The sequence below is a fragment of the Streptopelia decaocto genome (genome assembly GCF_964273445.1).
Source record: "Streptopelia decaocto genome assembly, chromosome: 2".
Classification (NCBI taxonomy): Eukaryota; Metazoa; Chordata; class Aves; order Columbiformes; family Columbidae; genus Streptopelia; species Streptopelia decaocto.
This window is the reverse complement of record NC_138655.1, coordinates 49,665,100-49,737,188: the sequence shown is the minus strand read 5'-3', so window position 1 is coordinate 49,737,188 and position 72,089 is coordinate 49,665,100. Positions and strand designations below refer to the sequence as shown.

At 38.3% G+C, this 72,089-nt stretch overlaps 2 protein-coding genes across 6 annotated transcripts; one reads left to right on the top strand and one right to left on the bottom strand.

Moving 5' to 3' along the window:
• Positions 1 to 15,463: 15,463 nt before the first annotated feature.
• Positions 15,464 to 29,988, bottom strand: LOC309435817 (uncharacterized protein; the record flags this gene model as incomplete). The annotated part of the gene is made up of 6 exons (XM_082044561.1): positions 15,464 to 15,867; positions 16,365 to 16,444; positions 22,570 to 22,600; positions 24,194 to 24,374; positions 27,067 to 27,618; positions 29,979 to 29,988. The coding sequence occupies 5 exons, from the start codon at positions 29,986 to 29,988 to the stop codon at positions 16,373 to 16,375; spliced, it is 846 nt and encodes a 281-aa protein (XP_081900687.1). The 3' UTR covers positions 15,464 to 15,867; positions 16,365 to 16,372.
• Positions 27,300 to 71,126, top strand: RBBP8 (RB binding protein 8, endonuclease). Of its 5 annotated transcripts, none has more exons than XM_082045061.1 (20): positions 27,363 to 27,380; positions 28,953 to 29,090; positions 30,607 to 30,831; positions 35,676 to 35,718; positions 40,366 to 40,461; positions 44,949 to 45,061; positions 46,808 to 46,883; positions 51,415 to 51,584; positions 53,029 to 53,130; positions 54,194 to 54,291; positions 54,919 to 55,046; positions 55,984 to 56,866; positions 56,953 to 57,079; positions 58,199 to 58,296; positions 59,724 to 59,838; positions 60,763 to 60,930; positions 61,531 to 61,600; positions 62,577 to 62,673; positions 67,171 to 67,312; positions 69,982 to 71,126. In XM_082045061.1, the coding sequence occupies exons 3-20, from the start codon at positions 30,720 to 30,722 to the stop codon at positions 70,077 to 70,079; spliced, it is 2,736 nt and encodes a 911-aa protein (XP_081901187.1). In that variant the 5' UTR covers positions 27,363 to 27,380; positions 28,953 to 29,090; positions 30,607 to 30,719; the 3' UTR covers positions 70,080 to 71,126. The 5 variants fall into 5 exon arrangements, with proteins under 5 accessions (XP_081901188.1, XP_081901187.1, XP_081901185.1 ...); XM_082045059.1 differs by lacking the exon at positions 27,363 to 27,380 and adding an exon at positions 27,422 to 27,761; XM_082045062.1 differs by lacking the exon at positions 28,953 to 29,090 and having other exon boundaries at positions 27,300 to 27,380.
• Positions 71,127 to 72,089: the final 963 nt, after the last annotated feature.

The following is a 72,089-nucleotide window of genomic DNA, read 5'->3' as shown; positions in this document are numbered from 1 at the left end:
ATCCACCACGTGCCTGGCTCACAAAGCAGAAGCAAAACCATTGTTTTATAGGCTTTAAAAAGAGAAGAAAGATGAAAACCAGTAAACATTTGGTTGCTTCTTTCTTCTAGCATACTTTAATTTCTCTTGTAGCTGGATTTTAACAGAACTACCACAGCAAACTGCAAACTTTCGGTGTCTCAGACTATAGCTTTGGGTCCATCCTCTGCATTTTCCCAGAGATGAGACTGACAGAAACTTGATTTGTTCTGAGAATAGAGCCCAGTTAACAACCCCGCGGGAAAAAGTCATGAAAATGTCATGGACACAGAAGGAAGAGACAAATTAATGTAACACAGGCAACTTATATTTTGTTTCTTTGTAGTGCTTGACTTGCAAGCTAAATAATGTAGTTTATACATGCAATTCCATTAAAGAAAAAAAATGAGGGGAGAGTACTGGAAAACTTCATGAGTAATCATCAGGTCCCAAAAACTTAGACCCACAGCACAGCCTTCGATTGTCCTAATCTGCTTGAGCATTTGGTGACACAGTAGAAGTATATTGTCTATGCCCAGCCACAGGAGGGAGATGAGACAGATCTTTACTAAGTACATTTCAATGCTATTTATTAGACAGCAAATGAAAGATGAAAGTTGGGAAAGCACAGTTCAATCACAGAAGAAAAATGTACTTGCTTTTTGGAAAACTCTGCTGTTCTTTTTCTCCCTGGCTTCAGTCTCCATCCCCACATCTGTTCCCACTTACTCTGCCCCCAGTTTCTCACTGAGAAGCATCAGACAATCTTTACTGCAGGCACAAGTATCCATTCCAAGTGTCTTCTAGGGAACACATTCTTAGTCATGCTTGTACTCTACTGGGTGTCCTTGCCTTACATCCAAGTCCGGGTCCACATGTGTCTCAGGTCTCGACTCAGCAAAATACTTAAGCAGAGACCACACTGTATAGAAGTGCTTAGACCTCAAAATCTCTAGCATGCATTTAATTCTGAGAACTCATTCCACTGAAGCTAACAGAAATGCAGTGTTTGTCACTGCCTTCTCTTTAACTGGAACCTGAGACCGACATATGGCACTTACCTTTGACATCAAGAGTCAAAAAATGTATATTAACCATAGAGCAAATAGAACCTTAAAAAAACCCACAACCAAACAAAAAAAAAAAAAAACCAAACAAAACCAAAAAACAACAACAACAACAAAAAAAAAAACAACACCACACCACATAGTGACAAGAAAGACTCATATTTTCCCCATCTTTTTTCAAGGTGAGCCAATTAGGATTTTTCTCCCTCATTTTGTTATACACTCAAAACTCAGAGCAAGACATTACTCAGGCTAGCTGCACGACTCCTGCCAGGTCTGTCTGTGTCAGGATAAACCAGTGAGCCCCTGGTGCACTCATGTTGGACAGAAAAACCTCTTCCTCACTCCTTCATTGACCTTTTCCGGGGAAAGTCTCCATGCATTCTGCCCTCTAGGTGGCTCAGGTGTCCTTTGCAGGCAAAGCACACCACAGCCACTCTGATGGAGGGGGAAAAGAGACGGAAAACATGACAACGCCTGTATTTGCCCATTGCTCTTGGGTAAACTACTGTGATCCATGTGAGGAACAGAGAACTGGCATGGATTGGGAAAAGACGACCAACAGTTTGCTATGCAAAATAATGACTTAACGGGCAATGCCTGTAAGCATTTGTTGTGTTAATTAATTGCAATTAACCTCTTTCAACTACTAGGAAGATGATTTTCGTTCTGTTAGAAATAGCAAGTCTTCAGTGTGCAATAAAGCAGCTAAACGTAGAAAATCATCACTCAGAAGATCATAGCTCTGCAAGAGAAGAACATTGCTGTTAGCTCTTCTTTTTCAGGAGAAAACGAGCTGACATAACAGGACAGGGCATTTCCCACTCAGAAAACATGCATGCTCAGGCAAGCTGGACGACTGTATAAAGCAGGCAGCTGTGCAGAGATGAGTAAGTCCCATCCATTCAAAGATAAAACAACTTCTTTTTCTTTCACAGGATAGTCTAAAGTGGAAACTGCCAGCCCTTCTCCTCTCACTACTTCTTTGATGTTCATTTGCTTTAAAATTTTTCCCCTGTGATGAACAACAGAGATTGCCAGTAAGTATTTGCAAGCTCAGCAGCAAAGCAGAAGGAACTGAGGATTTGTTGCTCAAAAAAGAATACTTGAAAATTCCTGTCTACAGTAATTCCTTCTGTTTGCTTCACTGTTATGGGATAAAGGGAAGCGAACAAAGTATGATGGTAACATTAATAGCTATAATAATAACTCATTACTGTTTGCCAAATTTCTATTAGAGGCTTGTCAGTGTGCAATGTATAATTCTGAAAAGTGTACTGAACAAGACATATTCTCACAGCCCACCTCTTTTTACTTATACAAAAGTAAAAATACTTGAAAGTGATGACTTTTTATAGTAAATGTCAATGCTATCAGAGTTACCATAAGAACAGCCAAAAGTGCACCTAAACCAGTACCTGGTCCGTAAAGGTGGGATGCTTTGGGTGGAGTGCAAGAAAAGAATCAGAGTATTACAAGACGGTAATATTTCCTCCAGACACACTGCCCATCTCAAACCATTGCATATGTTGCACATGATGAGCAGAGACAGCATAACCTCCTCCTTCAGAAGTCGGTCATCCCGGGGGGCTCCTTGGAGAAGTTTCTTGCCCGAGGTGGGAAGGCGGCTGGCGGCACTAGATGGCACTGGAAGCCCTGCCGTTTAGGCATATTTACGGATCTTTTGTGCGCTAAGCGCCATCTGGTGGCATCATCGACTTTATTGTTGAAAAGTCTGGTTCCGTGACCCTGTCACTTGCAATCACATTTCACACGTTTTTCAGTAAGTATCGATAACTACATATCAAAATACGATGCCATTGAGTTTTTCTAAACTGTAGAGTATTTATCCTCTTTTCTCATACTTTTGGAAAGGAGTTCAATATGCGGTGTACTTACCAATTCTGATTTTTGGCCAAAAACATTTAATCTGAGGAAGTTTGGCTTAGTGAAAGGCATGTATGTGTTGCCAAATGTAATCCTGCAGCTGGATGTTAGAGCATTTCAATGTCCTTTCCTCCATAGCTCTTTGGGTTCTCCTCCTTCCTGCTTCCTCCTGAAAACTCAAATAGGTAGGACATACCAGAGAGACTGCTATGGGAGGCAAAAGCATGAAGAATATCAAATGAACAAAATCACACATCTATATAGTCTTCAAGTCCCCCTCCTCCTACCCTTTTTGCCCCCCCACCCAAAAAAAAAAAAAGTGGGGAGGAATTAAAAAATAAAGTAAAATAGAAACAGCAAAGGACTAGTCCTTAGCAATATTCCCCAAAGTCAGGAAAGTATCTAATAATCCTTCAAGACCCTGCACAAGAATGTTGACCATGCAAGTTTGTTGCAAACCTGTTCATTCCTGACTCCATTCTTAGTTTGTTTGGCCTGAAATATTTTAGTAGCAAATAACATATTATTTTATATCCATAGAATACTTCTTCTAGATAGAAGAGTGTGTTATTTCTCTATGTAAAACTTCACCTTCTGCTTTGTCATCTCCCAGACAGCATCCATTGCTGGGTTGAAGGCACTGTGCTACAGGTAGACACTAAGCTTCCCAAAAGCAGGCATCTGTTTCACATTTTGAAAGACTTTGGCACTACTGTAAAGGTTAGGGGGCTTCATTTCTGTCTTGCGCATGTTGAGGCTGACAGAGAAAGTCCCCTTTCACTTCTTTAGGAGCCTACAGTAGATTTTGTCTTTTGCTTCTACCTTGTAAACTGATACTGAAACAAGAAATTGCCAAAGCAGTGTGACAAGGTGGAGCAGCTCTGGCCCGGGGAGCTGGTGGGTGACTGGTTCTGGGGTAGCAGCCAACTAGACCACTCCAGACCCTGGCTACTGAATGGGGCAGGGGCCTCCACTGGTCCACCTCAACAGCCAGAAGAGCTACCTTGTTCTTCCTGGAATTACCAACATTGGCATAGCAAAGCCAAAACTCAGACTACCCTTGTGTAACTTGCCAACAATTCATTTACACCATTATCATCCTACATTCCATCGCCTGGGGGCAGGGATGGAAGGGGATGGCAGGTACACACCAGGACCTGGGGTGAGCAGTTCTGCAAACTGCCAGACCAAGTAGGTTAGCCAGGGGAATTCAGAAGGGAGTGCGAAATGGTTGACCTACCTAAAAATGAATCCTCTTGAACATATAATGAAGACAGAATTTGCATCAGAAATCCATACAGCTGTTTGGAAAGGGGAATGGTGCCCTCAGGGACAAATCCACTCCCTAACACCCAGCCTTAGCGTCTCCCTCATGCCTGGCCAAGATCCTCCCCCTCATGAGGAAGAATCCTCCCCCCGAGGCACCCAAGCAACAGTGGAGCAATCCTCAGGAGGCTGCTTTATTAAATTAAATGTCCTTGTGGGAGGATGCAATTCAGGGAGTTTTTAACTTTTTTTTTTTTCACCCAAATGAATCTCCCTTCTCAGAGAACAGGAAGGACTGCTGCTTTTGTGTGGCAGAATTCAAACTGAACTTTGTCTCTTTGTTCTTTTTTTAAAGTCGAGCATGCACAAAAGGTCACAGATTTCCAAAATCAGGTTGCCTCTTCGTTCAGATTTGATTACTCCCTGCAAGTCCAACATTAGGATAGTGTAATGTGCATCCATGTTTTAAGCAGGACTCCCCAGCACAAACAATGAGGAGTGTCCTGCCTAAATTAATACCACAACACGTTCCATAGAAAATAAATGACAGATAAATCAAGCCAAGTCATTTTCATTTAGGCCAAATGTGGGAGTTTTGCCTTGAAGTAAAAACATAAGAATTTGGTCTTGTTCTGTTCTAAAAGAAATTAATTTAAGACATATATCCTAAATAATAAAGACAGGCAAATATTTTACATATAAGTAACGAGGACTACATCCCTGAAATACAGATGAGGATTCCTCATAGCTTTAATATCAGGTTTTCCATAAAAAATACTCAATAGAAATTCTCAAATCCAATATTCTTCTGTACTTTTTGTAGTGAGTGTAAGCCCCTTAACAACACAATCCTTTTGCCTGTACCATTCTTTCTTTGCTGATGATAGGACCACAAATATAAAACACCGTTGTAGAAGCCCCTTAGAAGCTTTGTAGTTTTGTAGGGTAAAGGCTTTTCTTGGTGAATCTGCCAATTACTTAAATATCATTCTGTTTAATGGCCAGCAGAAAATGGTATAGTACATTCATGGTCTGAAGAATGACTCCAGAAATAGCAACATAGGGCTCAGTGTTTATGGTCACTTAGTGACTTAATAACAAATATTCTTGGTTTAAGTTTTCATTAAAAGCTGTTTTTCTCATGTAGTACAAATTCAGTATAGGATATAAAGGTCAAGCTATAACACCCTAGTGTTTTACTGGTGACACCACAAATAAACAAAAGCAGAGGGCCAGATCATGATGCCCCTATGCGGCTTCAGTAATGGGACTTTTCACAGAATCACAGAATCACAGAATGTTAGGGATTGGAAGGGACCTCGAAAGCCTGCATGGGTATGGACACCACCATGGTTACTTCTAGACTGCATTTCAAGCTTGGCTCCCAGCACATGCTTAAGCCCAAATTTGTCTCATGTCCAAATAATTTGAACACTAACACCAAAAATGCAGGAGCTTCAAACAAGCAGAGATCTGGAGCCACACTATTCCTTAGCTCAGATTCAAGCATGTGCCAACCCATCTGCTGTGTTAACTCATGTCAAGTTATCTGCTCTCATCACCATGCAGCAAAATTACATGGTCAATACAATGCAGATGTGTCAGCATAGGAGCCTTCTAAAGAGGCTGGTGTATGCAGCAAAACACTATAGGATATGTAGGCTGCTGAATTGTACTTTAGGGCCAGAACCGCAGACACACAGATAAGTACATTGCGTTTCAGGCAGCTTTCTGGTTTGTGCTCCACCAAGTAAGGGAGATGGAGCCTATTTGGTCCAGATTTTCTTGATTCTTCTCAAAGCAAATGCAATATCTGCCTCCGTCTTAAGTTACACACAGCAAAAATGTACTTCAGTCAGAAAACTGACACAGAAATAGTCCTGACTGTTGCACAGGGAGCAGATTTGTTACAGAAGTCCCATTTTTACCCAATGGCTAGTTCCACCTCTGCAACACAGTCCCCATTCTAAGATCATACTTCTCCTAAGACAGAAAATATAGTCAGGATGTCAGAAGGGCTTTCTAGTCTGCTTTAGTTCCTTATTTCTTTGTAGCTCTTGAAGATGGTGAGCAAAATGTCAACACTTGTTCTGAGAAGGGAGAGTGCATCAACAACAGACAGTGTGAACTCATATTCCTATAATACCAAACAGTACTCACTACCTGCATTGTACCATCTTGCAGTTATATTGTTCAGACATTTACCTGTTAGCATGGGTTTGTTTTCATCTAATTATCTTCAAGGCTTTCTGTATAAAGCAACTTCATATAGAGCAACTTCATGATCCACCCAGTAAAACTGGCACTGCATTATAGATTGGAAAAATGAAGGGAAAGGCTAGAGGTCAGATTTCACCTACTCATACCATACAGAGCTCTAATTCATGTAGGTAAAGCCACTGATGTAGACTGGGCTTTAAATGACTTGCTAAGAAGAAAATTAATATGAGAAAAGTAAACAGAATTACAAAGTTCTTGACTCCCCAGCTTTGCTGAGACCCACAACCTCTTACTCATGCTCTTCTCCAAACATAAATGGCACCTTAACTTTCTTTGGCATTAAGAAATTCTCATCTATATGAGACTCCAGTGATATGTATCACTGGCTTTTTAGGGTGTAAATGCCTTTTCTTAAAAGAAGAAAAAGGTCAGACTTGTTAAAGACTTCACAACTCTACTCATGACTACCAAGCTGTTGCAATGTAATGACTCCAGGAGATAGGTCTACAGTCCTAGTGTTAAGGAATGCAATTTGAGCCTTTGCCGGCACAGACATGTCACTGATGCTACTAAAACAAAACTTGAGCTAAAATTTGTTTCAAGTCTTTACTTGCTTGCAATGGAAAGTTTGCTGGCAGCTGTTGTCATCATTAGCCTTGTGGCGATGTTTTTTTCTGAAGTGTCTTGTGTCTTATTGAAGCTTAACGCTTGTTAAGTTGGGAGGGGACTTTGGGTGATCTGCCAACAGCAGACAATAAAGTGTTCTTTTCTCCTGTTGTAACAGAGTCATAAGTTTTGGTTTATACATAACGGCAGCTACACACACTAAATTAAAACACACACAAAAAAAGAGGAAAACATGAGGGCTTTTCTCTAAGTAGTCCATTTAGCCCATTACAGGCTCCCCTGGGGTTTTAAATGCAATTGTAAAAACTCCCTAATTTTGCACCATTAACCATTTTATTTTCCTAGTAGGTTAAGAGTGTGCATTTTTATAACTACATCCATCTCCAGGGACCCCAGCTTTGTAAGTTTTGAGCTGGATTCCTACCACCTCACTGCCATGGCTCCCCAAACCAGCAGGGAAAGCTATGATCTGGAGAACATCTCCTCCTCCCTGCCCAGCTCTCTGTAAAGGAGTTGAAATTCATCACGTGCTTGTACATTGTTCTCTGGTTTTGTCTACTCACTTTGGATTGCTGGGATGGTTGGTGGTCTAGCTATTAAATATGGGTCAGATACATCATCTTTATCCTGTAAACTGACAGAGACCTGCATCTCAAAGTGAGCCAGGAAGCCCAGGAAAGAACCACTGAAGCAAACCATGCAGCCCAAAGCAGATTTAAATACCTTGGCCCCATGAAGTGAATCAAGCCTGCACACGTGGCTTAGGGAGCTCTGTCAGGGCCATCAGATCCACAACAGGACATCTGGTAATTTGTTGGCATAAAACACCAGAACCATTTAAGTCCACCAGCTTTGGAACAGAGGTCCTCTAATGTGTCTGCAAGTAGATCGGGAGGTACGAGATCACCCTATGCAGTCATGCAGCAGCCTCAGACTGTTAGGTTTAAGTTTAGATTCATTATCATACAACAGGTCCACTGAAGGCTAATCAGATTAAGATAATTAAAAAGCAACCAGGAACCTTCAGCAGAAAGAATAAGACTAGAAGTCCAAGCAGGGAGTAGCACGTTTTGCCTTTGATTGTGGTTTTCCTTGTTTGCTCAAGTTGCCGGAGCCCTTGAAGTTCCACGAAGCAAGCACGGTCGGGGACTGGCATTGTTTTAGCAGCAGGGGGAAATTAAACCGTAAAAGAAATCTGTAAGATTTGTGTGATTTAACATGGAGATCTGTGGGTAGGTCCTGGGGTGGAGACATAGGTTAAATGGAGGATTCGGTTCCTTAAAGTGACTCCAGCTCCTCAGGGCAACCTTGGGCCTGCCACTTCAGCTCTCTGTCTTTTCTCTTCCTCCATGTAACAGCCATGATGATGATACACTGGTGCCTTGCCCTTTCTGCCTCATCTCCTGGAATGACTACTCCTCAGGCAGTGAGTTGCTGGCAGCTGCGTGCATGACAGGGCTTCTGGTACAGCTCGTCGTGGCTCTAACAGCAGCAGGAAGGTGTGTGTCACTTCTGTGTCACCAAGCCAGCAGCGCACGGCAAGGTTCTCTGCCCCTGCCACTGTGCAGGTAGAAAGACAGCAGGTAATAAATACTTTCTGCATGTTTAACAGTTTAAAGGAGTTAATTGCCACGTATAACTAAAACCTTACGGGTAATTCAGGAAAGTGGAATTAATTAACCATCTTGGCACTTGGCCTTGATTCTACTGCTAGTATGTATTATAAAACATATAAACATCATGAAAGTGTTGTTCTATTTGTCATGCTGTGTAACACATCAGGGAAAGTATTACAGAATAGGAAGCCAATGCCTTTCCTCACGGACGCTCTGCCTTAAGCAATCATCTTCTCTGGAAGGGATCTGAGGCAGCAGCATTCTTGCTATTAGCTGTCTTCCAGTTATAGAGGGACAAGAAGCACAGAAATAAAATTCCACTTGTGCATCTGCCTTTCCTGAGCAGCCAGTACAAGTAACTCTCTTGATTTAACCCTGGAATCTCAGGCCCAGTCAGCAGCAGCTCAGCCTCCCCGACATCACTCACCTGGTAGCTTTTCACAAGGTTCTCTGGACTGGCATCTCTTCCTAGATTTCTTTTATGGTGCCTATATGTCTTTTGATCTTCCTGCATTACAAAACAAAATAACCTAATAAAAAAATAAGGAACAACAATTTGTAACAATGGTCCCACTGGAATTTCTCTGGAAGGCTTGGGGTCTGACCATGCAGAAGCAAGCTCCTCAGGCTACCAACGGAGTCCTTCTTCCTGTTCAGACCCAAACATTCAAATAAAAATGGGCAGTTTAATCTCTTTTTCAGGATTCTTTGAAAAGTATTTCACAGTTTAATCTCTTTTTCAGGATTCTTTAAAAAGTATTTCACGCATGAATTAGTAGTTAGGTATTGAGGTGGCTAGCATCCTTGATGGAAGTGCAGAGGTCCCAGCTGAGCTGAGTGATCCCTCAAAATAAAGGTAAGGAAATGGCTGCTCAAAATTAGGCAACTGCAATGTCCTCAGGGGCAAAACTTTATAAAAAGACCTGCCTAAGTGGCTGTCTCAGGATAGATATTATGTCCTTTTGCTTTTGAAGTGTCTCTAAAGCTCAGGTTGCTTTCCTCTGGTGCTACAGCTCTGTATGTAGCAGTAGCATATGGATTTCAAACATCAGTCACTGCTGAAAGACAATGAACAAAGGGCCATGCAAAAGGGAGGAAAGAACTCAAAGCCAAATTCTCTCAGGTCACATGCCAGGTGAGATGACACTAGTTCAGGTTGTTCACTTGTCCAAACGAGGCCCTACTGCCAGCTGCCCACATATTTCTATCTTTCCGGTGTTGTTGTCACAGCAAGTTCTTCATTCTTTTGACAAAAAAACACCTGAGCTATTGTATGTGTATTGATTTGGTTGATTTGCTGCCTGTGTAACTCAGAGCATCATTAATCTGATACAGAGAGCACAGTTTGAAAGGCTTTGACTAAGTACAATATCAAGTGTCACCCTGAGCTTTAGAGTACAAAAAGTACAGATAGCACAAACAAAAGGGCCATATTCACCCTGGTTTAACTCTTCCAACCTTCCCAACAATCACCATAAGGTGACTATTCCAGAGTTGAATCAGAGAAAAATCTGAACCAGCCCAGAAATGGGGAAAAAGTTGCTTGGATAAAGATGTTTTCCTGATTTCTTAAGCATGCTGCTTGATTGATACTGCTGAAAACGCTGATGATCGGAAACTGTTCTTCAGATGTCGGAATTGTCTGGTTTCTCTGAGGACTGCAATATGCTTAGCAAAGGTGCAGATCACTTCCCCCACACAAACAAGATTAAAAATTGAATATGCAGATTGCCTCTGACCAGTATTGGTGAACTGCTTCATAAGAAGTTGGGTAACAATATAAATTCTCCTGACAGCAAGTATATTTAGAGAAAGTGGCAGCAGGCATTTAGTTTCATGAGAAGAAACCTTTCAAACTCAAATCCAAATTGTCTGTGTTCTTGTCCAAACTCCTTCCCCCTTCCTGCACTGATTCACACTGCAGTTGCTGTGTCAGCTGTCATCCCTGTTGTTCCCGTGCCCTCCTTCCCACTCGCACCCTCAATACTACCACTAGTGTCAGCCGCTGCCTTCTCCAACCCTGGCCTCAATAACACTTGGCAACAACTACAGCACCCGGTGCTGCCGTACAGGTTGCAGCTCATCAGCCGAGTGCTTTGGAGTGTGCTCTGTGATCCGCCGTGGGATTTTCAGCGCTGCCCTTGCTCCCTCTGTTCCCACAACACACACATATGCATCCAGAAGAAGTGGACTATTTCGTTCCACCAGCTGAAAAAGAGAAGGTGCCAAGTCTCCAAGCGGCATTGCAATAGGGCTGTCATAAGCCTGAAGCAAAACAAAATGTAGCAGCCTGTCCACCTTCCCTGCCCTTGATCACTCCTGACACCCCTCACCCCCAGAGGCTCAGTCTAACCTTTATGTCATGCCTATGGCAGACGGAAACTCCCACGGTTTTACTGAAGCTAAGTATTATTTGAATTCTCAGTAATTTCGGTGTCCCTTAAAAGAAACTTTGCAAGGCAACTCAATGCAGTAACTTCTGTCCCACCAATAAACTTCTTTTTATGTTAAAAAGGGCTTTTTGATCAAAATTACAGAGGCTGGGCCATATCCTGCCCAGTTTTTAGGTCAACAAGGTGGTGGGGAGCCAGGGCATGCTTGAGCTTTCACTTTCTTTCACAACCCAGGAATGGGCCAAACAGGGTCTACAAACTTTCAAGAAGAAGAGAGGGGAAACCAAAGTGACCATTTTCAGTTTTTAAGCCAGTTCCAGTTGAAATCAACCCCATTGTGCCATGAAATTCACTGAGACCAGAATGCCTTTACTTGGTGCTGTTCCTCTTGCCTGGTATTGTAAATGGCTACGGGCAATGCAAAAAAGAAAAAAAGTTATTTTCTGAAGAAAATTCACCTGGTATTACTGGTGACTTAGGTAGAGTATCTATGACGAGGAAAAAAAAATTACCACATTTCTGTCACTGAATTATTGTTTCTCACTGACATTAATAAAACAACCTGGAGATTAGCCATTGGTAAAAGGTTTATATTTCCTCAAAGGTAAGTTTCCCGGTTTATGCTGCAATTCAGACAATTGAGCCTATGTCAGATCATCAGTAACGCGTAACCATAGTTTCCTATAACAAATAGGCCATGTTCCAGTACTCGCATTCCACTTGCATTAATCCTTGTACTGCTTTGTGTTTAAAATATAAGAGGCAGACATGACTGGAAAAACAACAAAGATATAATCTGAGCAGTAAGTATACAAGTGTGCTGAATTCTTAGAAACCAGCATTGCTGACACTGGGCTGTTCCAGGGCTTCTCAGCAGGTATGGGAAAGTTGAATCTGGGCACCCTAAAAAACAGGATAAAGTAACTCGCATGTGCTGACAGAACTCAAGAGCTGAGGGTTTAACTCTAGCTATTGCAGTGAAGAAAGTGGAAGTAGTATATTGCTCCTGCAAGGAGTTATGACCCCTCCCTCCCTTCTGTTTACACCCCAAAATAGCCACCATCCATCTATTTTGTTAGCCTTTTCCTGAGGAGCAGCTAGGTACCTGGCTGCACAGGAGGAGCAGCAATTGTCTGTGTAGACACCAAGCACTCCCTTTCCCTTGCAGCACAACATTTTAGGCAGCAGAATCCTTGCCAGCCCAGTTTATAAAGGAGAGGGACGAATTTCACCCCTCAGTTCTGTGTGCCTCCACAGAATAAATAGATGCAATTCTTCGAAGAATCCTAAAACACAAAACCTAAAGAGCAACAAATCAACAGGAGAAAGTACAACAGGACAAACTATTCCCTCACTTAAACTGAGATCATCTCTTTCAGGCTGGAAAACAATTTTATGCACTTCATTAGTCAAATATTTTGTATCTTAATATTTAAGTCCGCTTAAGTGGTACCAGAGCCTAGATCAATACCTCAGATGTGTTTTAACACTTCATGCTTTTGTTTCGGTGCCTTTTAAAGCATAACTCAAATATTAGTCCCTGGTATTTGTTCATAGAACTAATCATATTCCTGTATTTGCTTGAGTATGAGCCAGGAGTGAACTACGGACATGAGTGTCAGAAAAAATATATGACCGGAGGTACAAAGACACTATTTGTTCACTATTCCATACGTACTTCAAATTGCCTGGGGTGGGGGAAGGTGTTCTCTCAGATTTTCATTTAGTTCACACATTTTCATCTCCTGAATTCAAAAGGGGTTTGTTAGACACTATTCTTTCCTGTCTTTTAGGTATTTGCCACCATTTTACAGAAAATACTATCCAGTTCTGACTACATATGAGTCAGCCCAGCTATAAGGTAGGTGGAGAGTCTGTGTTTGGGCCAGCTAAGAAGAGTGACTGTTACCAGTTAGTTTTGGCTACAAATAGACTGTTGCGGGGGGTGGGTTTCTTTATAAATGTGGTTATGTTAATTCTAGAGGGTGCATCAGAGTCATTTTTCTCAGTGCTGGGCCAAACAAAGAATGGCTTCACCAGCATCTTCTGATTTTGCATTTCTAGATGCTTATATAAGAAGAAAACAGCATTGTTGATTTGCGAACAGAAACACTCAAGGACTCCACACTCTACAAGTAGGCCCATTTTACAACTCTAGATCAAATTCCAATTATTTTACTTTTGAAAAGCGTATTTAAAACATTATTTATTTCCTAAAGAAGAAAATGCTGAGAGAATTTGCACAAGGGATGGTAGGACAGTCCCTTTCAGATACCTGAATTACATAGCACCCAATTCATTTACACATTTTACCTGTACAAGAACCAGTTTTAGAGGAGATGGTCCAGGTTAGGCTTGCTGACATTTCTGCCCACTTTGTGCTCAGCATGGAAGAACACAAAGGAATCTCGCACATGGTATATGAGCAAGTTCCAGTAGATCAACTTAGGTGTCAATTATACAAGGTAACAACTGCCAAATGGACTAGGGAATGCCATCAGAGCTCACTAGTTAGTCCTCTTTGAAAGTAGGACACACACTTACTACAAGTGTTAGTTCAGAAGGGTCTAAGGCAAAGTAGCTAGAGTGCTGTAAATTCACGCCTTAGTTTACTTCTCTTTAATCTTCCTATGTCAGACATGCTGATGAAAGGTGAGATTTTAAATTGATTGCACTGAGCAAATCCAAAAAGTTGTCTGATTACTGAAGTTCGTATTCAAACTAGACTTCCTGGCTTAGCTTAGGTGATAAGGAATGGAAATCAATAGAAGTGGTTGCAGATGAATTTGGTCTGGCTGAACTAAATCATTTAAAAAGTCCTTCTACAACAATATCTTGCAGTATCTGTTTTCTCAGACAGGATGGTTCAGAATCCTGAGGAGCTATCAGCTGGATTCTGGTCATGCTTCAGGTGGGGGCTCCGACAAAGGCTACCTAGAGCCATCAACCCTGACACAACTGCCTTCTGTCAGGAGCTTATGGAACTTCTAGAAAAAATATGCTTTCCTTAAGGCAAATTCCCTCCTCCCTTGGAATTTTCAGAATCTCAGAAGTATTTACATAAAAACAATACTTACATTGTGTCTGTATTGTACTTCTCTTTTTTGATCACTGGAGCATTGAAAATACTGTGGTGTTATGTGTAACACAGTAACCACACTGCAGAAAGAAACTTGACCGGCAGCATGTAATGAAGAATCACTTCAAAGTTTAAATCTTTCCCATGCAGGTGAAGAGTTTATGTTTTAGCTATACAGCTTTCCTGAGGGAGGAAAATACATCTGACACAAAATATACTGTTAAATCACAATTACCTTTCCTGTGTTTGGGTGTTGTATTTTTTATTATTATTATTTGATCCCATCTCATCAGTGATAAACAAGTTGGGAATGAGGAAAAAGCACTGTGTTGTTTTGAGAATTACTCCACTAATGTGCTTACTTTGTAGCTGTAAGTTCATTATCCAGTTTCCTCATGAAATTAAGGCCTGAACGGCATTCATATCATATTAAATAAGGTTTTGGTCACTGAGCATGTGCTAGTTACCCAAACGTTTGATCCTTTTCACTTACTGAAAAGGTCTGAGCATGTGCCACCTCAAACATGATACCACTGATGGGTTTGTTCAAAAATGAAACATATGTTTTGTTTAAAAAATAACCCTGTGGGCCAATCACTTCTGCCTGCCCTGTGAAGGTTAGCCAGTGCTTCAGCTACCCTAATAAAGGGTTCATGGGGCTGCGCTATTATATTAATTCAGTATTTTTGGTTTAAAAGTTCCTTTTGCTAAACTATAGAATATTTAACCAGACTATTTCACTGATGCTCTCCACAAAGAAAACGGACAAATGCTTTCATTGGCACAATTGGGAGACGATGGCAAACTTGGCTCTGGGATAAATCGAGAAGAGGAGCGACAGCCTCTGCCATTCGTGTGAATCAGAGCTCCAGTTGCTTGTTTCGGCAGAGGAAGGGGGACAGAAGCTCTGCAGGGAGCTGTGCTGGGGCAAGGCACCACCACACCTTCTGCTACCTCCCGTTGCTCTTCCCCTCCGAATGCCAGAAGCTGCCTCCTCCTGGAATCGCCCAGGAGATAGCTAATCTATATTTTAAACAGGATAAAGAAGAAATACCGGATGAAGAATAAAAACAAGCCCCTCTGTTCATCCCATTTCAATAATGCTGCCATACTGGTGTGAGGTTTTTCATTTTAAAGTCCTGAGAGCTGACAACAGGTTAAGCAATTAAGTTATGACTTCGCTGTATTTGCTGAATATAAGCTACTGCCCATAGATGACAGAAGCTGAAGAAATGAGAGAGAGGAGATCAGATGAAATAAGTAGGCCCAATGCATCTTCCTTTTAGTTACATTTATTTTAACAGAAATTAATTTAGTTCAGTGTGATTAAGCCAAGACATAAATAATTTCTCAGATATTTAAGTGGGGACAGCAATACCTGTTAGAGGTCACAAAATTGAATTTAAGAAATGATGACAAAAAAGACCAAAAAAAGGGGCTCAAAAGTTATTTTCTCTTTACACAAAGTGCAAACAAAAGGAATATGAGAAAATACCAAATTTTTAAATTATGGATATCCATAAGAAACACAGAACATTGTTAAGGAATCAGACCTATGAGCTGTACTAACACCAGTTTCCTCAGGTTTCCTATAGGTTACTTGATTGTTCTGAGAGTGACTGCTTTTGAAACAACAATCAGCTTCAGATTCAGCATGCCTTCTCATAGCGTCTTCTAAGTTCAACATGTTGTACCTTGAAAAGTGGATTTAAAAGCAGATTAGCTATTTTGGAGATAGACTGACGAAGCAATGCTGGTCTTATCCTATTTATTCTAGACATACATTAGTACCTCTTGAAAAATTACTGCGATTTAGCGTTAGAAGCGCTGTCACTAAGGAAGCAAAATAATATGGTGAAGTGCATATCACTAAAAAAGTTCTTATGATCCCTCTTTTCTAACATGCAACACAGTACCTCAACCCATTTCAAGACAAAAGAACATATCTGACACAAGGTGTTATTTGGCAGGCAAAACGCACAATGGAAAAACCCTACAATGCAGCTGGGGAGTCTGCCACTTAACAGCTTTATTGAGCACAAGGCATGGTTAAGCAGTCTGTTTTCCTGCCTATTGCAATGGGACGCTGCTGGACCTCTCCCACAGAACCCACCAGAGGTAGATGGTCACGGGATTACAGCCAGTTAGTGATCTGCTGGATGATGCACTGAACTGATACAAGCATACTTACGGTTTAAGTCACAGGCTGAAGGCCAAAGCTGGAGGCTTGATGGGTTGGTGTCTTGATTTGCTGTTTGTATTATGCAAGGCCTGAAAGGGATTCTCATGTTACAATACAACATGGTCCTATATTCTGTGTACTGATTAGCACCACAGGGGAAAAGCCTGCTCAAGTTTATCTTTCCCTCTTGCTTCACAAAGCTAGTAGCTCCCTTAATAGCTCAAGCCAGAAGCATATTCTGGAATGGTTAATTTTTTTCAAAAGATTGTTTGATTTTTTTTAATCATACAGAAACGGTAGCATAAGAGGATTAAAATCTGGTTTTAGTGAAGTCACTAGCGAAGCTCCTTCCGACTTCAGAAGTTCATTATTTCACCTGAACGATATTAATTGCAAAGGTCTGTTTTTCTTTTGCAAAGTTGGAACCTACATTTACTTCCATTTAGTATTTTCACAATACTCTCCTGGTTTCGCTGTTTCTAAGTACAAGAAACATGAGAGATCAACAAAGCTGTAGATATTGGAACAGAAAATGCTGCAACAAAAAACTGCTGAATGAAGTAACAGAACATAAGAGTGGTTGGGTTTCTCTTGATGTTCTGAATTCTGAAGATGCTTAACAACAAAGTGGCATTTTACGTTTGTAACAAAAGATATTGTCTCACTAATATCAAGTTTCAAACCAAAAACATATTTTCTCACTAATACTCAAAGCACCAGAAAGCAACAAATATATATTCTTTAAAAAAAAATAGACCTAGTGAATAATCTTGGGAAATATTAGTGAGCCTTTCTTCAGTAACAGCTTGTTTTAAACTATTATTACAATTAGCAGTATGAAACAAAAAGAGAAACTTAATATGCTAAGGACATTTCAGCAAGCCTCCTGCAACAGAGGACTGTAGCTCCTTATTAAAACTATCTGATGTATTAGTAAAACAGCAGATAAATGAGTAGCAGATAATTTACTTGGATTTTCCAAGGTCTTTGACAAAGGACTGCAGAAGAGGTTCTAAGTACGAGCTAAATCACCATGAGGTGGGAAAGTAGTTCTTATGTTTAAAAAAAATGAAGATGTAGAATACAAAATGGAGAAATGAAGTATCTCATGTCAGCATCAGAAAAGATAACTGTGAGGTCATTGATATCCTATGCTTCCATGTCTCCACATAGGAAGCCTGTTGCTTAATACAGTATCATCTGAAAAAGAAGACAATAACAGGAAAAAAAAATATTATTCAGACCTCCAAACAATTACAGCAATACCACTCTGGTTTCTGCTTTATAAGTCTCTTTATAGCAAATACTCATACTTCAGTAAAGATTAATCTCCACAAAAAAAGGCAAAGTATTCCTGCCCATTAGAGGATAAGCTGCAATACTTCACAATAATAATTCAAATACAATAGACAAGAAGAAAATCCAATGACAAGAGATGTTGACCCTTTCTTCTATGGAAGTCATTTCTGAAATAAGTAATAACCAGTCACTCTCTATATAGAAGAGTGCTGGAAAAGACTACTTGTAGGGAAGACTTCTTTGAATGAAACAAAAATGGAGATTCCAGCCATTTGTGCAATCTCGTCCCAGAGTAACCATTCCAGTGTCATGGTCTGAGGTGCTTCTGCTACTTTCTGTTTGTATTTCCTTTCTCCCCCTCCTCCTCTCCAAGAGCAGAAGGGAATGTTGGAATTTCCTAGGATTTAATTCTTCTCTTACATTTCCTTACAACATTCCTGTAGCATTACAGATCATAGGGAGACCTCTCTACACCCAAAAGTTCACAAAACTGATTTCCCTTCTCAAATTACTGAATTGGACCAACCATTAAAGAGAGTCTTGAGAATTGTGAAGAAAGAGGTAGACTGACACCATGAAGAACAATGTTACAAGGCTTTCCTCTCTCAAAGAAAAATAGCCAAGCTTTTACATCAGGCTTACTCTTGCAGTGAGAATACTGATAATGCTCTTGGAATTTTTTTTACATTCTGCCAATGCCCTGCTGTCTCAGCTGAGGTAAATGAGAAATCGTTGTCATCAGCAAATTAGTTGTAACAAATTCTAAACCTGTTCTTGCTCAGAAAAAAAAAAAAAAAAAGAAAGAAAAAAATAAAGAAAAAAAGCTTTAGTTTGCATTTGCATCCTTTGGCTCTCTCTTTGGCTGGCCTCTAGGTCAGAAATCAACTGCTTCTACCTCCCTTCCCTGTCCCAGATAGGACTTGGCCTATTTTTTAATATGCTCTTTATGAAGCAACAGTCTCCCCATCCTTGTGCTGCTACACAACCAGTTGAGGAGAGAAATATTACCCAACTCTGATAGGGGTGTGGGGGCATGTGTGTTATCTGAATTTGTTTGTGAAGTACTGAGCAGCTTTTGATAGCTACAGGGAGGTATGTTGTAAACTCTCTGTAATGAATACTTGTAGACATGAATGTTTGTGCATACCTTCACTATAAGAACAAGTTGAAGCCTGCACCATTTAGATTGTCTTACTTTTCAGAATTGCACCTCTCTGAGCCTCTTCTCCTGAAGAAGATTTTATGTGATCATTTTATAAATTAGAAAAGGTCACAGGGAAGCATTGTGTGACTTTTCTTGACTGAGACTGGAGATCGCAAATAACTCATAATTTATTCTCAATTGGAAAAGTGTTTAATAATAGGTTTGATTTGAAAGAGAATTCATCTGTGAGATCCCTTTCTTGGAAATTATATTTGATATAAGAGAGGATACAGTACTTCAGATAATTATACTGCCTTCTTTAGGAGGGAAAGCAAGCTCTTTCAGAGAGAACCCTGAGCAAGTCTGACTTATTACTGTGGTTTATGTATTTATAGAACCGTTATGAGTTACAAGGCTAAGAACAACAGTTAAGTGATGTTTATCCAAGAATGTATTGATATATACAATGACTTCTTTGTCCTATACCTTTGCTTTTTTACTAATGAAAAATAAAATTTCTGTAACTTGTGGAAGTGAATATAAAAGCCTAATTTAAGGTCTCAACCCTGACAGCAACCCTACATGAGAAGCCCCTGCTGAATCTGTAAGGTGTGTACATGGTGGTTTTGGCTTGGGGAGCAAGAGGTTGGAGAGCAGAAAGGGTGTCCAAACTCTTCTTCAGGCTACCAAGTCAAAGGAAGAGATAGTGAAGATCCCTTTTATCCCTATACTCTCCAGACTCCAGTAAACAGTTAAATGGCAAGCCCAATGTCATTTAAAAACACACCATCAGATTCACTTTAAGGCTCCAGTTTTAATCTGGAGAAAAGGTATCAAGAAAGATGGCATCTACTCTACCTGTTTAAAAAGTCAAAATGATCTTTCCTCAGCAGGACATAACATTTCAGACAGTACCTTTTATGAGACAAGCTGACATAGCTGGAAGTAGACCAGCTTTGAAGCACAACAGCCTTCCTTAAGTCCATTATGAAAGCAGAACTTTTTCCACACTGTATAGTTGAACAGCTATTTTAGGTGGCAATTTACCTGTGTTAATCAGTTACATCATTTATCCAATTACGCGACACTCGTATAAACAAATTATAGGCAGATATAGTACCTTCTCAGAGTTCAAGATGTAGTACTCGTGGAAAGGCTTCAGAGCCTTTAAAAACTTCAATTCTTTATGGCACCAACACTGTGGCATATCCAGAAACCAATGTCTCTATCACATCTGGCACTGATGTCCAATTATTCAGTATAGCCTCCTGAATCACCAAAACCACTTCCTGCAGCGGACTTTTTGTAAACCTCTTATCCAAGTACTGACCAAGCCCAGCCCTGCTTAACTGTATGAAATCATAGCCTACGGTGGTGTGACTGCAAGCACAAACAGCGTACATCTGTCATTTCAGCTCAGTTAGTAATCCAGTTGCCTTCTCCAGAATTAAGCCTCCTTTCAAGGCTGTCATAAGATGTAGTCTTATAGGAAGAGCTACTTTCCTGGAGTAAAATAATCTGAGTAGAGTATATTCAAATATCAACATTTTTTTCTTTTATGTGTTCACTTAATGATGAAAAAATTGCCCATGTTGCACAATGCTGGTTGAATTTGATGGTAACTTCCTGTTCTGACCACTAGTTGTCTAGTAACTATTATTAAAATGTGTAAGAAAATATCTAAAAAAACGATCAATGATACCACTGTAGGATCATTTTATGAACAAACACATGTTTCTAAAGTTGCTCAAAACCTTTGACAACATTCGGTGGAGCCAATTTTTCAAGCCTGAGTGTTTAACTTCAGGTGCCTAAATAAAAAATAAAGGAACATGCCTAAACATAGGTTTAGCAGACTGATTGCATGTACCCATGATCACATTTCCAGAAGTGCTAAACTTCTACAAGTCCTAGTGATTTTAGTCAACATCTCTGACAAACATAGTCGGAGCTTTAAAAATTATGGTCTATATTTGTACTTGGGGGAGAAAAAAAAAAAAGTAATAAGTTTACACAGATGCAGGCTTCTGTTGGGGCATATCCTGGTCTGTACCTACAGCTTGAACAACTATGCTATATGCAGGACTGATGTGCAAGTATTCTTGCCCCCCAGCCATGAACAAGAAGCAGCGCAGCTGCTGCTGCAGCCCATGTGCTATTGTAACAGGGCAGCTGCTGTATCCTTCAGAGAAGAAGGGTGTTGCCGCTCAAGTAGTTCCTCATGGTTGTGGAAGCATGTCCTACACACTCCATGTTCTCTGACCAGTTTCACCTTGAAATATCCTGTGCAGTAACTCAGGGCGAGCTTGCACTGACCTGGGGCTCATCCGAAGTCACCCACATGTAACAAAGCCATGCTGAATCCCATAAATATAGTAGGTATACTGAAACAAAGCAGGACTGGAAATAAATCTGAATTAAAGCATAATTTGTTGTTTGGTTGGTTGGGGTTTTTTTTTTAGCTGGTCACATTAAAGATTTGGTGCTATTTGATTATAATAAGTCCGAAGGGTTAGTGTTATTTAAAAAAAAAGGCATTTTCTTTCCTGGTTCCCTTTGTACTCATGCTGGGCAAGACCTCTAGCCTAGTGCATCTGCATATAAAATGAAAGAAAATTTATAACAATAAGATCTTGCTACACTTAACAAGGATGTATCACTCCCCCACCCCTCAGTAAATTATTTTGCTGGAGGCTACATCATTCTCTCTGAGTAGTATGTTGGGAGTTGACAGAGGCGTGAATAATTCACCGTGTAAGGAGCCTCCCTGAGCAGAGCTGAGCTGCAGCATGTTGGGCCGGCCTTTGATGCAGACTGGTTGGGCAGGTTCCTGGGCGCCCAGGGAACCGGTTTGACGGGCCTGTTATGCCAACAAATTCTGGTATGATTCCATGCTCTCCAGAATGCAGAAACCTGCCCAGCCAGTTAAATGAAAGGCATATTAGGTTATCCATTGCACATTGTATATATCTTAGGTGCAGCAGATCTCCTCTCGGCATTCTCTAGTGTGGTCCACAGTGGCTTCCTCATCTTACTTACACTTGAGGTTTATAGCTGGAGGGGAAGTCAATAGTAAATATTTATCACCCCGATCAAGAACAGAACTTTTCACAATTCAAACAGAAGGGTGAGTTTTGAAAGTCTTTCTTTAACATTAATTTAAGATAACCTTAAGCAAAAATTTCTGTTATGCTTGAAGTGATATAATGGCTTTCTCCTTAATGTGTCTGAGTATTGCCAGTCTCTATGGCACTTGTTGACAGGATTTGTGTGAGTGCAGCTTTCTGACCCTTCTGTGTGCAGCTCAACATCAGCTGCTCTGTCTGCAGGAGTGTTTACTGGAGAGACAGTTCAATGAACTAAGCATGGGAGTGAGAGACAGAAGCTTCATTGCCAATGACTTAGTATTTTGAGCAGATCCCTTAAATATTGCCTGTTGGTCTTCTCTTTTATACAGTGTTTTTATAATCCACATCTCACAACAGCACTGTCATGACAAGGCATAGTGCCATTACAGTAAGATATGTGGTTACTAATTCTTGCCAGACTAACTTTTTTAATTGTTCAGTTTTATGGAGTGAGCAAATTAAACTTAGATTTACATATTCGGAATGGACTTAATGGTAAGATAGGAAATGTACTTGTAATTCTTAACTGCTTTCTTTACATATACTTACTAGAAATGTACCTGTTTAGAAGGAGTAACGGTGGTGGCAATGGTAACAAAAAGCAGTCCTAATCATAAAGAGTAGGCAGACTTGAAAGCTGTACCTGTATCTGCAACTGAATCCATTCACAGGCTCTGTGTCAAATAAGAAAAATTAAACAGTGTGAAAACAAAAGCTGTGGAATCTGGTAACTGATTAACTACTGGAGCACAGAAGTACTTACTGAGCTGAATAGAAAGGAATGAAGACAGGTTTTGTCATGCCTGCTAGGACAAAATAACTCTTTAAGTAAATGTGAATCTTCTTACCATCTGTGTAACTACATTTTTAAAAACCCTCACAAAGCTACTTTCATCACCCTGGAAATCTTAATTTTATCTGTCTTTAAGTGAAAAAAATACCATTATCTTTCATGATACTAAAAAAAATAATAATAGTGTCTTCAGTGGACGTAAATCACTAGATACAAAATATCTATACAGGATTATGTAAAACTTTATGATAGTCACACAACAGGAAGCTTCCATTATGGACGTGTTTACTGCCAGCTATTTCCAAGTTGATGCAAAAATGAATGTTATAATTCTTTTGTAGAGTGCCAATAAAAAGATCTCCTGAGCAGCTTAAAAACTCAATGAATAGCAGATTGAGATGACCTTCTCATTAGCAGCACGGTATCTATGTGTAAATTTTTTTTCTTCTAAGTGTGGGAAAATGGAAAAGAACATAGGGAAAGTTTTGCACTCTCACAGAAGCTAAAACTACCAATCAGGAAAAAGCATTAACTTTTTATCACCTCTGTTAATTTTGCTATCAAATATGAAAGAAAAACTTGCTAAGGAATAAACCATTTTAAAAAGAAAAGATTATAGCTGGCTTAACTGTATGGTTTGCACAGGGACTGTCTGTAGAGCCTATAAAATGCTACAAGACAGCTTGGATTTCTACATCTACAGGATTTTAACATAGCACATTTTAAGAATTCAGACCAAATAAATCAGTTTTTCAAAATACTGCTTGCCATCCTCTCTTTATACAGTTTATGTGTTCTGCTTTATTTGGCTTTTCCACAGCTGCCTTTTGGGGGGCGGGGGGAGCAGGAAGGGCAGTGGCCATTAGGGACCTTTTTTCTCAAAGGTAAGTAAAATATTATTTCCCATATGTTGTTTCTCTGTTCCTTGTTTACCTATCCTGAATTTTTGTCACTCTCTACAGTAAAAGGCAGGTGCATGATTTTGTACACAGAACTGTAAACTTTTATTTCAGCCTTCAAAGCCTGGAGCAGCCTTCCAAGGCTGAGATAAATATACATAACTACTTAGGCTATTCATGTTAAACAGAGAAACATCAGTAGGAGCAAAACATTTCCACATGCAGCCAATGCAAACAGGTGCTGCTGCTGCTGAGAGTCTGAGGACCAGGAACACTGCACTGGGGTCCTGCAACAGCATCCTTTAGGTTACCTTATTCTTCTCTCCATCACCGCTCTCTAAAAGAACTGAAAGTTTCAGTTGAATAAATCCTGACTGTTTCTGACTACAGATGAGGAGCAGTGAAAGCACTTCAAAGAAGAGGGTTACTTAAAGTGAACAATGTTACTGGCATCAGAGAATTTGATCTTGGCTTGATTTCAAAAGCGGCTACGCAAGCAGCTTGAAAAGAATCAAATTCAGCTAAGTGGGGGTGATGGGGTGGCTCCTCCCTATTTTTCCAGAGAAAGCAACTACCTGTGCCAGACAGCAGTGGAGCGCTCTGTGCACCCTCCTGGCTGTAAGAAATCACACTGTTCCGAGAACTGCCAGTTCCTACACTCCCAGTTCAAATCCTGTTTAGGTAGCAGTTGAACTGTGCCACTTGCTCTTATTTGCTGCATCAGAAGTTGGGCTCCTTTGAAGTCCTTTTTGGCAACTGCAACATAAAGTTCATCAAATTAACATGACTAGAGAATTAAGCAATATATTTAGCCCCCAATGCAGATCTGCAAGTCAAGGAGGTTGTGAGTACCCTGCCCATGTATGTATATGTGCAATCTACTAAATCTCACATAAATAAATAAGGACTTCACTATTTCATATATAGATGCATATGTATATGTATTTATATATATTTACATATAGAGGAAAAGAGTGATATATTTACCATTGTGTTTAAAGCAATTAAAATATTTACATTGGAGTTCCCCAGTGTAACTCAAAGCTGGTTTTAATCTTTACATCTAAATTTAAGGTAATAGAAGCAAAAAAAGTAAGTTTTCTGCTAATCTCTTTTAACCCTATTCTGTCTAAAAATGCAGTGAGCTAGGTCACCTTCGGATACCTGAATGGCTAGAAACACAAATGCAGTCTCTGTACTACTCCACAAAAAAGGAAGAGAGGGAAATGAAAGGCTATTTTTAATTTTATCTGTGCTGCAACAGTCCAGTACTCTTACAAGAGAAATTCAGTCATAAGTTGATTCGCTGGTAAACATCGAGAAGGAAGCCATTGCCGCTAAAGCATAACTGAAAATCAACAGCTTCACACACTAGGAGTAAGATTAAAAATTTCAGACCAGCCAGGTCTAAATTGGTCTAAGATTAAATTAGATTGTCTTTTTGCCGAGTTGCTCATGGATAAGTATTCTGTCACACAATTTAATGTGTCATATTAAGGTTATTTTGAAATCTGGACATGAGCCATAACATCATAGAAAGTTTCGTATCCATTCAAGTGTAACAACGATGAAGAATTTTTCCCACAGTTTTATTGTCTAGGTGTGTGTGTTTACTCTTATGATATGAATGAGATGCAGTTCCAGTTAGACTAGTCAGCTTAAGACAGTCAGCATAAGTGAATATGGAATATCAGACTCTTCACTAGTTTTCTAGTACATTTAATGAGCCAGGGATCTGTTCAGTAATTGGTGGCCAAGTATGTGATTAGGGAATACACAAAATCAAATAAATCTGGAAGGGAGATAAAGGCAAAGTTCAATTGCTGGTCTTAATCCATTATCACTTATTGTTGAGTAGATAACACCATAGAAGTCAATGGATGTATAATGCTGTAAAGTTCAACATGAGAGAATGTGAACATAAACTGTTCACACAGTTTATTGGGAAATAAAATGGATGACATAATTATTTTCTAAAGTGCTTCCTATAAACAGAAAGGTCCAGTTTATTATAAAATACCTGAACAGTGGACAGGAAGTCTATTTTATTGCTACTTACCAGGTCTGTGTATATATTTAAGACATCTATTTCTATTACCTCTGAGGAAATAATTACTTTCCTACGTCACAAACTTTTAGATTATAGGAGTTTCAAGGTAAAATAAAAAGCTGGCAACACATACTATTTAAGAAGACTGGAGTGTCTATCACCAATTATTATGACTGTTTCTTCCATAAGACATAGCTAATTTTAGTTCTGCCATTTGTGTACTGATACGATAATGGATCAAACTTACAATGTAAGCAATCTGCTGCTGAGCTGCAGAACACTGTTTTTATTTTATTTTAGTTGAAAAATAAGTGGCTAAACAATGATGAAGAATTAGCAGAAAAGTTAAAAACCATATTTTTCAAAATACTTTACATTTCAAGGTACATATTTGGAGAGAAACCAAGAGTATTTTCAACAAAGGTGAACAGATTTAAAGTGTGCTTAATCATGGATTGTCTTTGACTCCTGTCTGTTGGTATTTCAAAATACTTCAAAAATGTTAAAAAGTATTTCAGATTCAGCTTTAGTTACACTGTAGCTCTATAGTTGTGATACTTGCTGGACATCTGAGTGATCTGAGTAATGTAAAAAGAGTAAGACAGAACAGTTACTAACAATCATTAAATACCTGACCTATTAATTAATTAATTACATAATTAATTAATTAAATAAATACCTAACTTTTTTCATACTGCTATTAACAATATAGCAAGTATGTGGTTTGCAGCACTGGCCCTTGCAAAGCAATCACCGTTGTGTCCTCTAATCATGCGACTAAGCTGTGTCTGCAGGTGCTAACATAAATACCAAAATGGCCCAGTTGAATTGCGTGAAGGCAGAATAGTAACAGTAAAAAGCTGTGTTTTGTTTCTATTACTAAGGACAACTACAAACTAAAAATCAAAAGGCTTCTCTCATGGCAGACAGCAGGGTTGGTCCCAATGAACGAAAGAACATTGACCTGCCATCTGAGCAAAATAGTTACATTGGTAAAAATCTCAAAAGTGACACAAAAGTTTAGCTGCCTTATACCATACTATTATATGGGCCTACAGGTTTTCATAATGACAGAAATATGCTCCAGGCTGTTGCATCATATGCTATAATGACAAACCCACGGAACCTGTTAAGATCAATACGTGAGGGGAAAGCATTGCAAACACATCTTCTCTGTATAAACTCCAGCAATCAGCAGAGTACAAATCCTGTGGAAAAGGTAGCTTTTGCAGCACAGCCTGAATACTGGCAAGGCCACATCTACCACAGGAATATAAAAGATCCTCTTTACGTTGAAACCATCAAGACCTTCTTCCAGGTAGGCTCCCCCTGTATGGGCAACATTTGCTTTAACGCAGGCTCTTGCACACACCCTTGCTTCTCCACAGCGCTTGCCACCTGCTAAAACCTGGATGGTCTCCTTGGCTCTTCTCAGGCCGCTCTCTCTGGAAGTCCCAAACGCCGGGTCAGGCGCAGGCTGAGTGGATGAGGGCTGAGGCAGCGGCGGTTGGACTCGACGGATGGTGAAACGGTGGTGGCCCCAGCACCGCAGGGCCGGCAGTTCCAGCCCCGGGCCGGAGAGCAGCTGCTCTCGCGAGAGCAGCGCGGAAGCCTCGCGAGACCCGTTCGGACCCCGCCCCCCAAGGAGCGGCGCGCGGCCCCGGCTTTCCCTTTTCCCGCCGTTTCGCGCGGAGCCGCTGGGAGCCAACCAGGTAACGGCGCGCGCTCTCCTCACCGCCGCCGCCTCCTGGTAACGGCCGCGAGCGCGCGGCTGCCGCTCCGCTCCGGCCCGGCGCTGTGACGGGCTGCGCCGCAGCCCCGCGCCGCCAGCGGGGCCTCCCCCCGGCCCCGAGTCCGCTCGGGTTCCCGCGGAGCACGTTGCAAACACTGGTCCTCCTTCCTCCGGGAGCGGAGCCCGTTTGCACGTTCTCTCCGTTTCGGAGGCCGCCGCTCAGGAGTGCGGGACATGCCCGACCCCTTCTCTGCCGTTCGGGCCGGCGGGGAGCTGAGACGCGGGGGCGTGCGCCCGCCTGGCGAGCTCTCAGCCGCTGGTCATGGCAGGATTTCTCAGAGCACCGCGGCGTGTCTTACGAGTGAGTTTCCTGCATAGCGCTTGTGCAAAGGGAAAAGGGAAAAACCCAAAAAAGTCACCGCCGGGTGGTACGTGAGAGCCGAATCTGTAAGAGCAGCCGGTGCTGAGGCTTTTTGGTGAGGGTCAGGGTTCAGGAAGCTGTGTGCTCTGCAGTCACAGAGAGGCCGTGTGTTGCTGTCGGCCAAGTGTAACTACGATGAGCAGCGTCAGTGCTTTACCGGTGCTGACCGCCAGTGATGTGTGTGTGTAGGAAGGCAGTCTTTTCTGAAGCTACAGAAAGTCTAGCGATGCTGGAGGAAGTTCGTGGCTGGAAGAAGACGGAAACAGAAATGTGTAGGTGATTCTGTGAAAGATTTAGCCGGGAGGGTTAGGAACAAAGCCCCATCTGAGATAGTGGCCCAACTCCCTGCCTGCCTACAGCAGCAGGACACTGGAGAGAGGGGCTGGCATTGTTGCGCTTCCTTCCCCCCTCAGGCAGCTTACAGCTCTCTCCCTGCCTGCAAGTGTCTGTGCATCCAGCTCAGGTGTTTTTTTTGTTTGTTTGTGGTTTTTTTTGTTTTGTTTGGGTTTTTTTTTTGTTTTTGTGGTTTTGTTTTTTTTGTTTTTTGTGTGTGTGTGTGTGTTTTGTTTTTGTTTTTTTTGTTTTTTTTCCTAAGGACTGGAAAATCCTTTCTTAGGACTGGAGACTAAGCTGAGCAGCTGACATCACTGAATGTCTTTTACACCTGTGCAACTGCTCAGACCTGTCAAAGGCTCTGCACTTGTTGGGGGCCCTCTATTTGAAGACAAGTTGAACACCTGTAGAAAGCAATGTATTATTTTGGGATCTTGAAGGAGGTGAAGCTTGGGAAAAACTGTTGCTCTTTTTTTTTTTCCCCTGTTTGTATTCAGTTGATGTACTGATCATTTGCAGAAACTCTGGGCAAGTTTTGTACATTTTTTTGTTACAGTTCCTTTTTCAGGAATAAAAAAGGACAAAACCAAAGACAGTAGGGACAGCCTTTAGTAATTCTAGAGTCAGATGCCCTTTTATGGAAAATTATTCATCTGACATACTCAAATCTAAGACAGTAAGAGAGCAAGTTGGTTGATTTCACTGCCCTAGCACTTGACAGAGAAAAAGATAGTTTCTGAGATATTTGTGCTTTAAGGCAGAAAAATAAGTTTAAAAAGAGATTCCTAATGTCACTAGGCAATTGGTTCCACAAAGAAGCATTGTAAGATGGTTTAATGTGACCGCACACGAAGTGGAGCATTTGAGCTGCAAAGATGCAAGCAGATTACTGTTCAACTTCTGCTGAAGAATTGTAGGCATTGCTAATTTGAAAAGGTAATTTTATTTTCTATTAAGAACTTGTCTTAAAATAAGAACATTAGCTAACTTGAAACCATGTGCTGAAGTAGGCACAGAATTTTCTATAGACAGAGCGTGTTAAAGCAAATGTGTTCTTACCTAATGGTTGCTGAATGTTCTGTCAGCTCTGTTACTGTAGCATTTAAGTATCTTATACTATAGGAAACATACAGTTCAAGTGTTGCTTTGTTGTTGAGAATAACGCTTTGTTTCATTATCTCATTAATTTTATCCCATTTTAGAGACAGCCATACTGAAAGAAAAGCGACTTGCTTAAGACTGTGCACACAGATATGAGAAAGCAGAACAGAACCAAGGCTCCTAGGCCCTACACTAGGTCACTGACCACTGGACTAAACATTTTGTCATAGTGAATTTAGGGGACCAGCTAAGCCAGTAGCTGCATTCAGATATTGTAAGTTACTTGAAGGCTTTCAAGATAGGAAATGCAGCTTCTTGACTGACTGCAGACCTTGTATTGTCTGAATTATGACTATAACATGTGCCTCAAAAATTGCAATTGATTCTTTTATTTGTTATATAGACATTGTGGTTTGGTTGTTCACACTGCTACTTTAGGAATAGTACAAAATGCCTTCAATTTTTTCTTTCTTACTGTAATTTATATTACAGAGTAATAGAGATAGCTCTGTCCACCTGGTAATGATTCAGTCCCTGTTCAAAAGTCTTTGTTTAAAACTGACAGCGTCAAATGGGGAAAACTTTAAATGTCTGGTTTTACACACAGAGAGCTGAAGGACAAAGAGATTACGTATTTCAAAATTGGACACACAGTGCCGATAGAATTGAATCTTTCCTTGGCTCAGACCCAGATCTCAGTGCTGTGCTTCCGCTGTAGTTTACCTGAGGGCATCATCTGTGCTGAGAAACCCTTCAAAACAAATAAGAATTGTGGATAAGATTTTTCTGAGTTGTGAGTTGTGTAGGCAGTCTGGCTTTTAAGACAGAGCTGTCTGATAGTTCTCCTCAAATATTAGTGTTTTGGAGGTTTATAAATTTTGAAATTAATTTCCGATTTCCTTTTCATCAAGGAGTGGGAATAACTTTAATGTAGAATCATGAAGACTTCAAGGGGATGTGAGCTTTTCTTTGCAGAAAGGTGTCATTTGAATCCATGTTTATGGAAAGGGTGTGTATACACAAATATATCTCTGACAAAACTTTTGACAAATGCTTTTGCTGACAGCAAGATTTTGGAAAACAGTTCTGGTTTACTGTAGTTTTACCTAGGAAAAAGAGACTTCTAAGCATCTTAATGAAATTTTAAGTTGATAGCTGTTTAAGAGGGGGAAATTCTTTTAGTTTATAATTATTTGTAGCAAAATACTTGGCATCTTCCAAACATTTAGGGTGACTGTCAGTATGTAAGTACAACTTGACAAGGATAGGCAGTAAGCATTGTATTTCATCCATGGCTGCAAGTTACAGTCTGAGAAATGCAAACATAAGCGTTGTTGATCTGTCATTACAGGCATACACCTGTCTTCAGAAACAACTTCGTAACTATGTAATTTCAAATTTAAAGTGTGAGAGTGAGCCTGTTCTGCAAATAAGTCAACAAAGCTGGGAGCAGAAAAAAGCAAGATGAATGCATCTGGAGGGAGCTGTGGGAGCCCTAATTCTGCGGAACCTCCTGGAGATTTCTTCAAGGAATTGTGGTCCAAACTGAAAGAATGTCATGACAAAGAAGTACAAGGTAAATTGTGAAAGTTTAGATTCACAGTAGACTGTCTGTTATCACAGGAAAGCTTTGAAGCAGAGTACCACTCTGTCTGCATGGAACCAAATACATTTTTAATGTCTTATTTTAAGCAGAAAGTTGGACTGGATGATTAGAAATGACCCTTACAGATTGACTTCCTAAACCTGGTTTAGCAGGATTAGATTTAAACTATCAACAAGTGTAAAAGATTTGCTAGGTCAGTGAAGAAAAAGTAACACAATGTTAAATGGGATCTGTGTTTGCTTAGGAAATATTTAAATGTTACTTTAATGGATTGTGATTCAAAGTTTCCAAATCAAGTTATTAAATGGGTCAGTTTTTTTGTTGCCTTTGGATTTAGTCACTTCAGATACATTAAAATGGATCACATTGTTTATTTCCTCTAGCTTGTGCAAATCTGCACCACTGCAGATTAATATTACTGAAGTGAAAATTATTTATTTGGTTTCAGTGTGCTGAATTTTCTCAAGAGAAATTAGAATAGAGTTGCTTATTTTTACATTATATTTTGTGACCTGTGATATCAATTTTACTATGGATTGACTGTGTCTGCTCATTCTTCAGTAGTGCAGGGCATTAATAACACTCAAAGTAAAGATGAATTATTGCACCATACATTTATATTGTTGTTATAATATTGATTCACAAGTAGTATTCACAAAATGTTTTGCTGAGAAACCTTCATAAGAAATTAAGATTTTCTTCGGCCAATCTTAAGTCACAGAATCCATTCTTTTGGATGGAATTAGAAGAGTATTTGACTGAATCTTCCAACAAGCATATGCTTATACCTGAAACAGTATTTATATTAGGCTGGAATAAAGGTAGGTTAGTTTTTGTGAATTAAGAGCTTTAGTCATGCAAGTGAATCTTTGTAGCCAGACCATTCCAGTGGCCTTGGTCATTTCCACCAGCCTCAAAACAGTTCCAGGTCTGTCCATTTAGGTCCAGTTGTGTCATCACTTCTTAATTTCAAAAACTGTGAGTAATTGTTTTATAATGTATAGAGGTTTCATACCTCACACTGAAAGTCTTGACTCAACAATTTGCAACACTGGGTCTTGATGCTTTACCTTAGTAACTTAAAAACAAACAAACAAAAAAACCAAACACCACAAACAAAAATACAGAAGAACGTCTATCAATTTGGCAACTGAAAGGAAAGATGTACCATACTGTAGCATTTTGTTACATTAAAAAAGTATGTGTAACCACATGAAATATGATTTTTATATTGTGTTCCAAAACACATGAAAAATAATATTTATTTTTTATTACTTTTTTTTTTTAACTCTTGGTGGTTCATTTCAGAGTTGGTGTGATGTCAACTGCAGATAAATGCGGAAGTACTGACAGAATGGGATCTGGCAATTTATGGCATGTCTGAACAACAAAAACTGAACAAACAAAGAGCTCTAATGTAGAGGATAATGTTAAGTGACCCCTTCTCTAGTTTCTTGGGATGTGCAGCACGTGATTTTAAAGTTTTGGTTTTCTTCGTGCAAGTGAAGATATGCTTTAGAATGCATGCTGGGTGGGGCCAGATAATTTTGCCACTAGGCAGTCTTTTTCATGCCTAGCCCTTTGTCAGTATGTCCCGCACCGTGTTAGGTAAAATTAGGTCTTCCATGATAACATCAAAGACATGCCTGAAGGATAGTTAATTTTTTCAAAAGGTGGGGATCCTCTTATAGAAAATAATACTGGAAGATATTTTAGAAACATCAAACACAGGCTTGCCTGGACTTTGCTTGTTTCTGAAGTCTATAAATAAGAATTAAAATTGACTCATGAGTTTCCAATCTAAATGTCAGCAAAAAATTATTTTAAAGATGGTGGAAGGTGGATTAAGGGAAAGTTAGTAGTTGGAGAAAAAGCTTTTTGCGTGTACAATGCACAATGTACGAAACATCGTAGTGGTGGAATTCTTTTATTTTATTACAAATCCATGAAAAGTAGGATGTTCAGGCCTATTTTACAGGTTATCATATTTATATATCTATAGAATGTAGACCAGAAAATACTTCAAACTCATACCGTTGGAAATGGATTTTATTTAATTTTTCTATTGCTACATTGTGAAGTGTGTATTTTTCCATTATGTTAGCTAAACAAACTCGGCTTCTTTTAAATGGATCAGTTGCAAAAAATACCAAATTTTGCCCCTCTTCAGCCAAAATAGTTCTTATTTTCTCTCAAATTCATTATGTGGCAATGGGTAGGACTCCTACAACCCAGTTTCCAAAGATGTTGGCAATGGTCAATATTAATTGACTTTTTGTGGAATCAAGAAGTGTTCAGCAGCTCAGAATAATGGTCATTAAAACTATATTTGCTTTTATTTCCTATCTGTAGAATGTGTAGGATACTTGTGTGTTGTTCACAAATTAGAAAGGAATTAAATAATGCTGTTTATAAAGTGACTAATTTTTCAGGTGTTAATACTTGCATCTACCTCAAAATAATTATATGGATACTTGCTGCACATGTGTCATGTCAACATGGTTCCTGAGGATGAAGTCTAAAGCTCTATGCTGAACAGAAAGGTATTTCAGCATGGAAATGTGAGGAGAGTTTTGTGTACAACAAATAGCCTAACTCTCTTCAATTATTGCTTTACCTGTGAAAAGCAGAAGATACCAATGGGGAAAAAAACGGTAGTCATAGATGTAGAGAAAATTACGAGGAAGGCAATCTCATTGATAGATTGCTGTAGGAGAGGAAATGGCTGGAAGCTCTTCAGAAGTAAATAATTATAGAAATCAGGGCTGGAAGGAATCTTAGGAGGTCATCTGATCCATCTCTGTCCCCTTAAGGTAGGATTATGTCTCTGTCAGTGCTGACAGAAGCTTGTCCAACCCGTTCTGAGTAAACTTCAGTGATAAAGATGCTGCAGTCTTCCTGGGCATCATCAATTTTAAGAAAGTATGTTTAATGCATCTGAAAATTCATCAGAACAGGGATTGTCATAGCTGTTAATTGAAAAATTAAAGGTATGTAGTCTAATCAAGTTGCACGTTTCATAAAATAGTGTTGTGTGTTTAATTAATCTGCCTAATGATGGTTTAAATAAAGTCTTCATCACTTTAACGGGGACAGTGTGTCATTTACTAAAGCACTCATGAGATTTAGGTAAACTTATATAGTCTGCAGCTTGCCTATTTCATAGAAATATTGTGTGAAAGGTAAAATTGAATGGGCAACGTACATATTGGAGTTTAACATAACATTCTAGTGAGCACATAAAATTAAATAACGAAATCTTAAGTATAGCTCTTTAAATGATTATACTTAAAACCTCCCAATGCTGGGGAAAAACAAAAGGAAGAGATTACAGCCCATGTAGTAATTCAATGCTGTTGGATAAATGTAACAAACTGGTTTCCTGCCTTCTCATTGCAGTCATTTGAATTAAGAAAAAAATGCAGCCTTTAAGTAACTAGTTTGGTTCCTCCTGAATTGAGGTGAGAGGGGAGATAGTGTTACCTGTAGCACAGTACTGGGCCTTTTGAGCTCTGCCTCTTCAATTTGTGGCTCAGGTTGCCAGTGTTACAATTCTAAATACTTGCTGAACAGACTACCTGTTCATACAGGAGATGCATTGTTGTGCAGCTTCATTCCTTCCAATGGGCGTGGAGCAGCATTAAAGCACGCTTTATAGGGGTTCTAATTGCAGATGCCTAATTGACTTGATGAATAGCATCTACTTAAAAAAATAACCCCTATTTCTATGCTGATCTGCATGATAGAACATAACATCTCACAGGTGTTGAATACTTACAGATAAAAGGAATTTTGCTATATTTGCTAGGAACTTTTTTTTTAAAGTAGTCACTGTGCATTTTTACCTCATCGTCTCACTGGCATCTTGTAGCACTCTGTGGCATGAGTTCACTGAGGCTCTGAATGTTACTTTGTCTGTGGCCTAAAGAGGGAGCCTCCTCAACCAAGTAGTTTACCCCTTTGAGATGTTCCCAGTTGAGTGTGATAGGGGAGAGAAAAAGGTCTGTTAGCTGCCTTAACCAACATTTTCAATTGTAAGATGTTGTATCGGGTATATGTATATTGTCAGAAGTTTTATTAAAAGTGTTCTGATTTCATAAGTTTACCATTTTATCCTCAATGATTAATGGATTTGCAAGAAGGCTTACAAGACACCTCATATTCTCCTCCTGAGAGCATCAGTTGTGTTTGCAAACCTTTTTACATCTGTACAGACATATGTTTAGGAGTGTGTGGGCCTTGGTGGGAGAAAGGCCACAGATTAACTATCATTCCTCAGTCCACCTTGAGAGGGTTCCAAAGAAGCTTTGGCTGCGAGGGTCTGGTAGCTTACCTCCAATAGTCTAGGTTGGCCTTTTGTGTTTTGAAGCCTTGAATCATCCATTTTTAATGTTTCCTTTTTGCATATACATTGTAATATATTTTTCAGTTCAGTCATTGGATACTACATTTCAACTGTTGAATTATGCATGTATGTGTACACTGAACATATTTTATGCTACTTGTGTAGACATAGTCAATGAAAATAAATGGGCAGTGCTTGGTATTTACAAGGGGGTTTTTTTAACCTGTTTAAGTGGGAATCCGTGTGTTTGTTTAATAAGCCCCTGTTTCCTAGGATCATAATATCTGTGTTTGTTTCCAAGATCCTGTAGAACATACTCAAGAAGTCCAGAATGAACCATTTTCTCTCAAAATTAGTGGCATTTTTTTCTCTCTTTTGCAGATGTTATTGGTGAGAGGAGAGTTGGTTTATTGTTTCACTCATTTTGTTGAATCAGAATTCTATAACATATTTTATTTCAATTTTTCAGGCTTACAGCTGAAAATATCCAAGTTGAAAAAGGAAAGATGCTTGTAAGTACTCAAACTAATGATTTAATTTATTAAATGAGAGTCTGAGTACCATTAATGGGCCATAATTCTTGTAAGATCCATTGAGGTTTCATGGGTTCTTCCTTCAGACATGTACAAAACTCTGCTCTTCTAGTAATTCAGCTGAAGTCATCTGAAGATACATGTAACTCTTTATAGGGTGTGGAACCTGAACACTAGGTTTGCCTTCCTTGAACAAATGACTGGTACAAAGTTTTCTCATATATGGTATTTCTAGGATACCTGTCAAGATGTTGACGTTTCTAATATGAAAGACAACTAGTAGACATTTTAAAATGGAGGTTGAATCTTTAAAAGAGAAATGACAAGACAACAGGCCAACTTTTTAATTTTTTTTTTTTTATTTTTTGCTACATTTGCCTTTAGTGTTGTGTCTTAAGTCATGTTTCAGTCATTCAGTAAAGATTCTGGTAATAACCTTGCTAATTTTCAGTGAATACTTATATTTTAAGGCACATGTGACTTCTTTTGCAGTCATTATTTGACACTAAGTTTTAGTTCTGTTCATTAGAAGCAATTCAGGGGAAAAAAATATGAACTACAAGATTTACATGTGCAGTAGAATCACAATATGTATTTACAACATTAAATCAGCTTTTAGTTTCCTTCTGCTGACTGAAGCCATGTTTAATGGAATTATAAGAGATATGCTAATGTAATTCCTTATTCAAATTTTGACTTCAGGTTTAATTATATTAATATTATGTTAATATTATGTATGAAATGTATTATGAGTTGCACTTTATAAAGTGCTGTGTAGGAGGGATAAAAATAAATTACTTGATCTTTTTCCACTTTGGAAAACAATATAATTATCTTAGGTATGTTAAAGAAATTAAATGCTTCTTAAAATTAGCAAAAAAGCTGCAAATTAGCATTCCCAGCATTGCCATCTGAAGTTGAAGATATGCAATCTGAGTTTTAAAGTGTAGCCACAGTGCTCTCAAGTGTAGTTTGTGCTTCTTCAGAAATAACGTTTCTCTCATCATATAGTCAGTTTTCTTCCTAATTAATTCCTATTAGATTTTTCAGCTGTCTCTTTTTTTTTTTTTGTTACATTTTTGAAATTCTATAAGCAGGAAATAACCTTCCCCTAGTCTATAAAAACAAGGTCATCGTGTGGGGTTTTTTGCACTGTAGTAACTCAAGCAATTCTCTAGCATTTTGATAGTTCTTCTCTAAACTCCCTGATGTGCTTATATTCCTGGTTGTGAGGGAAACAAAGTTGTCTTTCTGTAGGAGTAAATTCCCTCTAGTGGAATCTGTCTTTCCTTTTCCTGCAACCTGAAGCATCTAAATGCATTTTAAAATGAGACTGGCATTTCAGGTGTAATTTAATTGTACTACAGTACATACTTTACTTGCTGTCTAATTTTATAATAACAGTTCTTCTACACTTATACGGGTGTCTCACTTCTAGGGAAGTTGTTCTTGTTTCTTTTCACTAGCCATTTGGAAGAATTTCAGTTGTATAATGCCTATGTTTGCTCCCTTCCCTAGATATCTTTTTCGTTTTTGTTTATCCTTTGTAGTGCTCAAACCTCCTCTGAGCTTCTATTTTGCTAATTTCAGTTAAATGTCACCCATTTTGCTGACATTTGATTATCCGCAGTAGCATTTCGAGCCTGTGCAGTATTGTGTTTTCTGATATTTCAGCTGCATTCATACGTATCTCATCTATGGAGGCTATAGATAATTGCCTATGGTTTTGACTTTTATCTGATGCTTGCTGAGCAGGTGCAACAGTGTTTTCTTTGCACTTTCTGGGAACTAAAGGCTGCAGAGAAGCTGCTAGAAGGTAGCAGTGACAGCTGAAGGAACAGTTCAGGATAGGATCACAAAAGGAAAGATTAGTCACTTCCACAACAGCATCCACCTTATTCTGGTACCATCAGGGTTCCCTTCATTTACTAAGCAATTGATCAACTCTACAGCAGGGTTTACAATCCCAAGAGTACCTGTGTGGCTAGCTCTTGTTTCCCCCACATATGCATCTGCTCCTCAGGATCCAGATTTGTAAGCTTTCATGTCGCTTCTTGTTGAATATGTAACATTAATACAACAGAGTGTATACTATTTGCAGCTGCAATTTAATTGTGTGTAAGAGTTCACAGATTATTTTTTTAAAAGTGTCAATGGAGTCCTGTTGCTTATTTTGTCTATTGGTGAATTTTTAATCAATTGGAAATATGAGCCTGTGAAATATGTGAATGTTATCAAGACTTTAGGTTCAGGGTGTACCATGGGATTTTGCCATATCTTTAATTAAAATTAGTATATGTGTTGTTTACATTTTAAAGATATTCTTTCTGAACATTAAGAATTATATTGCACTGTCACAAGGAATGTGTTTATGTTAGTAGATGAAATTATGTTTGGTTATTAGATTGACATTCAGTTAGCAAATATTTGCTGCTATGTTTTATACTTACAAGCTACACTTTCCTGGAAAAATCAATTTATCATCTTGTTATTTTGTATGTATAATTCAGAAATGAAGTAGTTATTTCATTTTTAATCTAAATGGATTAAATTATCTCTTGCTGTTAATTTAACCTGGTGTGTCATAAAAATGTCTGAAAACCTTAAATTTGTCAGTTAATTTTCTAGATGATTAATATTATCAGTGATGTGACTGAACACATACCAAATGGTTTAATTATTGTTTGCTGGAAGCTTTCTACAGTTACCACATTGTAGATAAAATACTCTTACATAGGAGGTCTTGTTCTTCTTGGTGCATCTGAATACCTGAGGTTTAGTATTTCAGACTTGGTAATCAGCTGACAATGAACGCCTTATTTTGTACCCCACTTCAGCACTGGAGTTAATGACTTGTAAATGCCAGGTCAGAGACCGTTCATTACTCAGAGTGCCTTCATAGCCAAAAATGTCTGTCATGTTTATCAGGTGCGCTGGAATACTAAAAACCAAAAAACCTGTTTCCTTCTTGTCATTTTATTCTTACTGTGATATTTTACAGGGTTTAGGCTGAAGGCAAGGAGTATTACTGTATGTCAATGTCTCTTGTTTTTTGTGTAGGGTGTTTTTTTTTTTTTTTTTTGGCCAAATAATTCCATAGAATGTCTTAAAGGTAGCTTGACAAAAGATTTTAAAATCTGATATTTTAGGCCTTCTGTGAATAGCATGTTTTATGCCATAGACATCAGAAAAATACAGACTGCTTTTGTCAGAGTTCAGATTTTGCCATCGGTTGGCTGTACTTGGTTGATGAACTGAGGTAACAGAACTCTATCAGAACTTTAACACTTTGTCCTTCTAAAATGAAAGAAATCTTAAAAGGCCCTCCATGCTGTTTGCATGTCATTGTTTTATATGTTATATATGCAGCTGAAGATGATAATATTGGTCTGACTGGTAGTACAGAGAAATAAAATACGTGTTCTTAAAATTCAGAATTAATAAAATATGCCTGTGATTGTACACTGTGGAAGCTTCTGGCTGTCCCATTCGCTTTATGACCCCGATAGTTAATTTCCTGTATTACTCTAAAACCAGCAATATGAAAATATGTTTGACAACCCTATCTTAAAGGGTCAGTGCCAATTTAAAAGTATGTTTGTGTAAAAGAATTGCATCAACAAATTAGTAAATATATTTTTATTTCCTGTTGTGTATATGTGCTTAGCAGCTTTTTGTCAACTAATTTCATGACTTCCTCAAATAATCCTTCTCAGGCACACTGAAAACAAACACCCACTTTCCTGGAATATACAAAGGATTCCATGGTAACAAGAACAGCTGGGAATACTTCTCAGAAATTAGTCATTGTCGTGTTTCATAGATTCAGCTGCTTAGCTTCTACTGGAAGTTAATTTCCTTGTAGAAAAAATTACATGCTTTTTGCTCATACCTTGTTTGTATTTAAAGAAGTCTTGTCATCTGATAATAGAAGTGAGGGGAGCTAAAAACGGAAAGATAATGTTACTGCTTTTGCTTACGTCTTTTTAGAAGGAAATGTTCTTTGTTAATTAAATAATCCTAGATTTTAGAGTAGTTATTTTCCCCAAGATCTTCTGAGTTTTTGGGGAAGAGAGGTCTCTTGCTTTTATTCATATTATAGGAATCCATGTTCTATAGACTCTGAGAATTGCTTCTTGAGGAACTAAACCTCTAATGGATCTAAAGGCTTATCAGAGCTTTACACAGCTAGTGTGGTTTGCCACACCACAAGATGCACTCACTCCTCTGACAAGACCTAAATGACCTGATTGTGAGAGCTGAGCTGCAAAATCAAATAAGAGATGAGCTTGAGTTTACATTCCCTGAAATTGTTGCTTGAATACTATTAGCTTTTCTGCCTTGACTGTCATCAACTCTAGTTTTTATCCTAAGCAAAAATCAGCTTTATCAACAGAAACCCAACTGTAATATGAATTAGAAACTAGTTCTTCATTTCCTAACTCAGACATTTCTAAATTACCATTCATCAGAAACGCTTGCTTAATTTATCTTCAACTCATTTTGTGCTGATGATAATCACATTTCCCAAGAATATGAAAGAAACAAACCAGAGAGAATTCTCTATTGAAAACCTAATAGCTGTAATTTAAAGCTAGAACTAACTTTTTCTCTATTTGATTTTAGGGATGCAGAAAGGCTTGAAGAGTTTTACACCAAGAACCAACAGCTCAGAGAACAGCAAAAAGCACTTCATGACACTATCAAGGTTTTAGAAGACAGGTGAAGTAGCATCCTTTATCTTTTGGGTTTGTTGTGTTCTCTTCTTTCAGAGTAGCTCTGGATACTTTCGAAGTTGTTTGGTTTTGTTTGTAATTTTTAAAATTTGGTTTGGTGTCTTTTGTTTGTTTTTTGCTGTTTTTCATAAACCAGTCCTTTTCTAATGCAATTCAAATAGTGTGTTTAAAGAAAAGTGTAGAATTTAGATTCTTCCAACTGCATTATTTTTTTTGTTATTTTGTTATTTTCGAAGTGCTTAGCTTGCTTAGTTCAGTTAAGATGAACAGAAGTTAAATAGATCAGCTTGGAAGGGAGGTGGGCATTTTAAGGCACTTTTTTTCCCATCCATTTTTGTAGAGTTAGGTTTGATATTGATCGAGATGTAATACAAATACAAAACTCAAAGGCAAAATATATAATATACTTTGAAACTCATGCAAGAACTCGCTAGGAAATCTTTCAGATTTGGAGGGGTCTTTTTCCTCAGTTGTCAGTTTTACCTAAATTTAATTGCAGGTTCTGTCTTTTGCCTTCTTTTGGACTTAGACATTCTGATCACCTTTTGACCCATTCTGCCTTTCACTTATTTGTTCCTTTTTAATCTGGTATCACAGTATCACAGTATGTTTGGGATTGGAAGGGACCTCAAAAGATCATCTAGTCCAATCCCCCTGCTGGAGCAGGAACACCTAGGTGAGGTCGCACAGGAACATGTCCAGGCGGGTTTTGAATGTCTCCAGAGAAGGAGACTCCACCACTTCCCTGGGCAGCCTGTTCCAGTGCTCTGTCACCCTTACTGAGAAGAAGTTTCTTCTCAGATTTAAGTGGAACCTCTTGTGTTCCAGCTTGATCCCATTACCCCTTGTCCTATCATAGTTTGCCACCGAGAAGAGCCTGGCTCCATCCCCATGGCACTCACCCTTTATATATTTATAAACATTAATAAGGTCCCCCCTTAGTCTCCTCTTCTCCAAACTAAAGAGACCCAGCTCCCTCAGCCTTTCTTCATAAGGGAGGTGCTCCACTCCCTTAATCATCTTGGTTGCCCTACGCTGGACCCTCTCCAGCAGTTCCCTGTCCTTCTTGAACTGAGGGGCCCAGAACTGGACACAATATTCCAGATGTGGTCTCACCAGGGCGGAGTAGAGGGGAAGGAGGACCTCTCTCGATCTACTAACCACCCCCCTTCTAATACACCCCAGGATGCCATTGGCCTTCCTGGCCACAAGGGCACAGTGCTGGCTCATGGTCATCCTCTTGTCCACCAGGACCCCCAGGTCCCTTTCCCCTACACTGCTCTCTAATATGTAATCTCCCAACCTATACTGGAACCTGGGGTTGTTCCTGCCCAGGTGCAGGACTCTACACTTGCCCTTGTTAAATTTCATTAGGTTATTCCCCGCCCAACTCTCCAGCCTGTCCAGGTCCCGCTGGATGGCAGCACAGCCCTCCGGCGTGTCAGCCACTCCTCCCAGCTTGGTGTCATCAGCAAACTTGCTGATAGTACACTCAATTCCCTCGTCCAAATCGTTAATGAATATATTGAATAATATTGGCCCCAGCACTGACCCCTGAGGCACTCCACTAGATACTGGCCTCCAACTAGACTCCGCACCATTGACTACCACTCTCTGGCTTCTCTCCCTAAGCCAGTTTGCAACCCACCTCACTACTCTATTGTCTAGACCACACCTCCTCAACTTAGCTGTGAGGATGCTGTGGGAGACTGTGTCAAAGGCTTTACTGAAGTCAAGGTAGACCACATCCACCGCTCTGCCATCATCCATCCACCTTGTTACATTCTCATAAAAGGCTATGAGGTTGGTCAAGCATGACCTACCCTTGGTAAAGCCATGCTGACTGCCCCTAATAACCCTCTTATCCTTGATATGCCTTGAGATGGCACCAAGGACAAGCTGTTCCATTACTTTCCCAGGGACAGAGGTGAGGCTGACCGGTCTATAATTACCCGGGTCCTCCTTCTTGCCCTTTTTGAAGACTGGAGTGACATTTGCTTTCCTCCAATCCTCGGGCACCTCTTCCGTTTCCCAAGACTTAGCAAAGATGATGGAGAGCGGTCCAGCAATGACTTCAGCCAGCTCCCTCAGCACCCACGGATGCATCCCATCTGGACCCATGGATTTATGAATGTCCAGACTATTTAATTGCTCCCTAACCCAGTCCTCATCAACTAAAGCAAACTCCTCCATTGACCTGGCTTCATCCGGGGTCTCAGGGGTACGGGGCTCCCCAGGACAGCCTCCGGCAGAGTAGACAGAGACAAAGAAGGCATTCAGTAATTCTGCCTTCTCTGTATCTTCTGCCACCAGGGCACCCACCCCATTCATCAGTGGGCCTACATTGCCTCTGGTATTAGTTTTATCTGCTATGTATTTGAAAAAGTTCTTTTTGCTGTCCTTGACTCCTCTCGCCAGCTGTAATTCTAAGGAGGCCTTGGCTATCCTAGCTGCCTTCCTACATCCTCTAACAGCAGCCTTATATTCCTCCCAAGTGGCCAGCCCCTGCTTCCATGACCTGTAAACTCTCCTCTTCTGCTTGAGCATACCCAACAGCTCCCTATTCAACCACACAGGCCTCCTGGCTCCCTTCCTTGACTTCCTACATGTGGGGATGCTCTGATCCTGAGCATGGAAGAAGCAATCTCTGAATGCCACCCAGCTACCTTGGGCCCCTTTTCCTTCAAGCAGTCTTGCCCATGGGATTTCCCCCAGCAATTGCTTGAAAAGGCCAAAGTTAGCCCTGCTGAAGTCCAGGGTTGCAATTCTACTTGCTATTCTGTTCCTGCCACACGAGATGCTGAACTCCACCATCTCGTGGTCACTGCAACCCAGGCAGCCCTCAACCTTTACTGCTTCGACCAGACCCTCCTTGTTAGTGAGGATGAGATCCAGCAGTGCACCTCTCCTAGTCGGCTCCTCCATCATCTGCATGAGGAAGTTATCATCAATGCACTGGAGGAACCTCCTGGACTGTGTCTGGCTGGCTGAATGGTGTAGCAAAACAAAACCAATAGACATGAAATTACAGTGCATTTTTTCTTCTTTTAAAAATAACTGGTTTGGAAAGCGTACATTAAATTTGCTGCTAATAGGCTCTTCAGAAGCTTTCTGGGAACAGGAGATCATTACATAGTAAATTATTTTCCCACATTCCTATGCTACTTCAAATTTTAGAGCTCTGGTAGTCAAATTTTGCATTCAGCTCTGTTTCTCTGTGAAGGGCATTTAGAGATAAACTTGTACCCATACAGGTAATAAACTTTCACACCATGTAGGTAGAGAGACATTTGCAGAGTGGATCGATTTTTCTAATCCATTAGCAGATGAAGTACTCATATTGCAGCAAACAAGAAGAGTATTTAAAGTGGTTTAATACAAAGAAATGATAAAACTGTGTTTATTACACAGCTAGTTAGATAAGCTGGTATGAAGAGGCATTTCAGTATTATATTCTTTCCATAATTCCACAATATTAAAATACCCATAAACCAAGATGGCTTTTACTTCCAGTATTCAACTGTGACATTGGAAACTTAAGTGTTTTATTTGGGGTTGTGGAAGTTCGTTTGTTTGTGGATTTTTGTTGTTGGTTTTTATTGTTTTTCTTATTTTTGTTTGATGTTTTTGGTTGTTTGTTTTTTTAATACTACAAGTGCTAGCAGCAGCAATGCAAGACCAACTGGTCTCTTATTTAGCAGGCAAAATAAGGTCTGGTTTATACTTCAGTAAAGCTGTTAGTTTTTTGTTCTGTACCAGAAATAAATATACTTTGGTTATCACCTGTAAAATGAACACACATTTCATTGCACAAATTAATGTGTCAAGTTGGATGGAGTGATCATAACAAGTCCTTTTCTGATAGAGGGTGAGCTTTAAACAGCTGATCTAAACCATTAGGGACAGTGGAGGCAATGCCTTACATGGACTTTTGAATCTGCTTTTAAATATTGGTGTCTAGATAAAGGATTTCACATTTGCTTGGTATTTGTTACAGAGTGAACTTACTATTTGTCTTTTTATTGCTTTGCTTAATGGAAGTGATATAGCCTTCTTAGATGAAGGAGTAACTGTATTTACCGAAATGCTTTTACTTATTTGTGTTTGCTTGAATGAACTGTACTTATAATATATGGTAATGTATAGATGACAGTATTCTTAGTAGGATACCTCACAAAAGCTTTCACTGGCAAGGTGTAGCATGCTCCACTTTAATAAAGTAATGCATGTTGCTTTAGAAGTATCCAGTAGCTACAGGCATTTATGCAAACGTTACTCTGTGTAGTATTAGACTGTTCAGAAATCTCAAAATATTGCTATGTCAACATATAAAACCAAAGTACTTAGTGGCGTTCTGCATAGTTGTCAGAAATTGTCTGGTTTTCATTGTTCGAAAGGCCAGTTAAGTGTGGATATCTGCTTCATGTGTGCAATATTTTCTTAACAGAGAGACTTTTTTTTCTTTTATTTTAGATTAAGAGCAGGATTATGTGATCGTTGTGCTGTAACCGAAGAACATATGAGAAAGAAGCAGCAAGAGTTTGAAAATATACGGCAGCAGAATCTTAAACTTATCACCGAGCTTAGTGAGTTTTATCCATGAGTCTCAAGACAAAACATACTATTTTGTAAACTACTTCTTAATTAATTCCTGTAACTTGATATGATTTATATATGGTGTGTTCAGTAAGCTCAAGAAGTTCAGTTGGGCTATACTTAACTCTACAGTCTGAAAATATGCAACATACCAATTACTAGTCATTTGACCCACCTTCTGAGATTGAAGTGCTGATACTGGAAGTGAACTGACGTGGAAAATCTTACAGTGTGAAGTAGCTACTTTAGATAAAATGTGGATGCTTCTGTTTATTCCTACAGCTAAGGCATAGAATTACTGACTGCCAGCTTTCCTAAGTAAACCCTGATTTCAAAAGTAACCGGTGATCACAAAGCAGCAAGTTCAACCAGAAGTTCCCTGGGTCCGGCCTGTGTTCCGTAGTTGGTCTTTGCGCTTAACTGCAATAACCCATAACCTTCACATAATCCTCTGAAGCCACGGAAGAATTGCTCTACACCAAGCAGCTTGTAGCCAGCTCTTTTTGAAATCAGGAAGTAGTACATATGGGACAGGCAAAAATAAACTATTTTTTGTAGGTGCCAAGAAGGCTGGAGAAAATAAATTCTTAATAAAGAGAGTTTGGAAAAATTAGTTGTATGAAGTACTAACTAATACAGGACAGGATTTTAAAATGTTAATTGTATTTTTACCATTATTTTGTATCGTTTAATAGTCTTGCTTGATCCAGAACAAGTAGGCATTCAGTGAGATTTAAAATATGGGAAATGCCAGACACAAGAAATATCTTTTCAGTGCTTAATTAAATTATAGAAATATTAGAATATATACTAATATAGAATACATTAATTTTTCAAAGACTCTTACTATTGGATATTTACTCAAGGATTCACAATATTTTGATTAACAACAAAAAAGGTACAAACAATCTCTAGATAAAGCTCTGTGCCATAAAAATCAGGGTGAGACCTTTTAGGTACAAATCTTCTTGAACACTGTCTTGAACCCAAATCCATGGATTTGGTTGAGATCTATATGACAATCTATGTATTTCCTGCAACCAGCAAAAAAGTTCAGTCAAGAATAATCCAGAAGTGAAATACAGAACAAAAAAAAATAAGAACAAGAAAATAAAAATTAAAGTGAATCAAGAAGTTGGAAGCTATCACTACGTTGTTTTGAGACAGCCTGGAAAAAAAGCTGAAGGTGATGCAATAAGCTAGTGTGAAGTACAGGCATAATTAACTGGAAATTGGGAAAAGTAAAATAAAATTTCTGACTTCTCTCTCTTAAATTCCAAAATATTCACCTGATTTTTAAGAATTTTTGGGTTTTTTTCCATTCTCTCCAATTAGCTGGTCGCTTCAGTGGCTAAAAGCAAATTCTAATTACTTTAGACTTCATAGGCTGCCTTCAAGCTAGGGAAGCAATTTTGTCCATGGAGCTGAGTGAGCAATTCATTCATCTTTACAACACAATCTCACTTGTATGTACATGGGCAAAACTAATTAATGATTGTGTAGAACTAACGTGATCCAGTAATTTTGATACCTTTGGCTTTTCTAACACACCGTTTTACAACATTTTAGTGACTGGCTTGGAAATTCCTTTTAGTAAGCCATAGGGAGGGTGTATGGTATTATGTTTTAGAATTGGTTCCGTTTCCTTAAAGGACTTGATAAAATTAGGTATGTTATGATGTTAACATATGTGCACTGATTCTTTTTTTTTTCCTTTTTTCTCCTATAAATTGCAGTGAATGAAAAGAACAACTTACAGGATGAAAATAAAAAGATAACTGAACAGTTCCAGCAATTACAGAAGGAGTTAGAGTAAGTTTTGTGGTTTTTTGGATATTCCCCCCCCTCATTCCTCAGTAGTAATGTCTGGGGATATAAATATCAGCTTTTAAGCCTTTTTAACTTGAGTTTCCTCTTTGGTAATAGACTGTGAAAACAGTCTGCTGCCACTATAATAGCATAAAACTAGCATCTTCGTATTGTGCAGATATTTTACTTTCTTTTAACTGCATGCATCTTTTTTTTGAACAGAGAAAAATTGTTCATAGAAATTCTGTTTGACTTCATGATTGTTCAGGATTATTCTGGTCACAGTGAATAGCAAAGCCTCACGTTTTATCCGTTTATTCTGCTGTTGATTCTTTACCAATTCTTTCCTCCTAGGTTAACTAGAAAAGTAGATGCTCAGCTAGTCAACAAGTGCCAGGATCTTGCAATCAATTTAAAAAATAAACTTATTATAATTTGTAAAAGAAAAAAATAGTACATTTTGAAAGAAAGCCGTAAGAATAATGAGCTACAAATTGACTGTCAAATTATAATCTGACATGATAGCAAGAATGTGCAATATAATGTTGTAACTATATGCAAATATGGTGCACTGTGCAAAGCAGGGATGGTGATACTTTGTTAGAATCACGGAATCATTTTGCTTGAAAGAGACCCTGAAGATCAGCTAGTCCAACCATAACCTAACTCTAGCACTAAACCGTGTCCCTAAGAACCTCATTTAAATGCCTTTTAAACACCTCCAGGGATGGTGACTTCACCACTTCCCTGGGCAGCCTGTTCCAATGCCTGACAGCCGTTTCTGTGAATAATTTTTTTTCTTAATATCAAATCTAAACGTCCCCTGGTGCAACTTGAGGCCATTTCCTCTTGTCCTATCACTTGCTACTTGGGAGAAGAGACCAATACCCTCCGTGCTACAACCTCCTTTCAGGTAGCTGTAGATGGCAATAAGGTCTCCCCTCAGCCTCCTTTTCTCCAGGCTAAACAGCCCCAGTTCCCTCAGCTGCTCCTCATCAGACTTGTGCTCCAGGCCCCTCACCAGCTTTGTTGTTCTCCTCTGAACTTGCTCTAGTATTTCAATGTCCTTCTTATGATGAGGGGCCCAAAACTGAATACAGGGTTCAAGGTGAGGCCTCACCAGTGCCGAGTAAGTGGCACAATCACTTCCCTAGTCCTGCTGGCCACACTATTCCTGATGCAAACCAGGATGCTGTTGGCCTTTTTGGCCACCTGGGCACACTGCTAGCTCATATTCAGCCAGCTGTCAATCAACATTCCCAGATCCCTCTCTGCCAGGCAGCTTTACAGCCACTCTTCCCCAAGCCTGTAGCACTGCCTGGGGTTGCTGGGTCCTGCTCTTGGGTCACAACACTTGACCTTGTTGAGCCTCATACAGTTGGCCTCAGTCCAACAATCCAGTCGGACCAGATCCCTCTGTATGGCCATCCTACTCTCCAGCAGATCAACATTCCCACCAAATTTGGTGTCATCTGCAAACTTACTGAGGGTGCACTCAATCCCCTCATCCAGATCATTGATGATGAAACAGAACTGGCCCCAATACTGAGCCCTGGGGAACACCACTCGTGACTGGCCACCAATTGGATTTGGCTCCGTTCAACACAACTCTTTAGGCCCAGCCCTCCAGCCAGTTCTTTATCCATCGCAGAGTGCGCCCATCCAGGCCATGAGCTGCCAGCTTCTCTGGGAGAATGCTGTGGGATACAGTGTCAAAGGCTTTACTAAAGTCCAAATACACAGCATCCACAGCCTTTTCCTCATCTACTGGTTGGGTCACCTTGTCATAGAAGGAGATAAAGTTGGTCAAGCAGGACCTGCCTTTCATAAACCCATGTTGACTGGGCCTGTTCACTTGGTTTTCTTGTATGTGCCACGTGATGTCACTCAGGATGATCTGCTCCATGGCCTTCCTCAGCACTGAGGTCAGACAGACAGGCCTGTAACTCCCTGGATCCTCCTTCTGTCCCTTCCTGTAGATGGGCATCATGTTTGCCAAATTCCAGTCAACTTGTGTAGCTGTGATCTGTTGTCATCTGAAACTTACGTCAGTTTTGACTCTCTGAACAAGCTGCATGCTGTGTGGGGAGAATGGGACAGGATGTGTGGCCTTGATATATTTTCTGCTTGTAATGTTTTCTTGTCTTTGTCAGAAAGTAACTTGGGTAGAGAAGTAAAACAACTTAGATTTCAGTTCAGAATTACTGTGGTCCTGTTCCTTTGTATTTCTTGGTTTGTCTCTCATCATTTACACCTTGATAATCTTTTTTCTGTATGCATTTAATCTTCTCAGAGTAATATATTTCATGACCCTAGGAGTACTCCTCTTTAATACCAAGTAGTAAAAAATTTCTATATGCCTCCCACTATGTAATTGTTTTTTAATAATGGTTCTATACAGCTTCACAGCAGTTAAGAGGTGACATTAAAAAAAATTGACACCAGACAGATCCATCCAGATGTCTTAGTTTGATCTCCAGTCTTGTAATTTAGTTTCCAGTAAAAATCTCCAGCCACTGTAGGAAAGTTGGTAATGACCAATGTAGCACTTAACCATGTAACATGCAGAGTAACTAACTTATTTAAATAGGTGCAGAGCTGAGTAGATAAACAGTAATTAACAAGAGTAGTCCTGCTATTTGTAGTAGAGCTACTGCATTGAGCTATAGTCATGTAACTTTATTTAGAACAAACAGCTTAGATCAATATAACATAACCACCTAGATGCAAGGTACCAGATTATTTCTGGTGCATGATAAGAAATCAGATTTTTGCAATCTTCTGTATTTTGTTACCAAAGTTTAGTATTTTAGGAAAAGAAGTCTAAATATCCTTTATAAAATTGAAATCAATTAAATTATAGAAGAGTTGTATTATCCGATCCTTTATCGGATTAGAGTTTCATTATCTGCGGACAGAAACAGCACGGAAATTTCTGCAAAAGCATTTCCTGGGGTCTCAGATAAATGTTTCCAAGATTCTGAAATCATGTATTATATATTTATGATGTATATTTGGCAGTTTCTTAACTTGGTAATTTTTTGTGGTGGTATGTAGGAACTACCTGTTGGCTTGCACAAAAGTGAGGTACAGAAAGATACATTTATAGTAGGCTAATTTGTCATACAAGGCCACGTGTGCTAGAAAATGTGAAGAGAATTGTAACAGCTAACTTCAGTTTGCAAAGTAACTGGATTAATTTATTGGTCTGCTGTTTATTTTGGTTTGTTTCTTAAGATGATCCAAGTAGGTGATACAGTTTTCCAGTTATGGTGCTTTCTTAGTAAATGTGCTAGAAAAGAGGAATTACAGAATCGTACAATAGGATTCATCCAGACTTCAGAGCATCAGTGCATCAATGTTTGTCATTAAGTCTTCAAAGTTAGTCATGGTAAAAAGCCTACCTGCAAAAATGCTTTTTGTCTCAAGCCAGGCAGCTTTCTACAGTTTCCCCTTAACTTATTTTATATAAGATCTTGTGGTTCATTTCAATGTAAGCAAAAATATATCCATATTTCATCTTCTTCCCTTGCATCAAAACCTTACATCCTTCCCTTCATAGTTAGGAAATGATTTTTTTGGCCCATGTTTTCTCTTGAGAGTCATAAGGAAAAGTGCTACTGCAGAAAGATGACCAAGCAGGATGAGTTAGATTTCCTTGTGTTTTTCTTTTACTGTGTCCTCCATTTCTCACTACCAGCACCATATGACAGGTAGCAATGCCCTTATTAAGTACTAAATAAACTCTTTTTAAGTTAAAGGAACAGAAATTAATGTGTTTTTTGTTGTTACTTCCTTACTATGTCTAGATAGAGTTTTTGGAGAGAAAAGACATAGTTACTTGTTATACTAATTTTTATATACTGCAACATTTTTATATTCTGCAACATGCTGTTAGAGCTGGCTGTGAGAGAAAAGAAGCTTCATAACTTGTGGTTTACGTTACTTGTTTTACATGGTTTTCATTGCTTTTTACACTCCTCTCTGAAGACCTTTTTGGGGTGAATAAGAGGTATCATACAATGGTCTGGAGAGGGATTGTTTTTAATGTAGTGCAGTTCATTACCATTTAAAAAGCTGATGACCATTTCCAAAAGCTTTTGTTTTGTATTTACAACAGTTCTTGGGTATGCAGGGCCTTCCAAACAGGGAGGGAGACACTAGTCCATCCATTTCAGCTTTCTTTCATTCAAGTAGCACATGCTTCAGAGGACAAGCTAGAAACTCTATAGTCCCTGGTTTCTTCCAGGGAGAAAGTCTTCCATAGTGCAGTAGCTAAACAGTGACTTCAAATGTGAAGAACCAGAGTTGTATGCTGGTTTTAGGCTTGATGGAGTAACAGTGAATTTGTTGCTAGTTGTGTCTAAAAACTGTGTTCTAGTATTACTTTCTTTACACTGCGGTGTTATTAAGATGGCTGTATTTTCTAAATTGTTGCTTTCTTGAACCATATTATTGTGTCCTGCTTACTGAAATAAAAAAATAAAATCTTGCTGACTTGAGGTTTTATTTGACCACCTAATTTGGTCTTCAGGGAGCAAAAGCAACAAGCAGTGGAATTAAAAGAAGGAGTCATTCCAGATTCTCCAGTTCTGACTTCTTCATTTTCTCTGGTTAATCGTATGAGAAGAAAAAAAGAGAACAGGCATATCCGATACACAGAACACACACAGTCGGATTTGGAACTTGTGGAAAGCAACAATGGTAAGAGTATTGTATTTTTTAATTAATTTGAAAATATATTTTTGAATGCTAAATAAAAAGATAATGTATAAATTTGATTGCAAAGAGTGGAAAAAAACCTTGTGTGTTTTTTTGTTTGTTTGGCTCATTTCCATAATTCCATTATGCCATTATTCCATTATACCATAATACATGAGTTGGGGAAAAATGTCTTTAACAGTAACTCTTATATCAGCTCAAAGCTTATCTCAGCCTCCCACTTATCTTCATCCACATGCAAATATAACAGTTTTCCAACCCATATCTGTGCTGTAACTCCAAACGTAATAAAAAATAAAATCTGTTAGGGTTTGAATTGTGCCTATCGCTATGTCACCACCTAGTGGAGAGTGAAAGAAATGTTTTGCCCCATTCAGCAATTCTGCAATTAAAGTAATACTGAAACTGATAAATTTCTAATTCTAACAGCTGCATGATCCTTCTTTTTCTAGTACTGATACACTGTGAGGATTTGTTCTGTGTCTAAGTCCAGAAGTATTGTGCACACTTGGTTTCCAAACTTCAGTCTGTAATGTCATAGAAATAGTTCTAATGTATTTTAACTATAACAAATATTTTTGTGAAACAAGGGACTTTGGGCTTGTACTTTAGTGATACACAGGAAATATGATAAACTGTCGAGGTGCTCTTAATATGTTAATTTACCTTGTCAAATAAAAAAGGTATTTTAAATACTATGCCATTACATCTAAATAAAAGTCTTGACTAAAAGCTTCTTTCCAATAATGAAAATAGCACAACTGCGGGGTGAAGAGAGTAGGGTGGTTATTCAAGCCCTTTATTTTGTGTATGTAATTTTAATGCTGTGAATAGTTTCTCCTTTCTGAACATACCTACTTCTCTCCATCTTTATATATAAAAAAATGAGCTACTAAATAAAACCAAAGTTAAATATGTGAGAAATAAATACCTATCACAGTTAATGACTATGAAAAGCTGTTGGTGTCTAGATAGAAAGAACTACATGGCACTAAATTAGCCATGATTCAAGTCTCAGGGTTTTTACCTTTTCATTACCTTAGCTGATGCAGAAAGTTATTCCACTTAATGGTTTACTCTGTAATAGTTTTGTTGCCATATTAACAGGGGAAATATAGATTGAATACATACTTTATATGTGGTCAGTATAAAAAGTGATGTAATTACACGTCACTGTTTAATGAATGACTGGCTGGGCTCATGTTTATGAGATAGAGGATCAATATGAAATATTTGTGACTAATTTGTCATAGTGATATCTCAGAATAAAAATAATCAGATGTGTTTAGATTACTGGATCTAATGACATATCAAAATTCACATTCAAGTGCTTTTAAAATCAGGATCATGGTCTGTATTTACACAAAATTATCATAACAGGATACCTAATTTCACTGTTTGAGAATGTTTCTACATTTTCTCCTAGAGTTTGGAAAAATTCCACTGTATTCCACACAAGTGAACAGTCACCATGGAGAAGAGATACTAGTGGCAGACACCTGTGATCCACAACTGTCCCCTGTACCAAGTAAGTGTATTGATTGATTTAGTTCTAATTCCATTTGAAATAAGGCAAAAATATTGTAAAATGGAGGGTTCCTCAACAGGTGAGGGTTCATCTTTACACAAAGGTGCCAGAAAAAGGATATTATGTTTAATCACAGAATTGCTGCTGAAATGCCTGTCTGGTGATGCCTGTCTGTATGCCCCTCGATCATGTATCATAGCATCAGGGCTTAGAAACAAGAAATAAAAAGAAGCTCAATGCAGCGCTTTCTGCAGATGTCTTAAAATATAAGGCTTATCCAAGTGTCTTACATCTGATTTTCCAGCTGTATGGGAGATAAACATTCTGAGAATTGCACTTACTGTCTGACATCAATATGTAACATTTAGAAAGGCATCTGTTAATTATTCCTCTTTTTTTGCAGTTGTGAATTGGTACAAGTCTTTCTGCGTAAACACTTCCTTGACAAGAACTTTCTGTCACCCTGATTTTTTCTCTGTGAAATATTTAACTATAAATGGCTGAGAACTGGCATTTTGAAATTGTTCGTGGATGTCAGGGTTGTGTTGGTTGTAGTTTTTGTATTTTCCCATCACATTACCTTGCCCAGTTTAATAAACTGAGTAATGTTAAACCACTGAAAGAAGGGAAATTCATCTATTGCTTTTCTAATAAAAATATAAGGAGGATAATTGTAAGTGTACTCTAGGAAATATGCATCTTACTATAAATATACTTTTTCACTGTACTGTGTGCTTTTCTCAGATTTTTCATGCCCTGGACTGGGAGTCTGAAAAGCAATTTTTACGTTGGCTTGTCTTTGTATTTTAGTTTTGGGGAGCTGTTTCAAATTGGAAGACTATTTTTCTGTAATGAGACAGCAGTTTGCTCTCATCAGAAATTCCTCTTCTGCCCTCCTTCTCCACTTAGCACTTCCAGATAAGACTTTTATCTGACACAGGTGAAACTATTTATGATTTTAATTTGTGATCTTTTTAGTTCTGTGCTTGTACCATCTGCGTGAGTTGAGTAAGATATTATAATGTGTATGTAACTTACTGTGAACTTCTTTCTACTCGTATAGATAAACTAAGGATGGGAGGCTATCCTGTGCCAAAGCCATCTTTTAACTTGGCTGCAGTCGTGGCAGAAACAATTGGACTTGCTGTTCAAGAGGAATCTGTAAGTAGTATTCCCAGATATCTTACATAGTCAGTTTTTTGTGCCAGTTGTTTCTGAAAACAGTATGTTTCTCTTTTGCATTAAAATTCTGCAAAAGTATTCCAAGTTGCAATAACCTCTCTTTGGCTTGCTTTTGCTTACTCATTACAGAATTACTTTAGCAAGAAGAGATATCTGTGCTGACCTGTCTGGGGGTTGGGGAGGAGGGCAGAGGCACATTTCCTACTTGTGTGTACAACTTTCAAGTTTGACTAAGACATTGGACTAAACACTTGGGTCTGCCAAACTCCCATTGTGCAGCAATCTTGTCTAAGACACTAAAAAATATTGTTTGGTGACTCAGGTGAGATTGTTTAAAACTTTTGCTTGGTAACTACAGTGAAAGTGATAGTATGCAGACTATTTGTATGTGTGTCTGCATTTGAATTATGATTTATTTTTCTCATTTCCATAAGATTTCTATAAAGCTGTTGATCAAAATTTTATCTCCTTTTTAACTTTTATTTGTTTTCAGTTTTAAATATTTCAATTTGAATGGGTCTTCAGAATATTTATGTGCAAACCTAGCATATTTCTAGTTTTTAATTCTCACACTTCCTTTCTTCATTTTTCTTCACCACTTGCAAGGAGTCCCAGAGTGTGCTAAGTCCTCCCCGAACTAATACTGTTATGAGCCAGGCCCCAGAGAGCACGCAGTCTGAAGACTCAAGAAAACATTCAGCTTCTGAATCAAGAAATGATGACAACAATTTAGGGTGTGTTTCCACTTTGTTATAATAATATTGTTTTAATCAGGCTTATACGAAGTTCTAGTTTTAGTAGAATTTAAAACCTTACAGCAGCTTCCTTTAAAGGTACAGACATGGAAATAAATATTTTCATATTATATGTGCTTCTTGCAAGTAAATAACATTAGAAGCAGAGGAACTGATAAAATGTAAAACTGTGGACTTTGACTTCATTATCAAACTTTTGATTTGGGATTTCTGCATACTCAGTCCCTCCCTCACTGACTTCTTGTTATTGCAAGGTATCTTCTGAGGCCCCTAAACCTGGGGATAAAGAGGCCTGGAGCTGGAGTAGAAAAATGATCATAAAACTTTTCTGCTGACTAGATGACCTAGTGGTTGACTGTAGCCATTCCCACTCTCCTCAGGATGTTGTAGTCTTAACTGAATTTTTATTAGCTTCTATTTTTTCGCTTAAATGTATGTTTTATTGATGTCAAGTGAAAAACAGAGTACCTGAAAGAAGCTTGCACATTTTTCCTTCACTTGCAGAAGTTATTGTGATTATAAGATCTATGCAAGAATCTAGATAGATTGCTATCACAACCATTCTCACTTTCTTCCATTTCACATTGAAAGGTAGGGAGTCCTTTGGTAGGAGAGATGCCTAGAAAAGCTTCATTCTGTCCTTGGTTCTCAGTGGCATGTGGGGCAGACTTTCACACCATATTAAAATGAAGAATAAGTCTGTTTTGTGAGCCTTTTACAGCTCTAAGTACAACAGTACTTACTTCTAGGAAAAAAAAATCCCTTTTATTTTTCCTCCAGTTTTGAGTTAATACTAGCAGCTCTAACGGCTTTAAACCAAATCACTCATAGGAAGCTTGTAATTTTTCTATATCCCTTTCTATATCTCCTCCCAGCCCGCTGTGTACACCAGAAAAATCTCTCTCATTGTGTTTAGTCTTTCAGATCCATCTCAGAACACTCCGCCACATGTTGACTGGGATTCTCAGGTAGCTTCTCCTGTTTTTGGAGCTTCTAGCAGTATGAAGAACAACTCAAGTACAAGCCATATGCCTTGTATTTTAGATTCAGGATTGAAGCCTAATCTCAAAACCAACCTCTTCAACAATCCTTCCAGTTCCAGACCTCATAAAAGTAGATCAAAATCTGAAGATGTTGCTTTTGTTGCACCACTAAATCTTGGAACTGAAATCAACTCAGTTATCAGCCAGGCCTCTATCAATAGGCAAATGGTTGTGAAGAAGAATAATGAGGCTGTAACCTGTGTTGGAAACACTTGTGCAGCTAAAAATGAGGCAATCAAGAGCGATTTCCTTCTCGTACACCAGCGGCAGTTAGAAAGCCGGTGTGCTAAGAGAAAGAAAGCTGAAGATGAACATGCAATTCGCTGTGAAAAGACATCCTTCAACAAAGAGAACTCTGTGCCCTTTCAGTCAGACATTCCGCATATGAATGGGGAACACACAGTTGATAAGCCCTTGGATCTCTCTGATCGCTTCTCTGGAGTTCGTTGTCAAGAGAAAAAACAAGCAAATGAGGAGACCTGTAAAAACAGACTGAAACAGGTGACTCTGCATGACATTTTTTCACAGCTAGAGAAACCCGTTCCTGAAGGTTCATCATCCGTTCAAAATGCCAACAATGAGAGCTGTTTGTTTGGCAGAGATTTACAAGAGGAATCCTATGTACAAGAGGCAATGCTGGGAAAACCATTCCCAGATAAGAAAATGCAGATCCAAATGAAAGAAGAAGTTCCTCCCTTCAAAATTGCACCACTGTTAAATTCTGCAGAGACAGAGCAACTTTTTGAAGATGTGAAGGTATGCTTTTCTGTCATTTTTTTCCTTCTCCTTTGAAATATTATATTTAAATTTTAGGAAATAGTAAAATTGCAATATGTTGTTAGGTTGCCAGTGGCCATGTACCAAATAGAAAGAAAACAAGGACAGGACATGGAGAGTCTGAACCTGCATCTGTACTTCAACCAAACCCTTGTAGACTATCAAAAAATAAAGTACTGCAAAATGAACAAGGTAACTTGATGAAAATGTTCCTTTTATTGTCCCTTGCCCCACCAGCCTGTGCTATGGTTGAACAGAATTTTTCATATCATCTTCTTTCCCACTTTAATAACTTTCTCTTTTCTGCTTCTAACTTAGTCTTATTCTGTTCAAGTCTTCTCAAGATCACCTCCACATTTTACATCTGCATCTTCCTGTTGTTCTTATGTCACTATATTATAAATATATTGTTGGCATTCAACTGTAAACTTGACAGGGTGGGAATCTTGTTCTTTCTTGTTTATTTAGCATTCTTGTTTACTGCAGCATATGAATACTGAAATAATATCTCAGGAAGTTTAAACTGTCGATATCAAATGTCTGAAAACTGTACTTACGTGTAAAGATAAACCATTTTGTTAATATTTTTCACGATTCCTGATGATCTCTTAAATAAATTTGTACCTTTAGTGATAATGAGCAGATGCTGCCAATAGTCTTCCTAGAAGTTGTATCTTCTTTCTTGTTAAGTGGTCCCAGTCTCAAAACTTATTTTTTGAATTGAGGTTGTAGAATCACTGCTTCTGTACTCCTTAGTTGAGTTGTTACACTGCATACTTTATTTAGAAATACTTGCATTATGAATTAAAAAAAAAAAAGTGTCAGCAGTTGCTGTGGCCATGTAGCATAGAACCTAAACCTCTAATTCACAGGTAAATCAAGAGCCACCTCTGGAACAATGACCAGACACACTTTTTTACTCTTCTGTGTTCTAAGAACTGACTTTCATATTCTTATTGTTCTAATGTCTTACATCCAGTATTAATACTACTTGATTTACACAGTACAGAGATTCTACCTGCCAGAGTGTTTTATGGCTATTCTAGTCTATGTATTAGGTACTCCATACAAACACAAAGGTGTGGTATGCTCCCTGAATATGACAAAAAACTTAAAGTTCTATTTCTAACTCTTCTGACAAAATATGATTCACACCAAATGAGCCTCTCTGTTGTTTGAGAAAAAACAATCCCTAAGCCCAAAGATGAATTGATAAAAGGAAAGCTAACTTTTTATTTAGACACTATAGAATGCTGTTGCCAGAAGTGGATTTTGATTATTTGTCTTTCTTGTCATATTCTTGGCATCCAGACCTGAAAGATAAACCTTTAGAAAACCTTCAGTGGAGCATAGACCCAGGAGCTGACCTTTCACAGTACAAAATGGACATTACTGTGATTGATACAAAGGTAAGCTCATGTAACAAATCTGCATGTTCTATGATATTGAAAAAAAGCCTAAAAAAGCAGTATTATGAACTTTATTCTGGGCAGACCAAAACCACTTTCTAACAAATCTAAATTCAGCTCATTTTGTATTTGTTTGCACTCCAGATATATTTGTTTATGCATAGTACACTACAGCTATCCTAAAAAATTCCCACTATCTGGTCGCATTTGATAAACTTATCCGGGTGGCTCCTCAGTATGAAACTGATGCATTTGGGGGGTGGTTTGAGGTTTCTGTTAAGACAAAAAAGAAAAAAAACCCTTAATCACATTATTTTTCTTGTGAAAATGTTCATGGTGATCTCTCTTCATGTTAAGTAATAGCAAATATGCAGAAAGTGACTATTATCTAGCTTTGAGTTGAGTGCAGGTTGGTTATTAGGACCTCTGAGAATTTTGCTGAAGTCTGTTTGTTTTGTCTTACTCAAAGGCTGTCTTAAAATGTACTAATTTCACTGGTCTTTAATTTCTGTATGTTTCATTATTTTTTTATATTTGTAGAATTTAACATGAAAACTTTCAAGGCATTTGTGGCCAGGAAGGCCAATGGCATCCTGGGGTGTATTAGAAGGGGGGTGGTTAGTAGATCGAGAGAGGTCCTCCTTCCCCTCTACTCTGCCCTGGTGAGACCACATCTGGAATATTGTGTCCAGTTCTGGGCCCCTGGGTTCAAGAAGGACAGGGAACTGCTGGAGAGGGTCCAGCGTAGGGCAACCAAGATGATTAAGGGAGTGGAGCACCTCCCTTATGAAGAAAGGCTGAGGGAGCTGGGTCTCTTTAGTTTGGAGAAGAGGAGACTGAGGGGTGACCTCATTCATGTTTATAAATATATAAAGGGTGAGTGCCACGAGGAGGGAGCCAGGCTCTTCTCGGTGGCAAACAATGATAGGACAAGGGGTAATGGGATCAAGCTGGAACACAAAAGGTTCCACTTAAATTTGAGAAAAAACTTCTTCTCAGTAAGAGTGACAGAGCACTGGAACAGGCTGCCCAGGGAGGTTGTGGAGTCTGCTCTGGAGACATTCAAAACCCACCTGGACATGTTCCTGTACGACCTCACCTAGGCGTTCCTGCTCCAGCAGGGGGATTGGACTAGATGATCTTTTGAGGTCCCTTCCAATCCCAAACATACTGTGATACTGTGATTTCTTGCCTATGAGGTAAAGTAATCTGCCAAATAAATGTTTCACATTTGACTTTCAAAACATGTTATTCTCTTACCTAGATTTTACGTCTTTATCATGCAGGTATTGCTGCAGAAAAACATCACAGAAAGTGTCCAAAAAGATGCCAGTAACTGTTGTGAAAGCATTTCAGATATACAATAGCAACACCAAACACACAAGTTTCTTCTGAGTGCAATTGTCATGTTTGCTTTTTTTATTTAGGGTGGTACTCAGTCAAAAGTTGGAGGGGAAGTTGTTGATATGGATTATACATACGTTAGTGAAAGTGTGCTATTGAAAATGAAGAATCAAGAGCAAAACCAGGAAAGCAGTCCAAGTAAGACTTTTTTTTTTTTTCCTTTGGTTTCCTCTTTTTTTTTTTTTTTTTTTTTTTTTTTGAGGAAGAAAGAGTAAAGGGCATTTTTTCTTCTGTATGAGTAGATAGTAGATGTCTCACAGTAAAACAGCACTGATATATTTTTACAGGTTACAAAGATCAGTCTGTTTCCTAGTAGAATCAGTAGTTATTTGGTTTTGGTTTTTAGGTTGTTTGGTTTTGGTTTTCTTTTTTTTTAACTTATTTGATAGGAGTCATGCTGAGATAGAGCCAGTTGCTCTGCTTTTACAGTGCTTAAATACTTAACCATGTAACAGTTCTGATCTCACCTGCAACAAGCACTCTTACAACAAACAGCTTTGCAAGTTTGCTGTTTGTCATATTAGACTTTCTATGGGGAGGCTAATTTAATTTTTAATGGCATATAACTAGAACTAGTATATTTAAAATAAATCCAAGTGTGTTTATTTTACATTAAATTTATGGTATGTGGTGAATCATGACTGCAGGGCAGTGACTTTGAATGGTGTGTTTTGGTTTCTTAAGCTGTTACAACTTGATCACATTTCCTTAGTTTATCTCCTACCCACAGAAAGTATTTCTTCCTGTGTGGATAACTCCATAATTACAAGAACAAATATTTCATGTATCCAGTGTTAAGGCTAAAGCTATACCTAAGTGATTTGCAATTAATCAAATTTTAGAAATTGTATCAAGCTGTCTTTATGAAAAATAAATGAGCATTGTCCACATTTAAAAGATTGTCAGAGAAACTGCAGAAAGAATAAATGTGTTGCTGATGTTGAGCTAAGCAATACTGGAGCAGGAAATAAATGTTAGTTCTTTCGATACAGATTAAATATGTTTTATTGACTTAAATTGTCGAGAGACTGATTTGGATGTTCATTATGCTTTTTATAATAGGAGAAGAAAAAAAAATGAATGATACCTTAACAGATATGTTTGATCGAACAAGCTATGAAGATTATGAATCCTGCCTACAAGAAGATAGTCTTGCACGTGATGAAAAAGAAACTCTTCATGATGAAGAGCAGGATAAAGGAATAACAGCAGCAAGCAAGAAACTAAGGAGTGGGATATAATTTGTTTTGTCTTTATTAGCCTGGTTAAACAACAAAAGTTGATTTGACATCAGGCTCTGTTCTTTAGGAGCAAATATGCCAAATAAACCATGAGTTCATTTTCCATAAATTAATGGGAAAATTTATTCATTGTGAGGACATAACATAAACCAATATGAAAATTATTTTGGGAGTTCATTTATGTAGCCACCACAGAAATATGGGTGGTATAATGGAACATGGCATAGGAACTGTACAGTAAACCGTCTCTTACAGGAAACACCAGCTTTTGCTTGCAGATTATTTGTTTTTTCCTATCCTAGGTTCTATTAAATATTTTACAGTATTTTGTATTTTAAGGACCTATTCTGCTTACCTTTTTAAATATGTCTCGCTGCTGTTTTCCTTCTACACCAGTATTGCTTTTCGATCACTGGTTCAATCAGTTCTATATTACTTTTAGTATCTGTTTCAATCTGTTGTCTCAGGCTGAATGTACGTGGCATTTTTGGATTTCTTAATAGCTGAGCAATAATTATACAGACGTTTCTCCAGGCAGTCTGTTAACCTTTATGATATGTATTTTTTTGTTTTGCATGTATATTTACAGAACATGAGGATAAACAAGATAAAGCCAAGCAGAAAGCTTTTGTGGAGCCCTATTTCAAAAGCGATGAAAGGTAATTTGGTTTGTTCTGCATAGGCATTTTAAGGCTCTTTATATCCTATAGGGAACTTGTTCTACCATAAAATAAATGTGTTCGTGCATAACATACTACCAGCTGCAGATGCACAGGTAAAATATCTAGTGAATTAGATAAAAGCTGGGCTAACGGGAAAAAAAATAAACATACTGAGATGCCTTTCTATCAGATTTGCTGTAGAGAAGGGATCGCTTCTTCTGCTTTTTATAATTGTATTGAATGCAATATTTTTAACCCATGTTGTTTCTAGTAGGCATGTGGTCATGCATGAGTTTATGAGCAAAGAGCCTAATGGGCTGCTTGTACTAATAAAAACCTTTCCTTCTCTGGCATTTTTGCCCCTTCCTCTAGGCAATAAATGAGTAATGTTTAACAAATGTACCTCTTAGTGCTTCCTCTATTGCTTTTCTGTATAATCATAATTGGTAGTCTGAATCTTCATTTCATAATGATACTAAGCCCTTCAGTTAAATAGTTGTTATCTTGGGGGTTTTTTACCTCAGCATATGTTATCTTTGTACATGAAAACTTGAGTGTTTTGTGAGCAGGTAAGTTGAAAATAATCTATTCCTTCTGTTCTTGAACCCCAACATACATTCCTCTTGCAGAAATCAGTGCAAGCACAACTGTGTCTTGGACAAAATAAATATTCTACAGAAGATCTATATTTGAGTATTTTTTATCTAGTAACTGCTTTCACACTATGAAAGCCATCATAAGGAGACACATCTCTGGTTATGTAAAAGATCATATTACATTTTAAAAAACTGGAAGCGTTGTAGTTACAAAAATAGCCCAGCTATGAAATGCAGTATGACTGGGTTTTGCAGGCATTTTCTGGTATTTTTTTCTTTTCCTGAGACTCTCCTTCATTGTGTTATAAAAACCAAACATTTTGAGACATGCAGGAGAAATAACTGTGCTATCATGTAAAAACGTTTTCGTTTTTCAGAAAGAATACTGTGTTAGATTTTCCTCATATTGAGGTTATTCGAAAAAAAGAAGAAAGGAGGAAATTGCTTGGCCACACTTGTAAGGAATGTGAAATAGTAAGTAATGCTTTAAAATTTGGTCGGTCTTCCATTCTTCTAACTCTGCTAATATCTAAGTGCTGAAATACTCTGAAATCATGAATCTGGTTGTATCATCATCAGCACCTACAGTAGTAGAGAAGTAAATGTTTACCAAAGCTGTTTTTACCATGTTTTGGGTTCGTTGGTTTGTTTTTAACTACAGGAACTGCATATACCTTAGAAAGTCTTGATTTTTTTTTTTTTTTTTTTTTTTTTGGTCTATATATATGAGGATGGAAACTTCTCACATCATGGTTCCAGTAAGATTTTAGTTAATAAAAAATACATTAGCTTGTCAAAAAATGGTTACAAGTTTCTAAACTTTAGCTCAAAAGCTTTACTGAAATTTACAGCTAGTGGAATAAGTAGGTTTCTTGTCCTGTTGTACCTATATATACATATATCTTGATTTGTGGTGTTGCGTTTGTTTGTTTGGAGGTTTTGTGTGTGGTTTTTGTTTTTTCTTCTTCTTCTTTTCTCGAGTGCCTGCACTTCCAGGTAATCACACCAGCATAGGTGCCAATGTGTATATGTGCAAATGCATGCAAAAATGTTCACATCAGCAGGTTTAAAAATGTGAAATTGTGGGGTTTATTTCACACATTTTTTCCTCCCTTTCAAATTACCAAACTGATTTCAGATACTTGGTATAGAGATAAAATACTGAAGTAATTACATCTTTAATAAAGACATGTTTCATTTGGTCATTAGTAGACTTTCAGGCTGGAGTTAATTAGGCAGTGATCTAATACATTATGACTTGCCAGAAGTGTGGATTGATGACTGAATAATGATGAATTCTCTGAAATCTTTTCACTTATTTTCCACACCTATATAGAACCAACATTTTTCATAGATTGTCCTGCTATTCACTGTATAGTTAAGTCACATTTACTTAGCTGAATAAATTTATTAGAGTATATTCTTAACAAACACACATTCATGAAAAGATAACTTGGGTAAAACTTATTAAATACCTATAATTAGGTTTTACAGACAAACATACCATTTTCAAAAATATGTTTGATTTAAAGGGTTTGAAAGTTAAGATGATGTTCCGGGGGGTGGTAACTATGGTGTTTGGAAACATTTACAATTTGTATTTTACAATATTAGGTTTTACATTAAACTTCAGAAAAGTTTGGTTTGGGTGTGGGGTTTTCTTTGTTTTTTTCATTGGTTGTTGTTGGGTTTTTTATGTACACTATTAAAGATAAGCATGTGTGGAATGCTTGGCTGTGTCATTGCACCATAATAAAACCAGCTTTGAATGAAACGTCTGCGGAAAAGCATAAATGATGCTTTAAAAAAGTCTTGGCTTACTTATTAGTCATACAGGTTTGAAAAGTCTCCAAAGTCTAAGGAAATCTATAGGGAGTGGGTAGAAACCAGTCAATTGTTTCTGGCCATATGCTGCAGGCAGTATGAGAGTGGGGAGAGCTACCTGACAATTTGAGCAAATGTGAGAGATTGAACTTTTGCACGTGCTACAGCAAACTCATATCAAAGTCCTTATCTTCCAAGTCTTTATCTTAGAATATCATGGAAGCATCTAATTCACTTTACAGCGTAGAGCATTTGATAAGATGGCTTGTTTGGGTTTGTTATGACTGTGATGCAATTGGAGAAAGATTGTACTTAGGAGTTACTGGTAGCTTGTAAAAGTAATGTTTGTTAGTGCAGTTACTAAGACTAGCTTATGTAAGTAGAAGAATCAGTCAGATGTTTTTATATATGTTTAGGTTACAGAAATCACTCTGTAAGTAACTTTGTGCTAAACTAATGAGAAGGACATTTCAAGGATTTGTTCTCTTTTTGAGACTGCAAATTGCAGAGTTCTGTAAACAATTATTTTACACTGAAGATATCGCAGGATGAGATTCTTGCATATCTTTTCACACATTGAAAAGTGTAGCTTGAATATTTTCTGAGGGTTGAAAATGCTGTGGATAGTGAGATCAATCTAGAAGACAACTGAGAGTTGTTTTAGCTATTTAGCGGACATATAGCACTCATTTTTGTAAATTTCAATAGATTTCTAAACAGACCAAAATAAAATTTTTAAAAAGTTACTTCCTAGTTCATTTTTAATACATACATAACTTGATCATTGATTTGTCATTTGATTTTCTGTTCCAACAAAAATATACTGGTTTTTTTCATTGTTTGGTCCATTAATGTTCCACACCAATCTTAAACATTTTAATTAAAAAAATGTGGCACACTGCAAATTTTTAGTAGGCTGATTTCTAAAATTCCAGGCTGTTTAAAGGACAAACATAGGGCACACTGCTGATTATCCTTAGATAAAATTTGTCTATTAATCTGTTTGGTTTACAAAGATACTGTAGAATTCTTATAATTAATTCTGTTGACTTAACACTATATAAATTCTTGACTTTTACCAGTGAAAATGGATGTGTACTAGATGATAATTACACATTCCTCTTCTCTCATTAGTCTCTAGATCTTTAACTGAGCATCACAGTAATTTTTCTAGCTGAGTCTCTGAAGTCCAGCTGTGTAACAGTGACCCAACTCTATCTGACTTGGTCACTGAGCTACTGATACCCACTTGTTTCTGGTCCTGGCCACGGGCTTTTTTCCTGTTTAAGGGAACGTTGTATAAGACAGTAGCAAACATTTTCAAACTGTCGCCAAATTCAGTGATTGCAAGGGTTCTTCTGTCAAGATTGTGGGAGTAACCCGGCCTTAGTGCACGATATATTTTGAAGAACCTTTTACTGGGGCTTCATAAGCATTCCTGTATATTTTCTATGGAACTGGCACTTTATCCTATGAACCAGGGCTTTGTAGGAGACGGATGAGTATTCTGAAATTCTGGGTACAACCTGCTAACAATCTCAATCTCTGTTCTTGACCAGGAGACCCACACGTTAGTACAGATTCCTGTACTAGTAAGGGCTCCAAGAGCAGAATATGTTCTGGTGTCACACTTTGTAGAACAGCAAGACACCTGAATTGGTCGGAGGGAGGGTGAAGAAAATGTACCTCAGTTTCAGGCAGAGCTGGAGTTCCCACAAAATACAGAATGACAAGATGTAACAAGTCTGCTATTCCTAGTTGAGGCAGTTTTGTCACTGACATTTTCAGAGCTCTGATTACTCTTCTGTCTACATAATCATCAGTATTTATATCTTGTGATTTTTGGGGAGGAGGATTTTTATGCCTGTTTTATATTTAATGAATTTACTAGTGTACTTTAATATTCCAAATAAGTAGGTTTTCTGAAATACTACCAGTAGATGGAGACAGGAGGTAATCTCTGTTGATGAAAGTGTTCTGTTCCTGTCCTATTTCAAACTCTAGATCACTTTCCAGCTGGCTGAATGAGGTTTTAAACTTGTTTGCCTTTTTGAATAACAACACTATCATTTCAGCGTAATTGTTTTACCACTTTTATGAGGGCCAGGTTTCTTTTGCAATCCATACTGTGCCTGTTGGCTAGTCACTTGAATCAAACAGTGCCTTCAGCTTTGAAAATATTTTGATACTCTATGATATCTCAGTGCCAAATTGCTATTTTTAGGAGATGCTAACTAGAATCACAAACTAAAACAGTAGAAAACTTTACAACCCCACTGTTTTTCTGTGATGCTGCTCATGGAAACACTCAGCAAAGAAGTTTGGAGAGTCTAGATGTTTTTCTCAGTGCAGCCCCCAACACAGCTGACAGGGATAAAAGAGTAGCTAGCCAATTTACTGCATAGTCTAGACCAGGGGTATCAAACTCATTTTCACAGGGGGCCACATCAGCCTTGCAGTTGCCTTCAAAGGGCCAAATGTAATTTTAGGACAGTGTAAATGTAACTACTCTTAGGCTGATGTGGTCCCCAGTGAAAATGAGTTTGACACCCCTACTCTAGAGAATGCCCCACTAGCAGGTAGTTTCTGGTATCCCAGTGTTAGCTAGTTAAACAAGCTCTTTATGCACTCTTAATTTGGGAGTACTAAAGCAGGAAGCATTTTGACTTAAGTTTGCTGTTAATACTGCAGGTTTAGACACTGGAAATAATTTAGCAGTGTAGATTTTCTAGTGTCTGTTTTCATGTTTGCATTTTATTTGTAGATGTGAGCTGAAACTTAAGTTTATTAGAAAATTCCCGTCTATTTGAACATCTGTTCTATGTAGCTTTTTAAGATCAGTCAGTAAAACAGATGACATAAGTAATTAAACATGTGCCTAAACCTTGTACCTGTGATATGTTAAAAGATACAGAGCTAACAAGCTTACCACTATAAGGTTATACTAAATCTGTAAATTTTGTAAACTTTTAGGATAACAGCCAGATGTTTGTCACTTGGATAACAAATCTCTACTCGTGGCTGTCTTCACCATTATTTTTAGACAAGTGTTAACAAACAGTGATTAACAATGATGTCATTGTGTAAAGCAATTGCTCTGCATGTATGAATTTCTTAACTTGGAATATTTTTTTTCCTAACGTCCAGTATTATGCAGACATTCCAGAAGAAGAGAGAGAAAAGAAACTAGCTTCCTGTTCAAGACACAGATTTCGCTACATTCCTCCAAATACACCTGAAAATTTCTGGGAGGTTGGATTTCCTTCTACCCAAACTTGTGTCGAAAGAGGTTTGTGCAAAAAAGGCTGACAAGGGACTTCTTAAAGCTGTTTGGGTTTTGGTTTTGTTGGTTTTGGTTTTTTTTCTCTAAAATAGTCCTTTGAAATTATCTCTGGTTCATAAAGCAGCCTTTCTCACCCAATCTTGTTGAACTTCATATTGGAAACCATTATTTTGAATAACTACTATATTTTTTAAGCAGCTCCTATGCTATTAAGAAATATAAGGAAACTTCCTCAGAGCCTAGATAAAAAGAGGATTAAAAAATTGGAATGTTCATAGAACTTAAAACCCAACGTGTCTTTGAACAAAAGCAAAAACAGGGACGTTTTCTGGGGCAAAGGCTGAGAGATTTTACTTACTGAGGAGAGAGACACAGGTGGCAGTGTTGATCTCCTTTGTCTGTATCTTTAGAGTTCCATAATATCATATGATAATGGAAACATTGGTGTGATTAGTTTTTAATACATGTGCCTTGGATGTCAGTGACAGTCAAAAGCTGGTTTTTGACTCCTGTTCACACAGAATATTGTTATTCCCTAAATAGTTTATCTAGATCTTGGAGCTTGGTGTAACAATGAGTTTTCACTAATGACTTTAAAACACAGTGAGTTTATACTGTACTATATGTACATTTCTTCAGAAATTATGAAACGGAGGTAAAAAGCCCTATATGAACTCTTTTTGAGTTACTTATGTCTTTATTAGTGTATATGTTATTAGTTGTGAAACATTAATCTTATTTTTATCTGTTCTCCTAACAGTTTCAGGCATTGCAAAATGTATTCAGAGATATATGTGTATTTTTATGTGATAGTGTTACAGTATCATCCTTAATCTTTCAGAACAGAGTGCCTTGATTTTTAGGGACTTACATACCTTTTGTAGAGCACATCGTGCTACTTAATCAAGATGTGCTGAGTTGAATTTGTTTAAATTTCAAGTTGTATTTCCAAGGAATATGTGCATTTCACACATGGCGTTCAGAACTTTAAGCCTCCCCCCGGCTGTTGTGGGGTTCAAATGTCAGATTTCTTCTTGAAGCCCTAATCATGTTCCCCCTTTTAAAATATTTACCGCAAGAGGTTAAACCTGGATACTGAACTTGCAGGCTGCTAAGCTTCCTCAGGCTTAGGGCCTAACTACCTCAGGCTTGGTTAGCCTTCAGTCTTCAGGAAAATAAATGGTTCCTGGTTTGTTGTGGTGGTGGCTTTTTGTTTGTGGTTTTTCATTTGCTTGTTTTGGGGCTTTTTGGTTTGTTTGGTTTCTCCTCCCATCAGTTTGTCTGTGATATCACATAAGGGAAAGGGAATCCCTCGGTCCAGCTAGCCTACACCTCAGGAATGCTGCTGAATCACTGCTTTCTTTGGAGGTAATCTCTTTCCTCTCTTGTATATCCAGTTAGAGCTTGGCTGGGGCTAATCTGTTCCTCCTTTAGTGTAAGTAATGAGAGAGCTCTCATCACTCTAGAGCTGCCTTTGGTTCTTGATCATTATCTTTCAAGATGAACAAAACATAGTCCTTCCTCTTCCAACCTGGTCACCTTTTACCTGTTCCAACCAACATGAAAGCTGACCTCAACTAGGCATGTCCATTTACAAGTTCCCGCAATTAAGACATCCTGTTAGTGAGATTGTCTGTTAGTAACCATTTGGAATCTGCTTGCAACGTTGTTAAAATTAGCTTCTTAGCTATCTGCTTGTTCTGCAGGAGTAAGAGCTGTTCAGTTGTTAATTGTCCTCAACAGCACATCAGAGGCAGACTTTAGATCATCCCTTTCTTGTTAAAAAAACACATAATATAAGAGCGCAGCAAGAACACCAAAACACCAGAGGGAGTTCCCATCATCAGCCATTGCAGCTGTCACTCAGAAGTAGTGGGGTACAAAGGATGTATTTTCTCCTTACTGGTATCTTGAACCAGTTGTGGGTTTTTAAATAACTGAGTTGCACAGAAAGCATTTTCCAGCTATGAAGTAGGAATCTACTCCTCTCACGTCAGCGGATGTTAGTGCTGATAAACAGTAAGGATTTGACAAAAGCCAGATGCTGTAACTGATTTGCATAAAATGTCTGCTTACTCTCAGTGTTTGCTAAGTTAAACATATTATAGAAATTTTCTGTACGCTTTTCTATCAGAGAGCTTTCAAGGTGTATTTGATCTGTAGATTCATGTTTGACTTCTTCCAGATGTACAAGTCTTTAGTGAATAAGAATGCCCTCAAAACAAAGAGAGCTACTATTTAGACCCACAAAGCACATGTGCCTTAAGTTTCATCTGTATGACTAGGAAATATATTTTAAAAAGTTATTTTTATTAGTCAACTGAATTTGCAGTACTTACATATTTTGTTACTCTTACATAAAATCTGTAGAAAGGACAATGAAAAATGCAATTTTCTTTTGAATAGATGAACAATTAATAGTTTTTGTTCTCCTCAGTATTATCTGTCTGTATTGCATTACTATGCAGTCATTTACTAGAAAGCAGCTCAGTATTTTCACTAATGATACTGCACCCTGGGATCTCTCACCTCTTGTCAAGTGAGAACCAGGTGCTACAAAAAAAAGAAAAAAAAAAAAGGTTGTTTCTTGAAGGTAAAAAAAAAAATGAAACTGAAGTTATACACATGTTTTTAGATTGTATTTCTTACCTCAGATTTGTTCTTATTCTTTTAAGGATATATTAAAGAAGATCTTGCTCCCTGTCAACGTCCAAAAAGACGGCAGCCTTATGCCGTAATGTTTTCACCGAAAGGCAAAGAGCAGAAGACATAAAGGATGGGGAAGTAAGGCACACCAACGTGAAGAGTATCTTTCCTGTCTTTAGATATTTATAGTTAATATAAACTTGAAATAAAGAACTGTGTTTTCCCCGATTATAAATCATTTCACTAAATATGTAAATTTTATAAAATTAATTTGAAAATCTGATGCACCAGGAAACAACTGTTTCATGTATGTTCGTTTCGTATTGTGTTAATACATTTTGTATTCATTTTGCATCTCTCAGACAATGAGTCTCCCATTTCTTATCTTCGAAGTCAACAGCTAAAATTCCAGCAAATCCTGTCTAAACTTTGTGTCAGTGAGTAACTGCTTTGAAGTCACTGAAATCACGGTTGTTCTTGCAAGATCTAAATGCCTGTCAATGAGAACAGAAATGCAGATTTATAGGGTGCTTTTATTTTGCACTGGATTTTTTTATATAGCCTTTCTCTATTGGCAATAAAGTTGTATCCACTTGTAATAAAGCTGTATTAAATATGAAAGGCATCTACTGTTAGTAGTTTGGAGGTATAAAAACCATGTAGTCCAAGTGTCTGTCTTAAATTTTGGTGTTAAAGGTATAGCACCATGTTTTCCTCAATGTTTAAATTAGAATATCCAATATTTATCTTTTTTTTTAATTTGAATCTATTTGTACTCAGATACTCTGTCTCGCTTATCAATAAGGAGATAAGCATTGTTATTTCTAAATTTGGATTACAGTTATGCTTAAATGAGGACTGTTACTGTCACTGGATTATGAAGGATTCTCCAAAGGTATTTTAAATTAATTTTTTGTAGGAGGGGATATAGTTAGTTCCATACTTGTGCTTGGAGAGTAACAACATCTAGTTTCACAGCAGCAATGTAATGCTTTTACATAGGTAGGCAAGCCAAAGATCACTATAAGATACTTCAGCATAAAATTGCATTCTAGAAGTAAACAAAATATTCAAGCAGTGTACATTCAGAATTAGGTTCAACCAGTGAGATTTCGCTATAAAAAGAGATCATACAACAAGCAACTCTTTAAATGCCTTAAACCAAAATAAAACAATAGAAAGTACAGATACTTTGGTTTTTATATATATATATATATAATCACATGCACTTTCTATTCTTATGTTTTATATATATATGTGTGTGTGTGTATAAAGAGGTATGTATTTTAAAACTTTGTGGATAGGACCATTTAATTCCATGTGCAGTTACATAGGAGTGGCAGTAGGCTCTACTAGGGGAGAGGTTATGGCGTATGCCCAAAAAGAAAACTAAAAAAACTTGATCAAGTGTAACACTAAGTAACTCAAAATCCTCTTAAGCTGGAATCACAGGACTTGCAGAAAGACAGAAGGTATGTCACCAAGGACTGTCCACACCCTACGTGCCTGCTTGATTTATTTGCTGTAGCATGTCCTAGGGAATGGCAAAGGCAGAAAGGCAAATAACAATGCAAATCTTTAGTCATTCACATATCTACTAACACATGCTGACAATAAATGTGGGTGGGTGGGCGGGCAAAGCTGTTATAAACTGAAATGACAGAAAAGGTCAGTGCAATGAGCGTTGGCAAGTGGCCAGGACTGGAGCCTCCTCCCAGGCATCCCAAAGTGAGGGAAGAAACTGCTAACCACCACACTAGTGTGGAACTTGTCACTTGTCACTTAAAGCAGATTTGGTCAAGGAGTACAAAGTGACAATTCTGCTAGCAGATTTTGAAAAGGACTCCAAGGAGGTCAGTGGAGCTGCAGTTTGAATTTTTATAAAATGTTGGAAACAGTGGGCTAATTCATCAGAGTATAATGAACAAGACTTTCAGACCTAGGGATAGATAAAATGCGAAAAGTCAATTCTACTTAAAGGCAAGTCATTCTAATGGTTTTCTAGACTCTTTGAAGGTGTCAAAACATGGTTCATCTGACAGCTTGTAGTAGAACCAACTTGTCATGGTATAAAAGGAAAAGCTCTTTGATAGATTATGCCCGTTTAAAGGTATATAAAATCACCACAGCAAGAGGA

What these genes read in the sequence shown, in the direction of transcription:
- RBBP8 (XM_082045062.1), top strand. Translation starts at nt 30,720, where the DNA reads ATGAATGCATCTGGAGGGAGCTGTGGGAGCCCTAATTCTGCGGAACCT. An exon ending in TTGCTGTTCAAGAGGAATCT is followed by an intron (nt 54,292 to 54,918) that starts GTAAGTAGTATT and finishes ACCACTTGCAAG; the next exon opens with GAGTCCCAGAGTGTGCTAAG. An exon ending in CTTGTAAGGAATGTGAAATA is followed by an intron (nt 62,674 to 67,170) that starts GTAAGTAATGCT and finishes CCTAACGTCCAG; the next exon opens with TATTATGCAGACATTCCAGA.